The sequence below is a fragment of the Euleptes europaea genome, chromosome 5 (genome assembly GCF_029931775.1).
Source record: "Euleptes europaea isolate rEulEur1 chromosome 5, rEulEur1.hap1, whole genome shotgun sequence".
Classification (NCBI taxonomy): domain Eukaryota; kingdom Metazoa; phylum Chordata; class Lepidosauria; order Squamata; family Sphaerodactylidae; genus Euleptes; species Euleptes europaea.
Genome location: NC_079316.1, coordinates 9,917,510 through 9,984,921, shown reverse-complemented (window position 1 = coordinate 9,984,921; position 67,412 = coordinate 9,917,510). Strand labels below are relative to the sequence as shown.

Sequence of the window (67,412 nt, the reverse complement as noted above, 5' to 3'; positions counted from 1 at the left end):
TCTTTAAGATCATTTAGAATGCTGTTGCATGTAAAAGCTATGAGTCATTAGCGACTACACTTTATCTAATCATGGGATTGTTTTCGTTCATGACCATCTCATGCGCTGAAGGCAACTTGTTTAAGAAAAGGTTATGTGCTCAGGTTTTTACTATTCTCCAATTTTAATTAGTATATCTTTTGTTAGGATACTTTTAAAATACATTGTAATGTTTTTGAACAACAAATGGGTCATTGTTATCTTTTTTCATGTTGATAAAACAGCAAAGGCTTTTGATTAGTTCCTAGTCAGGGTAATTGCTTGCATCGTTTCTTATATCAATTATGTATAGAAGTTTGATAATATTGGATTTTGATACATAATTATATCTAGTGAATTTTACATTTATTGTTTTACTGAACCAAGTAGCCATTTTACAGCCAAAGCACAGACAAAAAACCCCACCCAACCAATTTGTTTCTGGCTATCTCAGTGCAGGGATCATAAGAACAGGGGGGGTGGGGGTGGAAAATCAGCACGGCTCTGTTGGATGCTCAATGTCTGAAAGCACTTCCTGTAACACTGATCATGGAGGGAGTGGATCAGCACGGCTTTGTTGGATTCCCCATGTTGGAAAGCACTCACTGTAAAACTAACCAAAGGGGGGGGGGAGAACAGTGGGAAATCTTGTCCTGGACAGCCAGCCCTCACCTGTTTTTTTGTTTGCTAGTGCTATTTTAGTCGTGAAGCACTAAATATATAAATATTTTAGTGTTTTATCGCTAAAATAGCACTAGCAAACAAAACAAAAACCAGGTGGGGGGGCTTGCTGGGTTTAGAGTTGGGAGTCAGGCTTTGCCAGCCCCTCTGCATGCATCAAGTGTGGAGTTGGGATAGGATTGCAATGGTGTGTCTGGGTGACAGAAGGAGTGGGGCATTGTCCTTTATCAGGGGGTGGGTGGGGGTCAGTTGGCTCTGTTTGTTCCCAGAGATCTTAAAACACTTGCTGCTGAAATTGTCCAAAATGGCTTCTAGGGAAGGGGTTGGATGAGGAAGGGATGAGCAAGAATGGGCATGGGGAGAGAAACTTGAAGTTAAGACTATTCACAGAAGTGACAGCAAACAGCATTGCATTTGCTGCAAAGCAGATTTTAAATCCATGGTAAAACAGGTTCCTGAAACTGTGAGGAAAGCACATGGCAGCAGCGAAGTGACTTCTGAAGGCTGGAAAAATCATGAATAATCCCAACAAAGTCCCAAAGCAGTCCTGTAGGCATCGCGAGACTAAATACCCAAGCATAAATGGCCATAATATTGTCGAAGGCTTTCACGGTCAGAGTTCATTGGTTCTTGTAGGTTATCCGGGCTGTGTAACCGTGGTCTTGGAATTTTCTTTCCTGACGTTTCGCCAGCAACTGTGGCAGGCATCTTCAGAGTAGTAACACTGAAGGACAGTGTCTCTCAGTGTCAAGGGTGTAGGAAGAGTAATATATAGTCAGAAAGGGGTTGGGTTTGAGCTGAGTATTGTCCTGCAAAAGTATTGTCCTGTAAGTATCAAGATAATGTGCTAATGAGGGTATGGTATGTTAATATGGAACCATTGTATCCTGAAGTGATCTGTTAATGTGTGTAATCCAAAACTAATCTGTATGGCTATTGTTGAATGTTGTCTTTGTCTGGAGGTTTTTCAGGGCAGGAAGCCAAGCCTTATTCATTCTTAAACTCTCCTCTTTTCTGTTAAAGTTGTGCTGATGTTTATGAATTTCAATGGCTTCTCTGTGCAATCTGACAAAATAGTTGGTAGAATTGTCCAGTCTTTCAGTGTCTTGGAATAAGACCCTGTGTCCTGTTTGTGTCAGTCCATGTTCAGCCACTGCTGATTTCTCAGGTTGGCCAAGTCTGCAGTATCTTTCATGTTCTTTTATCCTTGTTTGTATGCTGCGTTTTGTGGTCCCGATGTAAACTTCTCCACAGCTGCAAGGTATACGATATACTCCTGCAGAGGTGAGGGGGTCTCTTTTGTCTTTTGCTGATCGTAGCATTTGTTGTATTTTCTTGGTGGGTTTAAACACAAACAGGACACAGGGTCTTATTCCAAGACACTGAAAGACTGGACAATTCTACCAACTATTTTGTCAGATTGCACAGAGAAGCCATTGAAATTCATAAACATCAGCACAACTTTAACAGAAAAGAGGAGAGTTTAAGAATGAATAAGGCTTGGCTTCCTGCCCTGAAAAACCTCCAGACAAAGACAACATTCAACAATAGCCATACAGATTAGTTTTGGATTACACACATTAACAGATCACTTCAGGATACAATGGTTCCATATTAACATACCATACCCTCATTAGCACATTATCTTGATACTTACAGGACAATACTTTTGCAGGACAATACTCAGCTCAAACCCAACCCCTTTCTGACTATATATTACTCTTCCTACACCCTTGACACTGAGAGACACTGTCCTTCAGTGTTACTACTCTGAAGATGCCTGCCACAGTTGCTGGCGAAACGTCAGGAAAGAAAATTCCAAGACCACGGTTACACAGCCCGGATAACCTACAAGAACCAATAAATGGCCATAGTCTGCTTTTTTCCATTGAGACTCAAAAAGGATCATAAAGTTAGGGAAACAATGGAATAGAGAAAATAGTATAAGATATACCATAGCTAATGCAGCCATTAGATTACAAACTTTAAAATAATGAAATACGACCTAGATAATATCTTTAATAATATCTTTAATAATAAAAGGATCTGTGTGTCTCTCCATTTGTCTATTTGTGGCCGCACAACTCATCGGAAAATAGAGCTAGGAATCTAAAAATTGGCCAACAGCTTCAGGATGATCACAGGACCTGCAGTGCCAGAAATGAAGGGAGCTGGAACATCTCGGGCCAGAATTCAGAAAGGTGCAGGCAGCACAGCGAGAGAGGGAAGAAAATAACCCCTCTATTACAAAACAAGCCCTGACCTGGATGGCCCAAGCTAGCCTGATCTCATCAGATCTCAGAAGCTAAGCAGGGTCGGCCCTGGTTAGTATTTGGATGGGAGACCACCAAGGAAGTCCAGGGTTGCTGTGCAGAGGAAGGCACTGGCAAACCACCTCTGTTAGTCTCTTGCCATGAAAACCCCAACAAGGGGTCGCCATAAGTCGGCTGTGACTTGATGGCACTTTACACACACACACGTTACAAAACAAAGGGGAGTTAAGTTCTGTGAGCTATCAGAACAAATGTGATGTAGTGGTTAGAATTTCAGACTAGGATCTGTTTTGAATCTCCAGTCTGCCTTGGAAGGTTGCTGGGTGACCTTGGGCCAGTCACACACTGTCAGCCAGACCTACCTCACAGAGTCGTTATGAGGATAAAATGGAGGACAGGAGAATGTAACCACTTTTGGGTCCCCATTCGGAAGAAAGGAGGGATACAACATTTGTTTTAAATCTAATTTTATCTACAGTGCACCAAAAAAAGGAAGCAGAAGCGTACATTCAGAATACTGTAAATACTGAGCACTCAGAAAGCTATGCGATTGGCAAGCAGAGCAAGCCAGGGTCGGGTCCCCTGATAAAACTAGATTTAAAATATACTGGTTTGGAATAACAAGGCAATTTTTGTTGATGTTACTAAACATGTTGTAAATAGCAAATCAGTGAATTTTGAATATTATTGTACATTGCACATGTATTGATGTGGAAGGGCAAGAGTGAGAGTTTTTTGCATTTTAATGAATTTGACAACCGATCTATGTATGTGATTGAATGGGCTTTTTTTTTGCCATATCTTCAGTAAAATGTTATTTTTTAAAAGTTGTCCTTAAATACATTTCAAAAAGGGGGAGGGGAATAAGCCTCTGAACAATGAAAGAAAAAAGATGCACAGCACCAGAGGTTACAAGACTTTTATATATAACTTTTATATATAATCCAAATAGTTATTACAAAGGATTTAAATCAGATAATGTAAATGTCAATATAGATAATGACTACAAAATTTTGACAAAATCCATGACTATGATGAAATACTCAAGTGCCAATTTTTGAAGATGGTGCAGAATCTAAAAGTCAGGCAACATTAAAGGCGGGCAGAGGCTGCCATTTAGAAATATAAGAAGACTCCCTAACTATTAGTTATTGTGCATCCAAAACACACTAATTAGTTGAAAGAGTTACATTGCTTGGTGGAATCCCATGATTACGTGGGTGTGTACTGCAAGTAACACATAATGAGACAGAAAATATCATTATCAATATATGTGCACCCCAATTAGTTAACATGCACATGTCAGACATACTCGCACTGCACCAACAGAGACAGGCAGATTTAAACTAACTAGCCACTAACGCAGGACACATTTGCCATCTATCGTAAAGCACCCAATCTGCACTTTCTTCATCTGAAAGGAAAGAGAACTATCTTGGGCTAGTTCTAGAATCAGAAAAACTGTCCAGAAATTACCGAGTCATCACTATTATCATGAAAAGACACTGGAGAGAAAGACATAGCACATTTCTGCAAGATCTGATTGATGACTATTAATTAGAATTATTCCATGTCAGCTATTCTTGGCTCCTTTTGACCCTTTCCTTCTCCTCCAAGGCTGAGTTCTTTCTGAACTTTTAAAATCAGATTGCAAGGCATTAGGGCAATCAAAGAAAGAAATAACTTGGTTCTTGTAGGTTATCCGGGCTGTGTGACCGTGGTCTTGGTATTTTTTTTCCTGACGTTTCGCCAGCAGCTGTGGCAGGCATCTTCAGAGGAGTAACACTGAAGGACAGTGTCTCTCAGTGTCAAGTGTGTAGGAAGAGTAATATATAGTCAGAAAGGGGTGGGTTTGAGCTGAATCACTGTCCTGCAAAAAGTATCAAAGGTAATGTGCTAATCATTGTCCTGTAAGTATCAAGATAATGTGCTAATGAGGGTGTGGTATGTTAATATGGAACCATTGTATCCTGAAGTGATCTGTTAATGTGTGAAATCCAAAGCTAATCTGCATGGCTATTGTGGACTGTAGTCTTTGTTAGTCTGGAGGTTTTCAGGACAGGAAGCCAAGCCTTATTCATTCTTAAACTCTCTTCTGTTAAAGTTGTGCTGATATTTATGAATTTCAATGGCTTCTCTGTGTAATCTAACTAAATAGTTGGTAGAATTGTCCAGTCTTTCAGTGTCTTGGATTAAGACCCTGTGTCCTGTTTGTGTCAGTCCATGTTCAGCCACTGCTGATTTCTCAGGTTGGCCAAGTCTGCAGTATCTTTCATGTTCTTTTATCCTTGTTTGTATGCTGCGTTTTGTGGTCCCGATGTAAACCTGTCCACAACTGCAAGGTATACAGTATACTCCTGCAGAGGTGAGGGGGTCTCTTTTGTCTTTTGCTGATTGTAGCATCTGTTGTATTTTCTTGGTGGGTTTAAACACTGTTTGTAGGTTGTTTTTTCAAACGTTTCTCCATCCTATCAGTGACTCCTTTAATAAATGGCAAGAATACCTTTCCTATGGGAGACTGTTTTTCCTGAGTTTTCTGATTTTTGTTTGGTTTAATGGCCCTTCTGATTTCATTTCTGGAATAGCCGTTTGCTAGCAGTGCATGATTTAGATGACTTATTTCTTCCTTGAGAAACTGTGGTTCACAGATCCGTCTTGCACCGTCCATTAATGTTTTGATTATTCCTCTTTTCTGTCGGGGGTGGTGGTTGGAGTTTTTGTGTAAGTAGCGATCTGTGTGAGTTGGTTTCCGATAGACCTTGTGACCTAACTGAAAGTTTGTTTTACGGATGACAAGGGTATCAAGAAATGGGAGTTTACCCTCAATTTCCTTTTCCATGGTAAACTGAATGTTTGGATGGATATTATTAAGATGGTTTAGAAAGTCCATTAATTTTTCTTTACCATGGCTCCAAATAGTAAATGTATCATCTACGAACCTGAACCAGACTGTAGGTTTGTAAGGTGCCGATTCTAATGCTGTCTTTTCAAAATATTCCATGTAAAAGTTTGCTATTACTGGACTGAGTGGACTTCCCATAGCTACTCCATCAATCTGTTCATAAAATTCTTTATCCCATAGGAAATAACTTGTTGTCAAACAATGGTGAAATAAGGCTGTTATATCTTCTGGAAAAATCTGGTTAATCAATGAGATTGTGTCTTTTACTGGAACCTTGGTAAAGAGGGATACAAAGAGACCATTTAATTTCCAAGATGTATAAAATACTATTGATGATTTATACAGAACAAGATCGAATTAAACCTACGTTGATAACATGGGCACAGACATTAGGGCATAATATACCATTGAATAGATGGGAAAAGTTGTGGTCTAAGGATATGAAGCTTTTGCTTTCACAATCATTAAGGGAAAACATTTATAAGATGATATACAGATGGTATTTGACTCCAAAAAAATTAGCAAAATGTATGGAACTATGTTGTCAAAATGTTGGAAATGTCAAAGTGAAGTTGGTTCCTTCCACCATATTTGGTGGACATGTGAAAAAGCAAAAAACTTTTGGGGTATGATCTTTAACGAACTTAGATTGATTTTACAGCATAACATCCCTAAAACACCGGAAATGATGTTGCTAAGTATTGTACCAGATACTATAATAACTCAGATCTTTTTTAGTATAAGCCACCACAGCAGCAAGATTGGTGTATGCAGCAAAATGGAAAATGCCTGAAGTACCGGACAAGATGGACTGGATAAATAAAATGATGGAACTAGCAGAAATGGCTAAATTGACAGCATTAATAAATCAAAAGGACAACGGGGGATTTGTGGGGGAATGGGAGGCATGGAGAATGTACTGTGGAAATGAATTTAACTTAGCAAATATCCAAGGATTTGAATTAATTTGAATGTACAGGTTTATATAAGCGTGTTATTATTAGTTTTTAAACGTTGAAGTATATGATATAATCCCAGGATAAAGAATGATTTAAATTAGAAAATATATGCAAAGGGAAGTACTAAGAGTATAAACGGATAGAGGAGAATGGTGGGTAAGTAAAAAATATTTTTTCTCTTTTTTTTGGTATTGATTACATTAGTAATGTTTATATCTTTTTAAATCAATATAATACATATTGTTTTGATATTATTAAAAATAATAAAAAATCTTTTTTTTTTAAAGAGGGATACAAAGAAATCTCTCGATATTTCCATTTGGTTTTGTTATCTCAATCCAGAGGTTGGAAAGCTTTTACAATTAAAGAGACGGACGTAAAAATTCAGAACCAGAGATCAACAACAAATATAAGAAATTCTATTTGCATAAATGAATGCATATAGCTTTAACATCACATCATGGACATGTTCATTAATAATCTATAAAGTTTCTGTAACCCAAAACACTGGTTGATTTGAGTCCTTCATTAGGATGTGGCACGTATGGGGTCTCAAAATAACGAATAAATATACACAGGACCACTCTTTTATGCCACTGGCATAAAACTGTTAATGGTTTACACTTAGATTGTTCTGTCATTTCCTTTTCTGTACAGCATCTCTAAGAAGCTGTTCAGTCCCATAGACATCGTAACCTGACATTTCCTTCACATGCTGATTATTCTAGAACCCCATTGCCCTTCAATGTACCTTAACTTAAAGGTTTCATTTTTTTTCTGAAAAGAGCCATATTTCTGTACTGAGCCACATTTGGCCCCTGAGCCATAGACTGCAGAGCTCTGTTTGCTCATTGTCTTGTTCAGCAGATCAACTATTTAGAAAGAAGTACCTCAGCGAGAAGATCGGGATGGAATCTGAATCCAGACCGCACTATGCGTAGAGCAATCTCGAGCATAGAAGGCCCAGGAGGGTACTTCTTGTATGCCTGAAGCAGTTTCAGAAAGTGTAGAATCAGGAGACACACCAGCACAGCTACCAATATCGCCCTTATCCACATTATGGTCCTTCTTGGTATCCTTCTAAGGCCTCTGTTGGGTTGAATGCACTTTGTTTGCTGGCTTGTTCTTTTCCCCCCCTCAAGAAGTGTTGTAGCTTCTCTCTTTATCATCTTTTTATACTGTCCACTTATTAAAGACACATGCGCAAGAAGCCTTAACAAGCAGAAATGGTAATTTCTGGCAGCTCTTCTAAGAGATTCTGAGATGAACAGAACAGTCCTGAGGGCCTCTTGCAACTGTGGCACTGCTAGTCAGCTGCCTAAAGCAGGGGTGTTGAACTCACTTACTTGTAAGTGTTGTTCATCGAGTTGGCTTTTGTGCATGCACACATGTGACAGTGCATGTGCAGGCCAGCCATGGAGAAAGATTTTGCTAGCTTCTAGAAAGATCAGCTCCTGAGAGTGCTCCTCCTCCTCCTCTCAGGCCAGTGTAGCAATTTTCCTGCCCAAATGACCATATGACCTGAGGGGGAGGGAGCACGCTTCTCTCAGGTCTCCTCTCTGTGCCGTGGTGAATCCGACGTATTGTAACCGTCGGAGTCCCACAGCGGGGAAAGGAGGGAGGGATGTGTAACTGCACAGAAGCCAATTCGATGAACAACAGTTACAGGTAAGTGCAGCTCTGTTTTACATATTCATGGCTTCTGCCCTGCAGGTGCCTCTTAGGTCAATTCGAGAAGGCAGCGGAAGCAGCCTGTGCCCTGGTGGAATAGACCTGAACTCTTTTGTACGCCAGTCTGATCGCGGATGCTGCAGATAGTGACCATCAATACAGAACAAAACCTTTTCCCAGAGCCCAAACTGAAAACGTTTTCCATTTCGCAACATAGAATTTCCTGGGGGACAGTTTGTGAGTTGACAACAAAACATCCGCTTCCCTATCCAACCCTTCTAGTCCTCTGTTCCTGGACATTCCTCTGATATACCCTTTAAACAGACATACCCAGACATTATTTCCGATCTGTCTCCCCTTCTTTCTTTTCTCACTCAAACCCGCAAACTAATCAAAGAGCAATCAAGCCTTTGTCCGCTGTTAATGTTTGGTCAGCGGTGACTTCATAGTGCCCCAGAATACATTTTGGGTATAAATATCTCCCCTCTCCCACTTTTAAATATAAAATCAGTGCAGTTAAAGTTCTAGGATTTTGTTCCTTCTTTCCATACTTAATTTATTTATTTTCTTGTCCACATTTCTCATAGAGACTCAAGGCAGATTACAGAGTTATACAAGACAACGGCAAAAACAATATACTGCATACAATGTACAATGCAATAAAACTGGATCGCTAGGGTTGCCAGGTCCGTCTTCGCCACTGTGAGGGTCTGTATGTCCTTGTGTGCTGTTGTGTCCCAATTCCCCCCTCCCTCTGGACTCGTAAAAGCAGTTCAGACCATTTGGCCTTCCCTGAGTTCAGGCGCCATATCTGTCAAGCCCTGGCTGGTATGTCTCACGAGTGCCTCCCCTGCTGTGTTTCCCCGGCTGTGCTTTGGTTCACTCCCTCTTGCCAATTCCGGCCTTGGAAAGTAGATAACCCTAACTAGCTCCCTGGGGACGATTGATGTCTGCACCGTACCCATCTATCTTGTAGCTTCCCATAACATAGGTGTGACCTTTTGCTTCCCTGTAGGGGATATAATTCTGTAGTAGAGAAGTCTGGCTTACTTGCAACTTTTATCTGCGTGCGGACTGTATCTTCTGAAGCTTCCAATAAAGAAACCTTGTTTCTACATGTCTGACTGAACAAGTGACTTTATGGAATTTGCACAGAGAGGTCAGGAACCCTCACATTAAGTTGCAAGTCCTTGCCGCGTTGACCTGCTCCTGGACCGTTCCTAGGACAGCCATGGCAGGCAACGGGGAACCCAACAACAAACCGAGTGACGACGACAAGAAGGACGATGCTGTACCCACGAAACCCCCTACGGATGGGAAGTCGCCTGGGAAGACGCCCAGTGAACCCGATTCCAAATTAGGTCTGGGAACAAGACCCAAGCAAACTCGCTTGGAGAGGTGGTTGCAAACCCCCAAGCGTTGGTCGCTTCCGAAGAGCAACAAACAGTCAAGACGGACTGTGATGCACGGGTTGGGGTTCGAGGACGATCCCGCCCGAAAGGAAGCCGTGTTGCTTCATCAGATGGATGAGGAGCGGGGGCGCTGGCAGTCCGAGCGTCAGGAATTGCTGGAGCGGATGGATACTATGCAAGCAGTGATGCTGGAGATGGCCGGAGCCATGGATGCGATGAAGGTCCAGCCTCCACCAGCGGCCCCACCGGACGGTGAGCCTCCGGCGCCCGTGCCCCCGACACCTCCCATTCGCCCCGCTCCACCGGCCCGTAGAGATTTGAAAATCATGTATGACGGGGCGAGTGACCAACTAACGTTTTTCATGGTACAAGTGGACGTGTTTATGCGTGAGCAGAACCAGACTTTTACTTCGGAAGACTCCCGGGTCCAATATGTCGCTTCTCTCCTACAAGGGGAAGCGGCCGCCTGGATGGTACAGCAGTATGAGCTTCGCTCCCCGGTTTTGCGAAGTCTTGATGACTTCATGATTGCTCTTCGACACCGGTTTGAGGACCCGCATTTGGGCGAGCGAGCAAAGGTGGCCCTGCAACAACTGCGCCAAGGGACTAAGACTGTTACGCAGTACGCAAGTGAGTTCCAGTCGCTCTCGAGTCGGGTTTTGGACTGGAGAGAAACTACCAGGGTGCAGTGTTTCCGGGAGGGGTTGAACCCGGACTTGCAACACTGGGCTTTCATGCAGGGCAACCCCCCCGATGTTGAGGGCTGGATTCGCCACGCCACCGATATAGAAAACCGTAAGCAACTGCTACTTCTGTCCCGGCAACGCACCGGAGGAGAGACCAAGCCCCGTGGAGACAGACCCGGTGGCCCGAGGGATCCCCGAACCCCCTCGGGGAGTGGACCTTCCATGGCCGAACGCCGCAGGCGTTTTGAAAGCGGGGTCTGTCTCGTTTGCGGGGGAAAAGGACACTTTGCTTCACAATGCCCTTCTCGAACCGGACGCCCGGGACCGACTCGCCCGACCACAACCGAACTTGAGAAGCCCTCTCTCGAGGGGCAACCTCGCCGCCGGAGCGGCGCACCACCTCCGAGCCGATGCAGCGCGCCCTCAGCCCTGCACGCCCGTTCCGAGGTCGTAGCCTCGGACACCACCGACCCATCGGGGCCACGGATTACAAGGGAAGCATTCGACTCATCGGAGTCACGGATTACAAATACCACAACCACTTCCTCCAGCGAGGAGGAGGACTGGGACCTGCCAGCAAAAAAAGCCGCCGGTCTGCTGTAAAGGGGGCTCCTCAGCAGACCGCGCCGAACGTTGTGCAAGGAGCTCCACTAATGGTAAGCGCTCAGGAAGACAATGTGTATGTTAAAGTCAAACTTTCGCTACCAAAAGGGGGTCCTACCTTAGAATTCACGGCCCTGGTGGATTCGGGTTGTGCCCGTACCATGATGAGTGAAGAGGCAGCCAAGTTGCTGCAAGTTAGGCGGAAGCGGCTACCCGAACCCATCCGCTTTTCCCAGATGAATGGCAGTGACTTTAAAAAGGGACCCGTAACCCACCGCACAGCAGCAGTCATCATGTCCGTAGGAGAACATTGGGAGCGCCTTTATTTTACCATTGCTCCCATAGTCGCACCCGTAGTGTTAGGAATGAACTGGTTGCTGGGGCACAATCCCTCTATAGACTGGGTGAAGCGGACGCTCTCCTTCCCTCGCAACCCATGCGAACTCCATGATAAAGATAGGGTGCTTAGTGCTCCAGCAGCCGCCCTCGTGGGGGCCCCCTCTCCCTGGACTGCTCCACCCCAGCTTCCCAACGAGTATTCCCAGTTCGCCGATGTATTTGATGTGCGGGAATGCGACAAATTGCCCCCCCACTGAGAAACGGACTGTGCTATCGAGATAGTGGGTGATGGCAAATTGTCCAAAGGGAAGGTGTACCCCATGAGTCCAAATGAAAAAGCTGTGTTACGCGAATATTTGGACACCAATCTGGCGCGGGGCTTTATCCGCCCATCCAAGGCTCCTTACTCCGCTCCCGCATTCTTTGTCAAGAAGAAAACGGGGGATTTAAGACTCTGTATTGATTTCCTTAGACTGAATGTGGTCACTCAGTCTAACGCATACCCCCTCCCTCTCATTCCAGACCTTCTCGCGCAATTGAAGGAGGGCCGAATCTTCACCAAATTGGATTTGGTGGAGGCTTACCACCGAGTACGCATACGAGAAGGGGACGAACCAAAGACTGCATTTTCTTGTTGTTTTGGAATGTTTGAGTATTTAGTGATGCCGTTCGGACTTTCGGGGGCTCCGAGTGTGTTTATGCAATTAATTAATGAAGTCCTACATGATCTATTGTTTCGAGGGGTGGTGGTATTTTTGGACGACACCCTCATTTATTCTGAAACCATGGAAGAGCATGTTCAACTGGTGCGCGAAGTGCTGCAGCGGCTGCGCGAGCACAAACTGTTTGCCAAGGTTTCCAAATGTGATTTCCACCAACCCTCCATCACCTTCCTGGGCTATGTAATTTCTCATCAAGGCTTGGAAATGGATCCTGAAAAGGTTCGGGCGGTAATGGATTGGGAACCCCCCACCACTCGTAGACATTTGCAACAATTTTTAGGCTTTGCCAACTTCTACCGAAACTTTATTCCTAATTTTGCCCAGGTAGCGCTCCCTCTCACCTCGCTCCTGCGCACTAAAGGGAAGGGAGCGAACGCCGCTCTGCCTTCAGCTAGATTGCAATGGACTTCAGACTGCCAGCAGGCTTTCGATACTCTCAAGCTGCTTTTCTCGTCCGAGCCCGTTCTTGCCCACCCCGATTGTAATAAGCCTTTCGTAGTCCAAGTAGATGCTTCTGATGTTGCCATGGGGGGGGGCCTCTCTTACAACGGGACGAGAACGGCCAATTGAAACCGTGTGCCTACTTCTCTAAAAAGTTTTCCCAGTCGGAGATTAACTGGGCCATTTGGGAGAAGGAGGCAGCTGCTGTCAAACATGCCCTCACCATTTGGAGACATTTTCTGGAAGGGGCAGAATCCCCGTTTGAGGTTTGCACCGATCACAAGAACCTTGAGGCTCTGAAAGGGGCTAGAAAACTCAACGCGAAACAGATTCGTTGGGCTCAGTTTTTTGCTAAGTTCCGCTTCGTTCTGAAACATGTACCAGGGAAAGACAATGCGTTAGCGGATGCTCTCTCTAGACTTCCCCAGTACCGCAACGATTTCGATCGACCGGTAGATTCCCTATTCACTCCTGAGCAGAGGGGAGAAGCCTCGGGACTCGCAGTGACCACCCGCTCCCAATCTCACCGTCAACAAGTCCCTCCCCCCAAAGGGATTCCGGAGGCTTTTCTGCAGCGGCTCCGAGACGCTTCTCTAAAGGAAGCAGAGCAGCAAACCCTCCCCGCGCAGCTCACCCAACAGGACTCCTTGTGGGCGCAGGGGGGTAAAATCTATGTTCCGGAGACACTCCGGAAGGAGGTCCTGGGATTGGTTCACGGGGCCAAACTTGCGGGACATTTTGGGTTTGTCAAGACATTGCATCTATTGCGGCGGCAGTTTTGGTGGCCCGGCATGAGAACTGATGTGGAGATGTATGTGCGCAGCTGCCCCACCTGCGCCACTGCCAAAAGACGGATGGGGAAAACTCCTGGACTCTTGAAACCGCTTGAAACCCCAACCATGCCCTGGGAAGTGATTGCTATGGACTTTATTACCGACTTGCCCCCCAGTCGGGGAAAAACTGTGTTGTGGGTAATAACTGACTTATTTTCCAAACAGGTGCACTTCGTTCCTTGTGCGGGGCTACCTTCGGCTCAGAAGCTGGCTAGACTGTTTGTTAATCACGTGGTAAAACACCATTCGATCCCGAGGAAGGTCCTCTCCGACAGGGGAACCCAGTTTGTAGCCAAATTCTGGAGAGCCTTCCTAAAAGTAATGGGGGTGGAGGAGCAGGGGCTTTCTTCAGCTTACTACCCCCAAACGGATGGTCAAACCGAGCATGTCAATGCTGTGGTAGAATGCTATTTGAGGTGTTATGTCAATTACCACCAGGACGATTGGGTGGATTTGTTACCTTTTGCTGAATATGCATACAATAATGCCCCCCATTCTTCCACAGGTTTCAGTCCTTTCCGTGTGGTCTATGGGAAAGACTTTGGGCCCTTTGGCTCCCCTAACATCACCCCCGAACTCGAGGGGGTGCAGGAGGTTCAGGACTGGGTGCAGGTAGTGCAAACCACTTGGCCCTGGTTGCAGGAAAATCTAGAAAGGGCCAAACGCAAATACAAAGATCAAGCTGATAAACATCGGTCTCCGGGGTGGGAACTCAAGGTGGGGGAACAGGTATACCTTTCCACCAAGAACCTACGCTCCCTTCGACCTTGTAAAAAGCTGAGTGACAAGTACGTAGGTCCTTTCCCCATCACCCGGGTGATCAATGACGTTACTGTGGAATTGGAACTCCCTAAATCTCTTTGAGGAGTACACCCTGTGTTCCACATCAGTTTGCTGAAACCGTACGTTTCTGCTCCTCAGTTCCATCCTCTTCCTAAGCCTGAGATTCCTATTGTTGTGGGGGGGGGGAAACGCATTTGGAAGTCTCTAAGGTGTTGGATTCTAAACTGAAAAAGGGAAAGTTGTTCTATTTAGTTCGTTGGAAACTCCTGGGCTCCGCTCAGGATGAGTGGGTGGCAGCTCCCCACGTGGCCGCCCCTCGTTTGGTTCGAGAATTTCACTCTGCTTATCCAGACCGGCCTCATCCGCCCGGACTCGGGGGAGGAGGGCCTTAAGGGGGGCAGAATGTGAGGGTCTGTATGTCCTTGTGTGCTGTTGTGTCCCAATTCCCCCCTCCCTCTGGACTCGTAAAAGCAGTTCAGACCATTTGGCCTTCCCTGAGTTCAGGTGCCATATCTGTCAAGCCCTGGCTGGTATGTCTCACGAGTGCCTCCCCTGCTGTGTTTCCCCGGCTGTGCTTTGGTTCACTCCCTCTTGCCAATTCCGGCCTTGGAAAGTAGATAACCCTAACTAGCTCCCTGGGGACGATTGATGTCTGCACCGTACCCATCTATCTTGTAGCTTCCCATAACATAGGTGTGACCTTTTGCTTCCCTGTAGGGGATATAATTCTGTAGTAGAGAAGTCTGGCTTACTTGCAACTTTTATCTGCGTGCGGACTGTATCTTCTGAAGCTTCCAATAAAGAAACCTTGTTTCTACATGTCTGACTGAACAAGTGACTTTATGGAATTTGCACAGAGAGGTCAGGAACCCTCACAGCCACAAGCGGGAGGTTTCTGGGGTGGAGCATGAGGAAGGCAGGGTTTGAGGAGGGGAGGGACTTCAATGCCATAGAGTCCAGTTGCCAAAGCGGCCATTTTCTCCAGGGGAACTGATCTCTGTCTCCTGGAGATCAGTTGTAATAGCAGGAGATCTCCAGCCACCACCTGGAGGTTTGGAAATCAGTACAGGAGCGAAGACAATTTACTTGTACAGTGGTGTCTATTTCGTTCTCCCACCACCTGGAGGTTGGCAACCCTAGTTGCCAGGTCCCACTTTGCTACCGGTGGGAGGTTTTTGGGGCGGAGCCTCAGGAGGGCAGAATTTGGGGAGGGATAGACAACAGTAGACTTCATCACATGCACTGGATTTCACAAACAGGAGACCAGCCCGAGTTTGTGGGGCAGCATCTAATTTCCCCCTCCCCCATATGTCAAACATTGCAAATTGTATATGCTAAGTTGTAAATGATGTGTGTTATGCTGTTAAAGGGGTAAAATTAGTTTTGGTTTGATAGGACAGTAAGTATTGCAGTATATTTCAGTTTCAATTAATTGTTCAATTAATGGTTCAGATTCTGTTTGAGCTGAAGAAGAAAAAGCAACGCTCTGTTTTGTTTCAACCCTGGGGGCTTCATGCTTGCCTGGCTCTGTTTTAGAAGCCTGCATGTGGGAGGAGCCAAGAGAGGGGCGTTTTCAAACGGGGCGACAGCTGACGTGGCCGTTGGGGGGGTTCTCCTCCCCACCCCCACCCTGTCCACTCAGTGCCCGAGGGGAGTTTTGCCGGCGTCTCTCTGGAGACACAGGCGCCCCTTTTCCTGTCCGGAGTCGGTAGAAAGGGTTTCCAGTCAGCCAGGAGGGTTAGCATCCTCTCGGGAGCATCTCTGCCATCTTTCTCAGGGGACAGCAAAAATGCAATGGGATGGACTTGAATTTGGCTCTGTCTGGCTGTCAAGAGAGAAACCATCTTAAAGGCATTTTCCAGTTAGTTCCAGCTAAGTTCACTGTTCCCGGATTCTCAGTAGGCGTTAGCCCGCTCCCGCCCCCTGGCGGTTTCTCATCAAGGCCATCTGCTCAGGCCTGTTAATTATCTTGCACAGTTCAGCTGTGAATCTGGTTTGGGAGGGGGAACTCACTGTCACCCTGGAAAGTTCCATGGATACTGTCCGGTGATTGGTTGAGGAGGTCAGGAGGTTATGGCCAGTGTTTTCCTATGAGTATAGTTAGAGAGAAGAATCCTTCTCCCCTTACTCTCTACCCCTCCTTGCTATAGGGAAACCAGCACAAACTTCGCTAGTCTAACAAGCTGTTCTGCAGCCAGTACAAGTATCCTACCCACATGGGCTTGGGAATCTGCAAGCAGCGCTCAGATCGCTGTCCCAAACAAGCAGGGGGTGGGGGACACCAGCACAAACTTCCTCTAGTCTAGCAAGCTGCAGTACCTTACCCATGTGGACTTGGGAGCTTGCAAGTGGCTCAGCCCCGATATCCTGCCCAGCAGGCAAACTACTAAACAGCTGATCATCCGGAAGGCTTTCCAGCAGGCAGGTGTGAGGGTCTGTACGCCTTTGCCTTGGGTAAGGCCTTTGCCTTGTATGTTTCCCCCCCCCCTCCCTGGACTCGTAAAAGCAGTCCAGGCCTCTTGCCTTTCCTTGGTTCAGGGGCGGAGTCTGACAGGCCCCAGGTTGGAATGTCTCTTCCCTCTTCCCACGTCCCTCCCTTGCTCTCACTGACTCCCTTCCACCAGCTATGGCCTTGGTGGGCAGATAGTACTAACAAGCTCCCTGAGTTCTTTGATGTTTTGTACCATGCACAATTATCTCGTAGATTCCCATAACATACGTTTGACATCTGCTTCCCTGTAGGGGTTATAATTCTGTCTTTGTGAAACTGTAAGCACTTGCAACTTTACCAGTGTAAGGCCTGTACTACCTGAAGCTTCCAATAAAGTTCCTTGTTTCTGCATGACAGTCTGAGCAAGTGATTTTATGGAGTTTGCACAGGGAGGTTGGGAACCCTCACAGCAGGGAAGGAAGGAGGGCAGCCCAGGCGCTTTTCTTTATTCTTCTCCCAGCTTTTAGGACAGGCTTCTTTTAATAACTGTGACTTTCTCCCTCTGCCCCATAAGCAAAGTTTGGCCCCTCCCCTTCCACACAAACAGAACCTCAACTCTGGCGGAAAAGGACTGTAAGTGTAATCATTCTGGAGGCTTCTTCCTCTGCAGAGGCAAAAAACTGTAGCCCAAAGGGGGGAATGGGGGCTGGCTCAGCTCGGCGGGCCGGATCACAGCCTTCAAAGGACTGAATCCGGCCCACTGGCCGTACCTTCGACACCCCTGAACTAGGCTACTGTTTTCTTCCACAGTGTGGCGTGTCGTAATTACAGATAGATGTTCCCCAAGAAAGTCCACAGCTGATTCTTCTCAACAGGTAAATTTCCGACATCTCTTTTTGCCATCCACTTCACCACTTTTAACGATACACCACAAGCCGAGAAGATGTTTTTCAAGAGTTTATTCAACAATCAGGTACAGTGGCCTGCAGATACAATGAGCAACTTTATAACTACATACAGTGCCAGAATTCTAGACAGAGTTTATGCATATGCTGCAAACTAGGAAAAACAGTATTTCTTAGCTGATAGTGACTGAGATAGCAATCAGTAGGCTAGATCTGCCTGAATTCCCTATTTGTATAGAAACTCCAGAACAGTGAATTGAGCAAATTATAGTAGAATATTGCATGAAATTTAAATGAATAAAGGAGAAATGGATATGAAGAAATAAGCTGCTCTAATTGTTACCTTAATACCTTAATTGTTAGGGGTCATGATTCACTGTAGCGGGGAACAGCACAGAGCTTATAATGTTGAGGAACCATTGTCAAGCCTAGTACAGGCTCCGTGTTGACTTCTTTGACTCCTTCTGGCAGCTTGAAGGTGAATGCTCTCAGCAGGCTGGTGAAGAAGAGGAAGAGCTCGATCTTTGCCATGACTTTCCCCGGACACACACGGGCTCCTGAGAAAGGAAATAAAGCAAAGTTGGCAAATGAGTAATAGCTATTTAACATGTTCTCCAGTGTTTATTCCCTTAGTCAGCAGCTTGTGGGAGAAAGGAATTCTCAGTTTCTGTGAAGGTAGCCAATAGTCATAGTTAACATTCATAAGTTTAGACATTTGTGAGTACCTGCACCAAAGAGTAAAAATTCTTCTCTATCCACAAATTTTCCATCCTTGTCCAAAAAATGATTTGGGTTGAATTTACGAGGGGTCTCCCATAGCTTGGGATCATAAAGAACTGAGTGTATATCTGGAACAACTATGGAACCCTGCAAAGAAAAGACTAGTTGATTTTCATTGTATCCACATTAGCACCTTTCACTTTCTTTCCTCGCTGCCTCAGTGCTAACCTTCTTGGAGATCCAAAGATCCTCCTGGAACTCAGAACCCACTTCTTTATAAATACCAAAAAACATGAGAAGAGCCCTTCTGGATCAGACCAGTGGTCCATCTAGTCCAGGATCCTGTTTCACATAGTGGCCAACCAGTTGTCCTGGAGGGAGAACAGGATGTAGAGGCCAGATCTGAAAGTGCATTAAAACATGTCACCTTTCATATACTGCTTTTGGCCTTATTTTCATGGCTGCCAAGGCAAACAATGACACACTGTATGAAACGAGCGCATCAGTATCAGAGAGAAGAAAAATTAGCTTCTCTGAGTGTGAGAGAGTTTAAACCCTTCAACAATGCAATAAATTTGGTTCTAGTCTCTGTGTAAATAGTGCAAGACTAGAGATGTGAAAGCCCAGGGGGGAAAAACCCAGAAAAATTCAAGGAAAAAATATTTTCCCCCGTTTTTCCCCCCTAAGGCCCTTTTTTAATTTTTTCCAATGGAAAAATTGGACATTTTGGGAAGTGATGAAAAAACACCTATGGAATATTTTCTCTTTTAGGACGAGTGAAATACTTTTAAAGACGAGCTCAGAAGGAGGTGGGGCAGAAACTACACCAAAACCTCAGAGGAAAACTCTAAATGTTTCGTTGGGAACTGAGCTCTCTCTAATCAGATAGCAAAAATTAAGGTCCTTGTGCTAAGATAGCAAAGGGTGCATCAGCGTCCAGTTTACTCTCAAGTATTGGATACAATTGCAATTTTGCAATTTATAACTTTTAAATTCCATAAATACATCAAATATTGCAATTTTATATACTAAATTATAAATGATGTATTTTATGTTGTTAATTAGTTAAGGTTTGGTAGGACAATAAGTATTCCATATGTTTCAGCCCCCCGCCCCGAAATTTCTATTTTTTTCCTGGGGAAAAAGAGGCTTCTCCCCACAAGGCTTCAAAATTTCCAGAAATTTTACATCTCTAAGCAGGACAGAATGTAATGAGGCAAACCCTCCAGAACTGAAGCTCTGCAAATTCATAAGCATGAAGCAAATGGTTTTGGGGAGTAATGACTGTCAAGCAAAGCTGCTTGCATGGTGTGGAACAGAATACATGTAAAGAGTATTCTTGAAAATATGAAGAGTCATGTTAGACAGATAGGAGGCTCTCACATGGTCCCCTTTAACCCATTTCAACAAGAAGGAAAATTTTGATCTGGAGATTGATCATCCAGTATGGATTAGCAGTGGAGAATGTCATAACAAGCTACCCAGAAAGAAAAAAACAATGCCAATTTCACATATACACTAATGGGATCTGTGCTGGCAGCAACAGACCAAGAAAGGGATCTTGGGGTGGTAGTGGATAGCTCAATGAAGATGTCAACCCAGTGTGCGGCTGCTGTAAAAAAGGCAAATTCCATGCTGGCCATTAGACAAGAAGTAGTGAATAAAGTTGCTGCTATCCATAGCTACTAGTCAAATGGATACTAGTCGTGATGCATACCCATTCTCTCCAATATCAGAGGAACATGCCTATTTTATTAGGTGCCATGGAACACCAGCAGGATAATGCTGCTGCAGTTGTCTGTTTGTGGGCTTCCTAGAGGCACCTGATCGGCCACTGTGTGAACAGACTGATGGACTTGGTGGGCCTCGGTCAGATCCAGCATGGCTTTTCTTACGTAAACTACTTTGGTGGATGATGAAGTAATCCCTCTACAGTGCGCTATTTGTTCTGGGAAGGCTTGCTATTTGGGAAGTGCTTCACAATTTATTATTAAGCCAGTGTTAGACTCCCCCCCTCCCCCCGGACAAAACATAAGAACATAAGAAAGGCCCTGCTGGATCAGACCAAGGCCCATCAAGTCCAGCAGTCTGTTCACACAGTGGCCAACCAGGTACCTCTAGGAAGCCACCAACAAGACGAGTGCAGCAGCACCATCCTGCCTGTGTTCCTCCACACCCAAAATAATAGGCATGCTCCTCTGATACTAGAGAGAATAGGTATGCAGCATGACTAATACCCATTCTAACTAACAGCCATGAATACCCCTCTCCTCCATGAATATGTCCACTCCCCTCTTAAAGCCCTCCAAGCTGGCAGCCATCACCACATCCTGGGGCAGGGAGTTCCACAATTTAACTATGCGTTGTGTGAAAAAATACTTCCTTTTATCTGTTTTGAATCTCTCACCCTCCACGTTTAGCAGATGACCCTGTGCTCTAGTATTATGGGAGAGGAAGAAAAACTTCTCCCTGTCCACTCTCTCCAAACCATGCATAATTTTATAGACCTCTATTATATCAGGATCGAACGCACGTTCGGCGAAACGCATGCATTCGATCCTGGCTGAATCCTGGCTTGAAACAGGGAATAAAGGAGAATAAAGCGACCATGCATTTTTGCCCCCCCATCTTCTAGTTTGTGTCCAGGTTCAACATAAGGTGCTGATTTCGATCACTGAAGCCCTAAACAATGCAGGCCCTAAGTATCTCAAGGACTGCCTCCACCCATATCAACCAACTGAAGTCTTGATGTTGACTTAGGGGGCCTTCCTCTGGCAACTAAACTTAAAAAAAGTTCAGCTGGAAGGAACTTGAGGGAATGGCTTTTTTTTTTTAATCTGTTGCCCCCTTACTCTGAAACTCCCTCCTGCAGGAGTTGAGAATGGCTACTTCCCTGAAGGCCTTCCAGATGCCCTTTCTGGAGGGCTTTTAAAAGCTGTATCAATAAGAAATGGGCTGGCAGAGGAAGTGGCCCAACAAATATACTGAACTTCATTGATTTCTGTGGTACTGAGGAGGTTCTTCAAGATGAATTTCTACAGGGATATGTTCTTTAAAATGCCCCGTCGAATGGTCTTGGGATACAGAATTGTAGTGATCATTTTCTATACCTTAGGAATGAGAGAACCAAGAATGTTCACATCCTCTCCACATTGTCTAGGGTTCCCAGCTAATACAAAACATTTGAAACGCATGCCTTCATGAATCACAGCAAAGGTATAAGGCAATTCCTTCCGATCTTCATAGCCAATTGACTGAGAGGAACCAAAAGCTTCTTCTATCTCTTTCTGGACTTTCTCTGGGGAAAAGGATGGAAAACGTAAGATCTATTTTGCCCAGTTCATTTGTCTGTGCAAAGTCAAGCAATCATTTGGAGTTATTTATTATATGTAAAATTGTTCCCCTGTGCTGAGTCCAGATCTGAATTGGGCTCCCAGAGCACTTGTAAATGGCGTTCCTGCCGGGAACTCACAGCTGCAATATGGCTACAAATTTCCCATGTCAGACCTGCGTACTTTGTAATGTGTAGTTTTCTTCAAGCTGTTGGTCGTGGCTCCCTGTTTTAGATTATAAGGTTTTGTGTGCTCTTGGTACTTCTTGATACTGTTCAGCATCAGCTACACCAAAAGACTCAGTGTGATGTGGTGGGTAGAGTTTCAGACTGGGATACCCGGATTTCAATCCCTAGTCCACCATGGGAACTCACTGTGCGACCTTGGGCCAGTCACACCCTCAGATCACTCTACCTCACAGGGTTTTTTTTGAGACTAAAATGGAGGAGAAGAGAATCATATAAACTGCTCTGGGGCCCTAGTGTGGGGAAATGTGGGGTGTAAATGAAATGAATACATAATAAATAGAGAAAGATGGGGGACAGATAAAACATTGGTGGGTTGGTGAATGAGAAGGAGAGAAGGAAGCAGGGTAAGGTGAGGATATGGGGGCTGCCATGAGGAAGGAAAGAGGAAATAACATCTGGAGGGGGATACACGGAAAATGAGATGCCCCCGCAAGTCATTGCAGGTTCTTCACTCGGCTTGCCCCAGCTCAGCAGCCAGCCCCACACAGAGTTTTTTATAGCAAGAGTATGCCTGGGGGTGAAAGGAGAGAAAGATGAAGATGGGGGATGATAGAGGTAGTTTGGGTGGTGGGTGGGAAGGAGAGAAGAAAGCAAGAAAAAAGGGGAGGTTATATGGGCTGGTGGGGAAGGAAAAGAAGAAATAGTAGGAGACTGGGAAATGAGATGTGTTGAGCATTAGGTAGCGAGCTTTGTTTCATTTCAGACAGCCAAGGGTTAATATTAAGGTTAACCAGCTCAAAGGTATGATATAACCTGTAATATGTTAATCTAGCATTTGGTCAGTGAAGAGCATCCATTGGAGACATGCCGCTTGTCACGTACTCAAGTGAATCTGCATTTTACTGTGCTTTCCTTATATCCTTTGTTTAGTAGAGAAAGCACAGTCCTAGTTAACTTTTGACCATCAACATGGAAGGATGGAGGGGCGATTCTTATATCTAGAAATGCCTGTGTTTAAGCTTAGTGCCTGCCAGAAGCATCTGGCAGTATAGGTAACTGTAGAGATGTAGAAAGAATTTATTTGTTTTACCTCCTGTGAACCCTATCCCTGATTTAGTGAGTAAAGGTTGTTTGACTAAGACAAAAGGATTTTGTCTATTTTCGTGCGTGTATGTGACTTACTATATTTTCATTAGGCCATAACCAAACGATCCAACCCACTGAATCGATAGCAGATACTAAGAAATAAGGCTCAATTCTAACAAGATGCCCCCCACAAGTCCTTGCAGGTCTCCCAGTTGTGGACACCTATGTTTTTCGGTCAAAGCTTGTAAGTCAAATGTGTTTGGCAGCCACAATTTGTCCCTTAGATTAAATGTCTGGTGCTATTTTGTCCCTTCCTTCCAAACAACACCCTTGAAACAATAACACTTAAATCCTCCAACATATGGAATTCTTTTACAGCCCCAGGACTTTCCCTTCCCATTAATTCCTTGTGATTCAGTTACCCATGTCTGCCATAGTGGGTTTTTTTTTTTTATGAGGAGATGTAAAAGACTGAATCAAATTGGGGCACTTTTCTTTTTTAGATTGAATTTCACAGCTTCAAGTTTTCAAGACCTAATTTGCTTTTTTTCACTGCAGAAACAGCAGTGTGACTCTTGAAACCCCAAAGCCCTGAAATTCAGCCCTAAAGAGCAGCAGCCTTATGAGGTAGAGATTGGCAAGCATGAAATGACCCCCAAACCTCTATTTGGTTAGGATGACACACCTCCTTATTTGTGTGTATGTGTGGGTGTGTTTGTGTGGGTGTATAGGGCCATCAAATCGTAGCCGATTTATGGCAATCCCGTAGAGTTTTCAAGGCAAGTGATTAAGGAGAAGTGGTTTGCCATTGCCTTCCCCTGTAAAGTCTTCCTTGGTGGTCTCCCATCCACGTACCTACCCTACTTAGCTTCTCCGATCTGATGAGATATCCTATTCCACATTCCCTCCTGTCCCATACCGCTAGATATTAGTCCGGATTAGGGGTGTGCAATAAATAAAAAGGTAAAATTCAGATTTGGATCTAATGGACCTGAAAATTTTCGGGAATCATGTATATTTCCAAACCATATCAGAACTATCCAGGATTCCTGAAAAATATTGGATCCATTAGACCTGAATCCAAATTGTACTCCCCTCCCCTTATCCCTCCTCCCCTCACTTATCTCGAGTCCAGTGGTGGCGGTGGCCACCTCTGAGTTCCACGTGGAGTCTGGAGGCAGTGGCAATCAGGCAAGGGAGGGGGAGAGGGGAGGGGGAGAGGGGATTACCCCAAGTCTTTTTTTTCACATGGAAGCTGGGCTGGAGTGGCCGAGATCATGTGGAAAATTTTGGCATGATTTGGGACCTGCTTTTCGGCGCCCATTAAATACATTTCTTTGGGGGGGGAGAACCCTCCCCCAAATACTGATAAAGTATTGTTCAGGTTGTTTTTCAGTTTAGCTTTGCCGAATGCACGCCCCTAGTCAGGATATCACTTTAGGCCATTTGTTCAAGCCCCCTTTCACACAAAGGAGAAACACTGCAATAATAGCAAGCAGTCCAGAAATGCTCCAATGGCATGAAGGATCCTAAAGTTCCCCTCATGGTAGCCCATAAATTGCCCCAATAGCTTGCTCCTTATCAGCTTGATAATTTGCGCCCTGTAGTGTCAGCCCTTGGTCCAATATGAACCAGAAACCACATCAGAGACAGTCAGGTCCAAAGATGTTGGTCTTTACTGGTCATAAAGGGAAACAGTGCATCAAAGAAAGGGTGACAGCAATGGGGCCCGTTGGCCTAGGCTTGGTAATATAAAAGCATAGAAAACGGCGAGAGATTACACAACACAAACAGAGCTGTGATTCCCACAGCTTCAAACATCTTCAAACGGGTTAGGAATTCATAACAATCCTTGGACAGTCTGGACAGTGGGAAGTGAAACTCAGAGATACCTTCTGAGAAACAGAAACCGAGATACAGACCTGACATGTAGTGACAACAGATCAACAGATTTTTTTCACAGGAAAAAATGAGTTTGTAAATTAACCACCATGAAAAGAATGCTATCTCCAGAACGTGGACTTCTGAGAACAAGAATACTCCAGGAGGCACAGCATTTTGAGAATAGTGGAGAGTATGTTAAAGTGAAAAGGAAGGGGAGGTAGGAATCTGTTCAGTTCCCGAGGAGCTTATAGAAAACTGGAAGGGGAGATCTGGATATGTATTGGGAAATTTCCAAACCATTTCTCCTCCACTGATTCTTTACAGACCCCCCCCACCAGCTTGTTATTAACATAGTAATCATCCTCTTGCTATGAACTCATTCAAGAATTACCAAGAATAGAGTGACTCTTGTTCACATTGCACAGTTCTTGCTCACCTTGGATATCTTGATGAATCACCATGAGGAGCACCAGCCACTGAAGAGCAGTGGCAGTCGTTTCTGTCCCAGCAGTAAAGAAGTCCGAAATACATTGAAACAGGTTGCCATCATCATATGTTGAAGTGGGGTCATTCTTGCTCTGTTACGGACAACAGGAAAATGCTGGGTTGAGGAAATGTATGCAAATATTACACAAGGGCTAGAGAATCCTGTTGGTGGTCCTGCAGAAGTTTCTTTTTAGTCTTAAAAGGAGTATAATAATGGTTCAGGTGAGCTGAATTCACAAAAGGGATACTTACTTTCTCCATCTGAAGCAGATAGTAATCAATGAAATCCCGTGGCTCCTGCAGGGCCGGGTGAGCCCTGTGCTCTTCTGTCTCTTTCCTTGCATGGGAAAGCACAACATCCACAGAGGCGAATGCCTTCTTGTATGGCCACGTGATATGTTTCATGAGCCATGGGAACATTTCATACAGCTGCAAGAAAAACAAAAGCAAATACTGCAGCAGTCATCTAGAGGAAGAAAACACCCTAGGACAGAGTCTCCATCCATCCATCCATCCATCCATCCATCCATCCATCCATCCATCCATCCATCCATCCATCCATCCATGCCAGGGCCTCAAGAATCCTGCACAATTCAGCCACTTGGAGGTTAGAGATAGCAATGGCTGCTTAATCCTTGCATGGTCAGCAGGGAGCAGCAAAGCCCTCTAGCTGACCAAGGCAGACGGAAGATCCTCTCAACTCAGAACTTTGTACAAGTGTATGCATGCAGTCTGTTTCAAGTGACAGGAATTCACTTCTTGAAACACAGAAGTATCAGATAGGGAGGAGGAGGAGCTGGATGATGAGGCAGAGGAGCCAGTGCATGCTCAGCCCATATCTTGATTTTCTCAGGGAGATCTTTCCTGTTTAACTACCAAATCAATAAGAGCGCTCAAGCTCTTGGGTCCCCAGTTGTTACACTAGCACCCTTATAGTAGAAAGGGCCACTAAAGGCACTCCCACTCACTTTTAGACCCAGACAACAGATGCCAATAGGCCAGATGAAGAAATAGTAGGAATCTGAATCTGTCTCTGTCAGGAACAGGCCATGAGGAGGTTTTGTGGCTGTGCTTCCAGGTGCTGTTTTGCTGTTTTGTCCAAGGCCAGTCCTAGCCCCGTGTTTAGCCTTCATAGATTCCCATACTGTGGGAATTGCCAAGTACTCCTTCCTGCCTGTGGGGGGGGGGTTGCTAGGTAACCGGTTATCTCCTTTGCTCTCCCATATATGCTGTGTGCCTTGCTTTCGACCCTTACTAGTGTCCTTCTGAATATGACCTGATACCTGTCGATTCTAACCAATAAAACTGCTTTCGTGGATTTGCCGTCGGCTGGAATCTGTTTATGGGTTCGTCGCAGGGCTAGAGCTCACAGTCTCACACAACAATCATTGGTTTGTTGAAATTAGTTAAAAAAGAAAGTACGGCATTATTTTGCAAATTTAAAAAAAATCATCTTAAAAGCAAACACCCTCATTAGCTGCAGTCAGTTCAGATTCCAGCCACAAGAAATGGTTAGGGTTTGTGACAGCAAAGGAGAAATGTTGCAGAGGACGTAAAGGGATTTTCTAAAGCGAAATGTCTAACACATTCAAGAACAATTTAGTCTCCTTCTTGAGTTAAACATAAAGGCAAAAGCTTACTTCTTGAGCCCCAACACATCTGTAAGCAACAGTTGTCCACTGTGTTAATCATGTCACAGTCCACTTTTGCCACAAACAGTCAGAAGGGAAATAATGTCTTTGAAGCAGGAAACTAGCAGGTGAAGTTAATTTAGTTTAAAATTGTCACAAGAAGACTCCCTCCAAACAAAGGAAATGTTAGACATATAAGGACTGGGATTTGATATGTCTTATAATGAATCCAAGGCTAATTTTCTTGATGTAGGTATTAAAAAGCAGGGAAGGAAGATTAATTCTGATGTTTACAGGAAACCAACTGATGTTGATTCCTTTTTTTCCAGGGGCAGTTTCCACACATACCATGTTAAGAGGACAAAAAGGGCAAGAGTCCAGTAGCACCTTAAAGACTAACAAAAATATTTTCTGGTAGGGTATGAGCTTTCGTGAGCCACAGCTCACTTCTTCAGATACAGCTAGAATGTGAATCCATCGGTCTTTAAATAGAGGAACAGTATGTAAATGTGAATAGCAGGCTTGATGGGATTAGGTGTGATATGCAGAAGAGTCTGTGATGTCCAGGGGAGAGATGGGTGTGGAGAAATCAGCATTGGTAATGGGCCAGGAATGCAAGGTCTTTATTCAGCCCAGGTAAATGCATTGACTTTAGTTTGAATATCAACTGTAATTCAGCAGTTTCTCTTTCCAATCTCCCTTTAAAATTCCTTTGTAAGAGAACTGCTACTCTTAAATCTGCAACAGAATGTCCTGGAAGGTTGAAATGTTCTCCCACTGGTTTTTGAATATTGTGGTTTCTGATGTCAGACTTATGTCCATTTAATCTTTGTCTAAGAGACTGACCTGTTTGTCCAATGTAGATTGTGGAAGGGCATTGCTGGCATGTGATGGCATAAATCACATTAGAGGATGAGCAGGAATATGAACCTGAGATAGTATGGCTGACATTGGTGGGTCCAGAGATGGTGTTCCTAGAATCTATATGAGGGCAAAGTTGGCACCTTGGTTTGTTGCAGGCCTTGGTGCCAGAGTCCATGTTCTTCTTACGTAGTTTATCATCATGGGTGAGAAGTTGTTTTAGGTTAGCCGGCTGTCTGTAAGCAAGAAAGGGACACCCACCCAGTGCTTCAGCGAGGGAAGTGTCACAATCCAGCATTGGTTGTAGGTCCTTAATAATACGTTGGACTGGTTTTAGTTGGGAGCTATAAGTGACAACCAGAGGTGTTCTGTTGTCATTCTCTCTGGGCTTATCTTGTAGTAAGTTGTGCCTGGGTATCATTCTGGCCTTCTCAATCATCTTTTGCACCATGTCTGGAGGATATTGTAGTTGCAAAAATGTTTGCTGTAGGTCTCTCAAGTGTGTATTTCTGTCTGAAGGATTGGAGCAGATGCGACTATAGCGTAGGGCTTGGCTATAGACAATGGATTGTCTGATATGGTTGGGGTGGTGGCTGGACGCATGTAGATACGTTTGCCGATCTGTCGGTTTCCGGTACAATGTGGTGCTTGTGTGTCCCCCATGGATCCGTACTGTGGTGTCTAGGAAGTTGATTTCTTGTTCGGAATAATTCATAGTTAGATTGATGGTGGGGTGGAAGTCGTTGAAAGCCTGGTGAAATCTTTCAAGGGCTTCTTTGCCATGAGTCCAGACAAAGAAAATGTCATCAATGAATCTCAAGTAAAGGAGAGGTGCCAGTGGGTATGAGTTCAGAAAACGTTGTTCTAGATCTGCCATGAAAATGTTGGAATATTGTGGAGCCATGCGAGTGCCCATGGCAGTGCCATTGATTTGAAGGTATAAGTCCTTACCAAACCGGAAGTAGTTGTGAGTGAGAACAAACCTGCAGAGTTGTGTAGCCAGATCTGCAGTGTTGTTGTCAGGGATGGTATTTCTAATGGCTTGTAGCCCGTCGTCATGGGGGATGTTGGTCTATAGAGACTCCACATCCATGGTGACTAGAATGCTGTTTTCTGGGAGACAGTTGATGGACTGCAGTTTCCTTAGGAAGTCTGTGGTGTCTCGGACATAGCTGGGGGTATTAATGACATATGGTCTCAGAAGGGAGTCCATATATCCTGATACTCCTACGGTGATGGTTCCAATGCTCGAAACAATGGGGCGGCCAGGGTTGCCAGGTTTATGTATCTTAGGCAGGAGGTAGAAAGTGCCTGCTCGAGGTTCTTGAGATGAATCCATATCAATTCGTTCCTGTATATGTTTTGGTAATTTCTTCATGATTTTGTTGAGTTCTCGCTGGTATGCCTGAGTGGGGTGTGTGGATAGCAGCCTGTAGAAACTGGTGTTTGAGAGCTGTCGTTCAGCTTCTTGTATATATTTAGTTTTGTCCATTATGACAATGGCTCCTCCCTTGTCAGCTTGTTTTATTATAATAGTTGGATTGTTTCTCAGGCTACTTATGGCATTCTTCTCTGTAAAGCTGAGATTGGATCTTGAGTGGTGTTTTCTGTTGATTATTTCAGTTTGGGCTCGGCGGCGAAAACATTCAATATACATGTCCAGTGTAGTGTTGCGGCCTTCAGGTGGAGTCCACATGGAGTTCTTCTTTTTATGGTGCTGGGTGGGAGCCAATTGATCATCCTTATATGGTTCAATGGTGGAAATGTGAGGAGGTTGTTCAGGAGTAGATTGTTGAAGCTGTGAGGTCTGTTCTGTATTCTGTTCTGTATTGTGGTAGAAATATTCCTTCAAACGTAAACGGCGAAAAAATGCTTCCAGGTCTCCACAGAGTTGTATTGTCTCTGTGGACTTGGTGGGGCAGAAGGATAGGCCTCTTGAAAGGACAGATTCCTGTGCCAAGCTGAGGGTATGTTGGGAAAGGTTGACAATATTGTTGGTGGAGTTGTTGTGTCCAGAAGTGTCTTGTAAAAGGTTGGAGAGTTTCATATCTTTCTGTTTTTGTAGAGAAGTCAGTTGCAATTTGTAGGTGTCCCTTCTTCTGAATACACCCACCACCACTATTAGAATTTCAAAGGTGCAAGCAGGCTCACATAAACACTTCTGCGGTGGTAGAATTTTATTATTCTTTAAAGTGCCAGTGGACTGTTGTTTATTTTTGCAGGTAGAAATAAACACAGCTACTGTGCCTGAATATAGGTTTTCAAAGGAAAGTCCATAGACTTGCAAAAAGTGATATTCGGTGGAACTGAAAGAAGCTTCTCTTCATATTCTGCTTGGACTTTTTTTTTTTGCTGTTAAGTTGCAGCTGACTTACGGCAACCCGGTAGGGTTTTCATGGCAAGAGATGTTCAGAGGTGGTTTGCCATTGCCTGCCTCTGATTATTAACCCTGGAATTGTGGTCTCCCAACCAAATTCTAACCAGGGCGGACCCTGTTGGCTTCCGAGATCTCATGGGATCAGGCGAATCTGTGCTATCTAGGTTGGGGCTTGTTTGTACTAGTTCACTGGAAATTTTTTAAGTTCTTTTACCTGAACCGACACTTTCAATTCAAGGACTTTGAATCTTGCCTCCATCCTGAGGATCTTTAATGAACTTGCTGTTGTTGAGGTAACCATTACCAGCACATGAGGCAAGGCAGTGAGGAATGTTACAACTGTCAGAGGCAGAGCAGCATTTGGCTTCTCCTTCCTTGTCTCCCAGGGCATTGCCTTTCCCTCATTGTCAAGTTGTAGCCTGCTCCCACCAATATTGTCCCAAGCATTTACTGCATCACCTCTTAAGCATAGATTGTCAAGAACCAGAGACTCCTCAGCACCTGTCAAGTAGTAGGTGATGTGAAAGGATCCCTGAGAGCTGGTGGCAGTTTGAGTAGACAACACTGACCTTGAGGGACCAATGGTCTGATTGAAAAAAAAAAGGCAGTTTCATGTATAAACCCTTCATCTGAGCACTACATTCTCATCCCTAATTTCTGCCAAAGACAATTGGAAAGCTTTGACCGGGGGAGGGCAGGGTATAAAACAGTAAAGTGTACTCACAAGATGAAAGAAGCTACCTACAAATCGTACACCATGTGCAAAGGTTTTCGCCAGCTTGATAAATTCCTCATCCTCAGCAGAAAACCGGTGTCCAAAAACCAGAACAGAGATCACACTGGAGATGGAATAAGTGATGGGAAACAAAGGGTCAAGTGGCTGTCCTGCAAACCAAGATATGTGCAAAACATTAACAATGGTTTTACTTCTATTTATACTGAGAGTTATACTTCTTAAACAGGGAAATGTTGAGTCGTCTCTCTTGATTCCCGCCTCCTATTTGGGATCATATACATTAGCAAGAATTAGATTTGTACAGCAAGGAAAATGGAGATGCTGCTTAGGAATTAAGTTCCCAGTAGGCTTGATGCTTCAGAAAAGAAATAGAAGTCTGCTATTATAGAGGAACTCCATATTGGATAGGGAAATGTAGAGTTAGCATTCTAGATTTCAATCTAGACTAGGTATGTAGAGAGCGCATCTTCCCCTCATGGTGGTTAGACAAAGAGCCACTCTATATATTACGATTCTTAGAGTTGGGTGCTGGTTTCGTGGATCCATCTTGCACTCCTTACAGCTACACAGCAGCTGCAGGGAATAAATTCTGAAAAAAAGGAAAGCTCAAATGCCATGGGGGGAGGACGAACTCCTGCACCCCCCAAGCCTTTCCCCCACTTGATAACCACACGGAAGGATTTATTTCCCTGATTTTGCTGCTCCACGTGGAGTCCATCCAGACCCAACTCTTGAAAAATCATAACGTGTATTTTGGCACAAAGAAAAGAAGGCAGAGAGAGCAGGGTCAGCTGGAAGGAAGGAAGTTCCCTGAGAAGAGCAATCTAGGGCAACAATGGGACAGCAGCAGAGCAGACAACAGGTGAGAGGTATAGCATTCTGACTGATCTATTTTTCCAGCTTTACTGCCCTGTTTGAAGTTCTGGTGTGAGCTAGTGATGGAGGTAGTGGAAAGTGCCATCAAGTCGGAGCCAACACATGGCAATCTCTTGTGGTTTTCAAGGTGAGAGGCATTCAGAGGTGGCTTGCCATTGCCTGCCTCTGTGTAGCAACCTTGGACTTCCTTGGTGGTCTCCCATCCAAATATTAACCAGGGCTGACCCTGCTAACTTTCTGAGATTTGACAAGATTGAGCTAGCCTAGGTCTTCCATGTCCCGGCACATGTGCTAGTACTAAGAGACATTTCACAGTTCATTCCCTCCAACAAGATCAAGTTTCAGTCTTGTTGCAAGCTGATGACTAGGTGTGTGCATTCAGATATGCCAAACGTAACTTTTCCCAACTTTTTTTCCCAGCTGAAAAAAATCCCAGTAATCTAGATAAAGCTGAAAGCCTCAACGCCAAATTTTTAAAAGCTTTTTTTCTGGCTTTTTGGCTTTTCAACAGCCCATGGGGAAAAATGTTTTTTAAGCCCATACGCGATGCTGGCGATCGGGCTTTAAATTCTAAGCCCCCCTTTAAACTTAGCTTGGCTAGTGTTGTGCTGGGCTTCCAGGTGGTTTCTGCTGGGCTGGCAAAGGTGCCCCTTCCCTTTGCTGGATTGTTCTGGAAGGACCAGTCTCCTGCCATTTGGCTAGTTTCTTGGGAAACATGAGGGAGGGGGAGAGGCATCTTGAAGGGACAAATAGGAGAGCTCGCTGGAGCCTAGTGAGGCCTAAAGCCCCTTTAATTGCCTTGAGTTTGGTTTGGTTTCCCTGTATGTTAAATGGTGTTTAAGGGTTTGTTTTGCTTTTTTAGACCCTTGTGTGTGTGAGCCATTTTGATATAGTAGTTGAGATTTAAATAGAGGCTAGTTTTAATAAAGGCGTGTTAGGAATTGGTTAAAAACCCTCACATTTTAACTTAGGAGTAGGGCTTCGGTTTCTTCCTAGTTAGGCTTGTGATCGCTGTTAAGAAAGTCAAGGATTTTGTTTTCCAAATAATTAGCATACAGTAAACCTTTTCAGTGTTGACTCTGGGCTTCATAAAAATTGAAGCTGGGTGGCCTTAGAAAACTAGTTCATCAGTTCAGGCTGTAGCTTTTATTTGCAGAGGAGCTCTTCTCATTCCTTTATCTGGAATTTGGGAACTTGCAGTAGAGGAGACAGGACAAATTTTAGTGCAGTTACCTTTCACTTTTTTTGACATTTTTGACATTCCCTTTCCAGGATAGTTGCAGGTTACCCTTAGACAGGTTCTAGAATAGGAAGTCACTAGGTAGTTGCTCTTTAAACAACAACAACAACAAAAGGATAACCACACTTTGAAACAAGGTTCAGCTAGGTGAATCTTTACAAAACAAAATCTCAGTTTTCTTGGAGAGTCCTTTAAAAACTTTCAGGGTCTGTTGGGTTGCAGTGAAGGACAGGTAGCTAGGCACTTAACTTCCCTGTGTTAGTTAGCCAGAGTTTGGTGTGGGGGAACAATGAGTGACAGGAAAGGAACGCTGCAGGGCCCTGGGGAAAGGCAGTAGAGAAGAGAGGAGGGCTGCTGTTTTCCACCCACCTGTGTGGAGACCTGCTCCTCAGCCACCCTCCACCATCCTTGGCTCAAGTGGTGTCAAGCACACTTTGTCGATGCAGCTGCTGGAGAAGCACCACTTGCTGGGGTTGCCAACCTTCAGGTGGTGGCTGCAGATCTCCCGCTATTACAGGCGACAGAGATAAATCCCCCTGGAGAAAATGGCTGCTTTGGCGATTGGACTCTATGGCATTGAAGTCCCTCCCCTCTCCAAGCCCCGCCCTCCTCAGGCCTCACCTCTGAAATCTCCAGGTATTTCCCAACCAAGAGCTGGCAACCCTAGTCACTTGCACAGGTGACTACAGGTGCTGGTAGTGGGCAGGGGTCTGTTGCTCAGGCTGCCCCTCCTCCAGCTGTTGTTGAGCCTTCCCAGCAGCAGGAAGAGGAGCTGCCTAAGCAGTCTTTTGGGGTTAGCTTTGGGGACAAGAGTGTTGTCACTCTGGGGCTCACCCCAAAGCCTCCACTGAACCCTAGTAGCTGTGTGGCACGGGGAAGTTGGAAGTGATGCCCGGCTCAGTCAGTCCTTGGCCAGCCACCCCATACAAAAATTGCATGCTGAGAATAATGCAGCTGCACCAAAACTGTGCTTCATCTTGTGGGAGATGAAAAGGACGCAGAAGGAGAGGGACCAGTGTGTCAAACAGAAACCAACAGAAGCCACAGGAGAGCCACAAATAATGAAGCTAATCAAGATACATTTCTGGCTAACATTCTTCCTTGCAGGGGTGGGAAGGTGGGAAAAGGAGAGCCAGTGATGAAAGGCAGCCGCAGAACCAAAGGTTCAATCTCTGAGGCTGTGATGGTGTGTGAGACTGAGAGAGAGGAGGATCAGGGTACACACAGAAACCCTCCCTCTAACTTCCTGAGGCCTGCTTTCCCTGGGAAAATGAAGGTATCTTTGTTGTCGGCATGCCTGGGTTTTGCTGGGCACCTGCATGTTGGACTGGCTTGCAGCTTCATCTGGACTGGCAAAAGTGCCGCTATTTTGATTTTCTTATGCTGTGTTTTAGTGTGTTTTTTTATATTGGTTCTTTTAGGCTTCATGATGCATCGGTTTGTGGTTGTGCTGGACTGGGTTCTGGTAGGGTTGCTAGGTCCCTCTTTGCAACCGGCGGGAGATTTTTGGGGCGGACCCTGAGGAGGGCGGGGTTTGGGGAGGGGAGGGACTTCAATGCTATAAACTCCAATTGCCAAAGCTGCCATTTTCTCCAGCTGAACTGATCTATATTGGCTGGAGATCAGTTGTAATAGCAGGAGATCTTCTTCTATTACCTGGAGGTTGGCAACCCTAGGTTCTGGTATGGTTCTGTTGGGCTTGTGCTGGTTCTTGGGGTGGGAGGAGGTATTGATCTGTGGTTGTTCACAGGCATGCCTCTTAGCTTTTTCCCTGGAGGAAAAAAAGGCTGTTTTTTCCTACATTTGAAAGAATTGGTGGTGGGGGCCTGGGTAATTTTTTGCTCCAATGGTATTCAACGGGAGATATTTGCGGGGCTCTGGGGGTTGTTTTTCAAGGTAGAGACATCAAATTTGCAGCTCAGCTGCTGGTGAGGCTCCTCAGGAGAACCTCCAAGTTTGGTGAAATTTGGGTCAGGGGGTCCAATTCTATGGGCACCCAAATGGAGGAAGAAGGGAGAAGTGCTAACACATTTGTGTGTGTATTTGGCGATTGTTGTTGTTCCATAATCCCACTTTTGGATGGGATCAGCTGAGTTCCCTTGGTAGACTGTGGTAGAGTGTAGTTTATCATTTGGACTTGCAGCAATCAGTGCAAGAATCAGTTGGGCCTCCTCATGGCTTGAGGGAATTGGGTATGCTAAATAGTCAGGGTGTCTGAACATGGAAATCCTCCAAAGCAGAAGTCCAGAAGGGTCATTGTAGTGCAGCAAAAAGAAACAGTCCTGAGATACCTTAAAAACTAATAGTTTGAAGCACCCTGAAAAATCAGTGCTAAATTATTTTATGCATACAAGAAGTAATACAATCCGACAAATAATATAATCCATACAAAAAGTAATGCAAATACAGTTGTGAGGGGATAATCCTCACAAAAAGTTTCTGCAGAGTGGGAAACTCCAGCCCAATCCCAGTAAAACATACCCTTTGCACTTGCAAAAGTCTCGACAAGGTGACGGGCCTCCTCTTGTATTTGGCTCTGCACACTTTTCTTCTCCATTCCCAGCTTCCGCATGGTAGCCACCCCAAACTTCCTCTGTTGTTTCCAGGTGTGACCATTTGAGAGTACAATACCTGAGGTCATTCAGGATGATAAAACATTCATGTTAGCGGTTTATGTTGTCCACCTAGAAAATGTGAAGTCAAATGTCCTTCATGTCTAAGCATTCAAGAGCTACCTTTTGGGTAAGCACTGAAATGCTGATGAAGAATTAGTTTTATCCAATGCACTGGCCAGCTAGGTGTGTTTCTGAACCCAGAGTGTGGACATAGAGAGAAGTGTATGGTGGGAAGTAGGGCTGTTGAAAAAAAAATTCGGTAAAATTTGGATTCGGCAAATTTTATTCGGGAAATGCCAAAGTCCAAACTCCCCCGATTCGGATCCGTGCAATTCAGAGTGAGATCCGGAGTTCGGGGAAAAATTTGACCGTTTAAAGCCGTTAAAAACACATTTGTGCCTTGCCGCGGCTCCGGGGGGTCATGTTTGGAGGTCCCAAACTTTCAGCGTTGATTCAGGGGACCCTTCTTGCAAGAACCCCCAAGTTTTGTAAAGATTGGGTCAGGGGGTCCCCGGAAGGGGTCCCCCCAAAAATTGCCCTTTGGAATAAAGCGAACAAGAATACATTCGCAGCTTTCCATGGCTCCGGGGGACATTTTTGGAGATAGAGGTCTCAAACTTTCAGCATAGCTTCAGGGGACCCTTCTTGCAAGAACCCCCAAGTTTTGTAAAGATTGGGTCAGGGGGTCCCTACTTATGGGACCCGGAAGGGGTCCCCCCCTCCGCCCATTGGAATGAATAGAAATAAATAGACCATTTGCACCTGGGGTTTGCAAAACCATGCAAAGCAACACGTGACACGACCTTGGGAGTTTGCAAACCATGGAAAGGGACAGAGGCGGACTAGCTATGCATAAGGAGTAGGTGGGGGTGGAATTTCCCCTTTTGCATCTGACTTGGGAGTCAGGAGTCTTGGGACCGGGCAAATGCATTGTTTAAGTCACAATTTGAAAACCAGTTTTGAGCGAGCATCAAAATAGAACTAACCGATCTTATGAATGAGGGAAAACCTGAGGACAAACAACTGAAGCCCCTCCTCAAACCAGGGACAGAGAGACGCGAGCGGGCACACCCCCCCCAGGCAGAACGGGCGAAACCCCCCCTCTCAAACCAGTACGGCTCGGCCTCAAATGGGAAAAAAACCAATGAGGAGGCGCACGCAAGCCGCACCGTCACACTCAACCCCAGGCTAGGGGCAAAAAACAAAAGCAGAGCACAGCATACACTCCCGCAGAGGTGAGCGGGCACACACCCTCTGCAGAATGGGCAAAGCCCCCCCCAACCAGTACGGCTTGGCTCAACCCCAAACAGGAAAAAAACCAAGGCGGAGGAGGCATGGCCCAGGTGCCTAGCGGAGAGAGACTCGCTAGCCGCCGCACAGACTCAACTTTAAACTTTAAAACTTTAAAAGCAGAACACACACTCCCGCATAGGCGAGCAGGCACACACCCCTCGGCAGAACGGGTGAAAGCCCCCTTTGGCTCCCCCCCCACAGAAACTGCTCCCCCCCACAGACTTTGCTTCCCCCCCACACACACACAGGAGAAAAGGTATAGAGAAAAAAACCCAAAATCAAACTGTGTGGATGTCTTCCAGCAGGAGCACAGAGGAGAAGTAAATCCAATCCTATTCCATTTATGCACGGGAAGTTTTGCCTTGGATTTGCCGCTCTCTAGATGCACAGGATCGCCTGCTCCCAATCATTCCAGTGGGTGGATGGGGGGGCACCGCATAACTCGGGACCCCCTGTCCCGATCGTTACCAAACTTGGAAGTTCTTGCAAGAAGGGTCCCCTGAAGCTACACTGAAATTTTGGGACCTCTACCTCCAAAAATGCCCCCCCGGAGCCATGGAAAACTGTGAATGTGTTCTTATTCACTTTATTCCAATGGGCAATTTCAGGAGGGGACCCCTTCCAGCCCCATATCTCGGGACCCCCTGACCCAATATTTACAAAACTTGGGGGTTCTTGCAAGAAGGGTCCCCTGAAGCTACTGAAATTGTGGGACCTCTACTTCCAAAAATGCCTCCCCCCGGAGCCGTGGAAAGCCGCAAATGTGCACACACAAACAGACACTCTCTTTCTCTCCCTGGGCCGCGCAGTAGCTGGGCTCACGCGCTCATCCGCGAATGATTGGCCAGAAGAAGACCCAGCTTGGCCACCAATTGGCCGTGGGAGAATGCTGCTTACTAACTGCCGTTTATGCTGCTGATTCTGAGCCCCCGAATTTGCTGAATTTATTCAGCGATCGCCGAACTTACCGAATTTGGCTGGTCGTTTTCCCGCCTTTTTAAAAATTCGGTTCCATCCGAACTGACAACCTCCAAATCGGGGGAAATTCGGCTGTTTTTCGGTTCAGGAAGAATCGAATCGACAGTCCTAGTGAGAAGTGTCACAATGCCACTCATCAGCTGAAAACACAGCTGAGAGGTGGTATTGTGAACCTCCAACTTTCCAAAAGTGTCTTGCTGTACTGGGGGAGGGGTCAGAAGACTGACTCTTCTGACCTCTGCCCCCAAAGGAGTGGGAAATTTCTTACTGAGTCCCATGCACTCAATGAGAAGTTATCTGGTGTATGGGGGGGGGGATCAGAATGGCGACTCTCAATTGGGAGTTGGAATGCTACTTCTCACCCTGGGGAGTGGGAAATGTCTCACTGAGTCTCTGGGAACCAGAAAAAAAATTCAGAGCAGTGGTCAGAACACTGACTCACAGTGCAGTATTTGGGCTAAACCAAAGTGTTCAAAGTGAATGCTCGAACCTCGCCGCCTACATGATGACTAGGGTTGCCAGGTCCTTCCTGGCAACCAGAAGGAGTTTTTGGGAGTTGGGTACAGGGGGCAGTGATTAGCGTCCCCACGCGATGGCACCACGACTGGCACGATACTGATGCACCAGCATTGCACCAAGGGGCTGCTCTTGCCCCAAATTCTATGGTTTCCATAGAGTTTTGGGGAGAGTGATAAAGCACCCCCCAGTGTGATGTTGGTGCTTCCACACTGCGAAGGGCCATGGATCGCTCCTCTCCTTTCTGCTGGCCTACTTATGGTGACTCTCATACGATTTTCAAGGCAAGAAACAAACAGGTGGTTTGTCATTGCCTTGCTGTTTGTAGAGACCCTAGTATTCCTTGGGGTTCTTCCATCCAAGTTCTAACCACCACTGACCCTGCTTAGCTTCTGAGATTTGATGGGATTGGAGTAGCCTGGGCCATCTAGGTTAGAATCTTTTTTCACATAGAGGGGTACAATATTGCCTACTGGATGGAGAAACCTCCAACTGGCTGAAATGTTCATTTTCCTTTGTTATCTTTCTACCATTTCTCTGGAATGAAGACAAGTAAAATATTTTTATACAAACTTACCCTTTTCTTTTGCTGCAACGTTAAAGAAAGGGGTTACTGGTCGCTGAGAGAAGTTTTCTGAATGCTTTACTAATGCTTCTTTAATTGCTTGTAATCCAGACAATACTACCAGAGGCTGAGGCCCTTTCCATATAGTGTAAATGTTTCCATGTTTCTTTGCTAACTGCAGTTTGGATAGAAAAAGAGAAATGTTATATTCAAACTAATGTGATGATTTCTTTATCCCACCCCTCACCCCAAATTCTTCCCTGCAAGTTCCATTGTGGGCTCTGGTCCCAAGGCTGGAATAGTTCACATCAACCACTTGAAGCGATGGCATGACTGTGCCCTCAGCGCCTGCCACTTGATCAATGAACTCCTCATTCTGGGAGTGGGCTATCTACTGTCAGGAGAAGCTTCAACAGAATTCTCTAGATTTGTTCCCAAGTTGATCCCAGAGCAGGACCACCAGATCTGGCAAGTCATAGCTGATGGCCCAGGAGTATTTTCATATCATCCAGGGCAGCCCAACCCCATTCAGCACATAATTCCAACAGAGCCCAGCCAAGTCAGTCATGACACATGGTGCCAGATATCACAGAAACAGTGGGAAGGCATCACCAAAGAGATAGATGATACAGTTCAGTTGGGTATGATTGAGCCATCCTGAAGCGCATGGCACAGCAATAGAAATAGATGATAGATGATAGATAGATAGACAGAGAGACAGAGAGACAGACAGACAGACAGATAGATAGATAGATAGATAGATAGATAGATAGATAGATAGATAGATATAGAAAAATTGGAGAATAGTAAGCATACAATTTGGCAAAATCTGAAAAAATAGCATTAGATGAATTATCTAAAAATACATAGTTATTAAACCAGCTGATAAAGAGGGTGCTATTGTGATTCCTAACAAAGAAGACTACTATGATGAAATACATCATCAATTGAATGATTCTTACATGCTGATGACACTACATTATTGGCAGAAAATAGTGAAGATTTGAAACGACTACTGCTGAAAGTTAAAAGAGAAAGTGCTAAAGCAGGACTACAGCTGAACATCAAGAAAACAAAAGTAATGAATACAGGAGAATTACACAACTTTAAGGTTAACAATGAGGAAACTGAAATTGTTCAAGACTTTCTATTCCTTGTCTCCACAATCAACCAAAAGGGAGACTGCAGCCAAGAAATCAGAAGGAGATTGAGACGGGGAAGGGCAGCCACGAAGGAGCTGGAAAAGATTTTGAAGTGTAAGGATGTGTCACTGCCCACCAAGACTAGATTAATTCATGCCATCGTATTCCCTATTACTATGTATGGGTGTGAAAGCTGGACAGTGAAGAAAGCTGATAGGAAGAAAATAGATTCCTTTGAAATGTGGTGTTGGAGAAGAGTGTTACGGATTCCGTGGACTGCCAAAAAAACAAAACAAAAACAAATCAGTGGGTTATAGTTCAAATAAAGCCTGAACTGACCCTAGAAGCTAAAATGACTAAACTGAGGCTGTCATATTTTGGTCACGTCATGAGACGACAATAGTCACTGGAAAAGACAGTCATGCTAGGAAAAGTTGAGGGCAGCAGGAAAAGAGGAAGACCCAACAAGAGATGGATTGACTCAATAAAGGTAGCCACAGCCTTCAATTTGCAAGATCTGAACAAGGCTGTCAAAGATAGGACATTTTGGAGGACTTTCATTCATAGGGTCGCCGTGAGTCGGAAGCGACTTGACGGCACTTAACACACACACAACAGTTGTGAAGCCAGGACCCTACTTCAGAGATCAAATTTGCCATTGATATCTCAATCCAGGAGGCGTTGTTTTTATGATACATCAGTAATCCTGTTTCCTTTTTTCCCATGAGAGATACATGGAGAATTCCTGTGTTTTATATTTTACCTAAGATCCCCAGAGAAGGTTTTCCACCACCAGGCAGACCAATCATTTCAGGTTCTACTTCCATTTTAGAACCATTAGCACAATATGTCAATACGTTTTTGGAACCTTTTGTTAGAAATTCCATGTTTTTTATTTGGGAGACCACTCACTTCATTGAACAAACGGAAGGAATGCAGATTCAAGATCACACGTTTTCTTACCATGGATGTTAAATCTTTATGTATATCTATTCTTCATGAAGAAGTAAGGATCATAATTAGAACATGAGAAAGGCCATGCTAGATCAAACCAAGGTCCATGAAGTCCAGAAGTCTGTTCATACAGTGGCCAACCAGGGGCCTCTAGGAAGCCCACAAATAAGATGGGTGCAGCAGCATCGTCCTGCCTCTGTTCCACAGCACCTCATAGAATAGGCATGCTCATCTGATCCTGGAGAGACTAGGTCTACATCATGACTAGTATCCATTTTTACTAGTAGCCATGGATAGCCCTCTCCTCCATGAACATGTCCACTCACCTCTTAAAGCCTTCCAAGTTGGCAGCCATCACCACATCTTGGGACAGGGAGTTCCACAATTCCACAATAATTTAGATGTTTCTCAATACTAAGGTGGAGTTATTATTGCCTACCCATTTTCTCATCTGGATATTATATAAGAATTATTTTCATTTTGCCAGATTTTATTTCCAAAATTATGTCAGATTTCTATTAATGGTCAAATACCATAAATCCTCACATTCAATTTCTTCATTAATTCAGCACCACCAACGTTCCTTTTTTAGATGTGATGGTTTATAATTGAATACCACCATACATGTTAGAGGATACTCAAAACCTACAGATAGAAAGTCCTTTCTACATTACAACAGCTGCCAGGTAAAACTTCCTTATGGACAATTCTGAAGAGAAATTGTACACTTCATAGTTCTTGTAATAATTTGGGTAACCCTTTCGCTGAAAATTTAGCTGAAAGAGGTTTCCTCAAACAGACCATAAGATCTTATAGAATAAGAGCAGACAAAGTTCAAAGAGCTACTCTCTTCACTAAAGGATCATATGTAATCATCTGGCCACATAGTTTGGTCTATGGGATTTCATCATTCTTCTTACCAAATTAAAAGAATAATACACAAACATTGGCACCTTGCATGAGATATTCCAGGATACCAAAATAACCCTTGCATAAGTTTTCACAGAACATCCCGTCTGATGGGTAAATTAGTTCATTCTGATGCTTTGCAACTGAGTTCCAATGATTTCTCAGTAATAGCACATTATGAATGTAGACATTGTTCCTGTTGTTAGCACCTCATCTGTCCCAGCACCCCAGTATGCCATAACATTATTATTATTATTATTATTATTATTTCTACTTCGCTCTCTATCCCAATCTAGGTCGGGGCTAGAGCAGCATATGGAACCAGAGCTAACAGAGAAGAGCAGGGCATGCTCCACCAAAGTGAACCAAAGTTCCCAGGGCTCTGGAAGCCATCTTGGCGACCTGTGCAAAGCTTTGGCCGCCGTAAGACAGAAATGGGTCATTTTGCATTCCTCTGACCTTGAGGTGGGAAAGCTGGAACAAGAGGGAATAAATTAGCCTCTCTCGCATCCTTAATGAAACACTCCAAACAGACATCTGGGACTGATAGCACAACACCTTAACCCAGGGGTCGGCAAACTCATTAGTCAAAAGAGCCAAATATCAACAGTACAATGATTGAGATTTCTTTTGAGAGCCAAATTTCTTAAACTTAAACTATATAGGTAGGTACACTGTTTATTAACTTAATAAACTTTAATTAAAGTTTTAAGTCTTAATTAAACTATAGGTACACTGAATAAAACTTGATATCATACTTAATAGTGATCTTATTTATTGATAAAAAATAAATTGTAAGTCTCTGCCATTTTCCCCTCCCCATCCGGATCCTCGTCTGGAGGCCTGGTCTACCGCCATAAAAGCCTATTGGTAGACCTGGCCTCCGGCTGAGTCCCATTGGGAGGCCAGGTCTACCCATTGGCTTTCTTGGCAGTAGACCTGGCCTCTGGAGGCCCATAGAAGCCAATTGGTAGACCTGGCCTCTGAAGGGGGACTTTTTCCCCTCTTCGGAGTCCAGGTATACCGCCAAGAAAGCCAGTGGGTAGACATGGCCTCCCAATGGGACTCAGCCGGAGGCCGGGAAAGGGGGACCTGGCCATTTTCCACGGCGGGGGGGGGGGGGAGAGACAGCATGCCCGCTCACCTGCTCTCTCTCTCTCTCTCTCTCTCTCTCAGGTGCGCCGGCTCCGCAGCCCGGCTGCCGGCGCGAGCGGGCGCAAGAGCAAGGGCTCCGAACCAAGTTCGGAGAGCCGCACTCAACGGGCCAAAGAGCCGCATGCAGCTTGGGAGCCGCAGTTTGCAGACCCCTGCCTTAACCCTATCAGCAATCAGAGTCCAATAATAGAATTCTGACCAGTCTTTTAGCAAATCTGGATTCACCCTCCAGCTCCATCTAACTTGCAGAGTAGCTCAAACAGGACATCTCTTGTCTACTCCTCCCTTCCTGGAAAGATCTTCCAAATATCTTCACCTATCTAAAACTATACTACAGTCATTGCCTATATTTAATCAGGCAAACTAAGGTATTCTTCTATGTTACCATTGCCTCATGTTCTTTCAGACTTTAATATCTCAACTATTCAAGGAGTAATTAAGTTTTTTTGTCTCTGGCAAAACCCATTGTGTTGCCAGTTAGCATACAGCCCCAGGGCTCATTTCTGGATATAAGTAGTGGCCTTTTTGCCATTCGAGTATATCCACTGGTGTGGTCAACCCCGTAAAATTAGGATAAAAGATTCCATACCCCTCCCTCTTGCTAAGCGTAGTCTCCAGAAAGCTAATTCCCCCATCTCAAATGGAGACCACCTGTAAGAGGTAACAGAAAATACTGTTATCAACAGAGTTTGCATTTTAAGACATTTACTAATCCTAGAAATAACAAAGTTTACCATCTAAAACAGTTCACTGATTGTTCTAAGAATTACAATCAGTGAACGGTTTTAGATGGTAAACTTTGTTATTATCTATGTTATTATTTGCCATTGAAATCTTAATATATAGGTCAGTCCTCTAGACCATTTTTTTGCTGTCAAGTCACAGCTGACTTATGGCAACCCTGTAGGGTTTTTAAAGCCAGAGATATTTGAAGGTGGTTTACCATAGCCTGCCGCCGCATCACAACTAGGGTATTCCTTGGAGGGCTCCCATCCAAATATTTGTCTGAATTGAGGCTGAAAGTGTGTGACTGGCCCAAGGCCAACCAGCAAGCTTCCATGGCACAAATGGGGATTTGAACCTGGGTCTGACACCCTAACCACTATACCACACTGGTTCTCTAGACCATTAAGAACAAGAATTATTGAACGTAAGAGTAAAATCTTTAGAGGCATTAATGAGGCTTCTCTAACAGAACATTTCTGAGGCAAATCTCATTCAATTTCTGATATAAAGTTTTTTTGTTCTCAATTAGGTTTTATCTAACCCCTTTAAACGTTTACAAACCGAAGAGACACTTATAAGACGGAAGGCATTTTGGATTTATACTCTTGATACAATGTCTCCTAGCGGTCTTAATGACAAATTGGAATAGTCAGTGTTTTTATAAATAATCAGCTATTCTTTTTAGTAAGATTTCTTTAAGATCATTTAGAATGCTGTTGCATGTAAAAGCTACGAGTCATTAGCGACTACACTTTATCTAATCATGGGATTGTTTTCGTTCATGACCATCTCATGCGATGAAGGCAACTTGTTTAAGAAAAGGTTATGTGCTCAGGTTTGTTACTATTCTCCAATTTTAATTAGTATATCTTTTGTTGTTAGGATACTTTTAAAATACATTGTAATGTATTTGAACAACAAATGGGTTATTGTTATCTTTTTTTCACATTGATAAAACAGCAAAGGCTTTTGATTAGTTCCTAGTCAAGGTAATTGCTTGCATCGTTCCTTATATCAATTATGTATAGAAGTTTGATAATATTGGATTTTGATACATAATTGTATCTAGTGAATTTTACATTTATTGTTTTACTGAACCAAGTAGCCATTTTACAGCCAAAGCACAGACAAAAAACCCCACCCAACCAATTTGTTTCTGGCTATCTCAGTGCAGGGATCATAAGAACGGGGGGGTGGGGGTGGAAAATCAGCACGGCTCTGTTGGATGCCCAATGTCTGAAAGCACTTCCTGTAACACTGATCATGGAGAGAGTGGATCAGCACGGCTTTGTTGGATTCCCCAAGTTGGAAAGCACTCACTGTAAAACTGACCAAAGGGGGGGGGGGGAGAACAGTGGGAAATCTTGTCCTGGACAGCCAGCCCTCACCTGTTTTTTTGTTTGCTAGTGCTATTTTAGTCGTGAAGCACTAAATATATAAATATTTTAGTGTTTTATCGCTAAAATAGCACTAGCAAACAAAACAAAAACCAGGTGGGGGGGGCTTGCTGGGTTTAGAGTTGGGAGTCAGGCTTTGCCAGCCCCTCTGCATGCATCAAGTGTGGAGTTGGGATAGGATTGCAATGGTGTGTCTGGGTGACAGAAGGAGTGGGGCATTGTCGTTTATCAGGGGATGGGTGGGGGTCAGTTGGCTCTGTTTGTTCCCAGAGATCTTAAAACACTTGCTGCTGAAATTGTCCAAAATGGCTTCTAGGGAAGGGGTTGGATGAGGAAGGGATGAGCAAGAATGGGCATGGGGAGAGAAACTTGAAGTTAAGACTATTCACAGAAGTGACAGCAAACAGCATTGCATTTGCTGCAAAGCAGATTTTAAATCCATGGTAAAACAGGTTCCTGAAACTGTGAGGAAAGCACATGGCAGCAGCAAAGTGACTTCTGAAGGCTGGAAAAATCATGAATAATCCCAACAAAGTCCCAAAGCAGTCCTGTAGGCATCGCGAGACTAAATACCCAAGCATAAATGGCCATAGTCTGCTTTTTTCCATTGAGACTCAAAAAGGATCATAAAATTAGGGAAACAATGGAATAGAGAAAATAGTATAAGATATACCATAGCTAATGCAGCCATTAGATTACAAACTTTAAAATAATGAAATACGACCTAGATAATATCTTTAATAATATCTTTAATAACAAAAGGATCTGTGTGTCTCTCCATTTGTCTATTTGTGGCCGCACAACTCATCGGAAAATAGAGCTAGGAATCTAAAAATTGGCCAACAGCTTCAGGATGATCACAGGACCTGCAGTGCCAGAAATGAAGGGAGCTGGAACATCTCGGGCCAGAATTCAGAAAGGTGCAGGCAGCACAGCGAGAGAGGGAAGAAAATAACCCCTCTATTACAAAACAAGCCCTGACCTGGATGGCCCAAGCTAGCCTGATCTCGTCAGATCTCAGAAGCTAAGCAGGGTCGGCCCTGGTTAGTATTTGGATGGGAGACCACCAAGGAAGTCCAGGGTTGCTGTGCAGAGGAAGGCACTGGCAAACCACCTCTGTTAGTCTCTTGCCATGAAAACCCCAACAAGGGGTCGCCATAAGTCGGCTGTGACTTGATGGCACTTTACACACACACACGTTACAAAACAAAGGGGAGTTAAGTTCTGTGAGCTATCAGAACAAATGTGATGTAGTGGTTAGAATTTCAGACTAGGATCTGTTTTGAATCTCCAGTCTGCCTTGGAAGGTTGCTGGGTGACCTTGGGCCAGTCACACATGTCAGCCAGACCTACCTCACAGAGTCGTTATGAGGATAAAATGGAGGACAGGAGAATGTAACCACTTTTGGGTCCCCATTCGGAAGAAAGGAGGGATACAACATTTGTTTTAAATCTAATTTTATCTACAGTGCACCAAAAAAAGGAAGCAGAAGCGTACATTCAGAATACTGTAAATACTGAGCACTCAGAAAGCTATGCGATTGGCAAGCAGAGCAAGCCAGGGTCGGGTCCCCTGATAAAACTAGATTTAAAATATACTGGTTTGGAATAACAAGGCAATTTTTGTTGATGTTACTAAACATGTTGTAAATATCAAATTAGTGAATTTTGAAAATTATTGTACATTGCGCATGTGTTCATGTGGAAGGGCAAGAGTGAGAGTTTTTTGCATTTTAATGAATGTAACAACCCATCTATGTATGTGATTGAATGGTTTTTTTTTTTGCCATATCTTCAGTAAAATGTTATTTTTTAAAAGTTGTCCTTAAATACATTTCAAAAAGGGGGAGGGGAATAAGCCTCTGAACAATGAAAGAAAGAAAAAAGCACAGCGCCAGAGGTTACAAGACTTTTATATAACTGTCTGCTGCTAATCCAAATAGTTATTACAAAGGATTTAAATCAGATAATGCAAATGTCAATATAGATAATGACTACCAAATTTTGACAAAATCCATGACTATGATGAAATACTCAAGTGCCAATTTTTGAAGATGGTGCAGAATCTAAAAGTCAGGCAACATTACAGGCGGGCAGAGGCTGCCATTTAGAAATATAAGAAGACAAGCAACGTTATGTATCCACCAGAGAGTGGAGAGAAGAGATGCTTGTGAGGTGATATGAGTTCCAGCTTCTAATAATGAAAGGGTTGTCATGAGGATGGGGCAGTATGTTCTCCAGAATGACAGGACCTGGACTAATGGACTGCCAAGATTTGTTGGGTTCTCAGCCCAGAGGTAGACACAACTCCCTAACTATTAGTTATTGTGCATCCAAAACACACTAATTAGTTGAAAGAGTTACATTGCTTGGTGGAATCCCATGATTACGTGGGTGTGTACTGCAAGTAACACATAATGAGACAGAAAATATCATTATCAATATATGTGCACCCCAATTAGTTAACATACACATGTCAGACATACTCGCACTGCACCAACAGAGACAGGCAGATTTAAACTAACTAACTAAACTAACTAACACAGGACACATTTGCCAGCTATCGTAAAGCACCCAATCTGCACTTTCTTCATCTGAAAGGAAAGAGAACCAGCTTGGGCAAGTTCTAGAATCAGAAAAACTGTCCAGAAATTACCGAGTCATCACTATTATCATGAAAAGACACTGGAGAGAAAGACATAGCACATTTCTGCAAGATCTGATTGATGACTATTAATTAGAATTATTCCATGTCAGCTATTCTTGGCTCCTTTTGACCCTTTCCTTCTCCTCCAAGGCTGAGTTCTTTCTGAACTTTTAAAATCAGATTGCAAGGCATTAGGGCAATCAAAGAAAGAAATCACTCGGTTCTTGTAGGTTATCCAGGCTGTGTGACCGTGGTCTTGGTATTTTCTTTCCTGACGTTTTGCCAGCAGCTGTGGCAGGCATCTTCAGAGGAGTAACACTGAAGGACAGTGTCTCTCAGTGTCAAGTGTGTAGGAAGAGTAATATATAGTCAGAAAGGGGTGGGTTTGAGCTGAATCACTGTCCTGCAAAAAGTATCAAAGGTAATGTGCTAATCATTGTCCTGTAAGTATCAAGATAATGTGCTAATGAGGGTGTGGTATGTTAATATGGAACCATTGTATCCTGAAGTGATCTGTTAATGTGTGAAATCCAAAGCTAATCTGCATGGCTATTGTGGACTGTAGTCTTTGTTAGTCTGGAGGTTTTCAGGACAGGAAGCCAAGCCTTATTCATTCTTAAACTCTCTTCTGTTAAAGTTGTGCTGATATTTATGAATTTCAATGGCTTCTCTGTGTAATCTAACTAAATAGTTGGTAGAATTGTCCAGTCTTTCAGTGTCTTGGATTAAGACCCTGTGTCCTGTTTGTGTCAGTCCATGTTCAGCCACTGCTGTTGTGTCAGTCCATGTTCAGCCACTGCTGATTTCTCAGGTTGGCCAAGTCTGCAGTATCATTCATGTTCTTTTATCCTTCTTTGTACGCTGCGTTTTGTGGTCCCGATGTAAACTTGTCCACAACTGCAAGGTATACAGTATACTCCTGCAGAGGTGATGGGGTCTCTTTTGTCTTTTGCTGATTGTAGCATCTGTTGTATTTTCTTGGTGGGTTTAAACACTGTAGGTTGTTTTTTCAAACGTTTCTCCATCCTATCAGTGACTCCTTTAATAAATGGCAAGAATACCTTTCCTATGGGAGACGGTTTTTCCTGAGTTTTCTGATTTTTGTTTGGTTTAATGGCCCTTCTGATTTCATTTCTGGAATAGCCGTTTGCTAGCAGTGCATGCCCCCTTCTGGATGCACACCTTAACGTGGTGAGGGGGTTTGTGAGTGTCAGGGAAGCTGAGAGCAATACCGTAAGGGGTTTAGACTCTATCAAGAGACTAAACTCCTAGCAGAGTCACTCAAGACGGAATGGTCACAGCTGAGACACCAGACGAAGATGCATCCACCCCCTTAAGGGATCAATGGCTACATCCGCAGAAGAGAACAGGCAGTTCCAATGGGGATGGGGGTAGAGGAATCCCTGAAGGTTAGCTACTGGGCAGCAGCAGTAGTGGAAGGTGACACTGGCGGAAGATCTTTCGTAGACAACAGCAGTGCCACTACGGCTAACTCTGGTTAGTACTGCGCAGAAGAAGGCACTGGTAAACCACTTCTGACCAACCTTTACCTTGAAAACCCTATGATGAGACAAACCAAAATGAAAAAAGATATAGTGTTGGAAGATGGGACCCCCAGGTCGGATGGCACTCAATCTGCTACTGGGGTAGAGCAGAGGACAAGTACGAGTAGCGCTGTTCTTAATGATGCGATTGGACTAAAGCCGAAAGGACATTCAGTGGTTGACATGAATAGATGCAAAAGGAAAGTCCGAAGCTGTTCGACGCATAAAATAGGAACATGGAATGTGAGAAGCATGAATCAGGGTAAGCTTGAAATTGTTAAACAAGAAATGGAACGTATGGACATTTCAGTCCTGGGAATAAGTGAATTAAAGTGGACTGGATTAGGACATTTTTAATCAGAAAATTACAAAGTGTTTTATTCAGGGAATGACAAAAAGAGAAGAAACGGAGTTGCTTTAATAGTGAGGCAAGATGTAGCAAAGGCAGTCAGGAGCTATAATGCAAAGTCTGACCGAATAATATCAATCAGACTTCAGGGAAAGCCTATCGACATAAGCATCCTTCAAGTTTATGCCCCAACTACAGATGCTGATGAGGAAGAAATTGAAAGTTTTTATGCCAGTGTTCAGGAAGAAATTGATCACACACCTAAACAAGATATGCTGATAATCATAGGTGATTGGAACGCAAAAGTAGGAAACAAAGCAGAATCAAATGTTGTTGGCAGATTTGGGCTAGGAGCACGGAATGAAGCAGGAGAACGCCTCGTAGAATTCTGTGAAGACAACTATCTGTTCATTGCAAACACATGTTTCAGGCAACCAAACAGACGATTGTATACATGGACATCACCAGACGGCCAGTATAGAAATCAAATAGATTATATAATTGGAAGCAGAAGATGGAGAAGCTCTATTCTCTCGGCCAAAACAAGACCAGGAGCCAACTGCGGTACAGATCATGAATTGCTAATATCAAAAATAAAGATAAAGCTTAAGAAAAACACCAAAACATTCATAGCACCAAAATACAATCTAAGCAATATTCCGGAAGAGTTTAAAGACCATGTAAGGAACAGATTTGCATCACTAAGTTCAAGTGAATGTAAACCTGAAGAACTATGGGTGGAAACTAGAGATATTATCAAGGAAGAATGTGCAAAGACTATTCCTGTAGCCAAAAGAAAAGAAAAATCTCGATGGATGTCTGAGGAAACTCTTAAAATTGCCAGAGATAGACGAGAAGCAAAAGTAGAAGGTGACAGAAATAGAATCAAAAGTCTAAGTGCAACGTTCCAGCGACTAGCACGTAGAGACAAAGAGACCTATTATAATAGCCAGTGTAAAGAAATAGAAGAGAACAACAAAAAAGGAAGAACTAGAGATCTGTTCCACAAGATCCAAGAAATCAAAGGGAAATTTAAAGCACGGTTAGGCATGCTGAAAGATCAGCATGGAAATACATTAACTGAACAGGACAAAATAAAGAAAAGGTGGGAACAATACACTGAAGAACTATACAGAAGAGATGAAAGGATAAAAGATTCTTTCCAAGAAGAATCTTTTGAAGAAGAACTTACAGTTTTAGAAAGTGAAGTGAAAGCTGCATTGAGAGCAATCGGGAGAAACAAATCACCAGGAGCAGATGGGATATCAATAGAGCTATTCCAAGCCACAGAAACGGAGTCCATCAAAATCTTGACAAGAATATGCCAACAGATATGGAAAACAAAACAATGGCCCACAGACTGGAAACAACCCATTTACATTCCAATTCCCAAGAAAGGAGACATCAAAGATTGCAACAACTATCGGACCATTGCATTAATTTCTCATGCAAGTAAAGTGATGCTCAAAATCTTACAGCAAAGGCTGCTACCATATATGGAACGAGAAATGCCTGATGTTCAAGCTGGTTTCAGAAAAGGAAGAGGCACTAGAGATCATATTGCAAATATACGCTGGTTACTGGAGCGTACGAGAGAATTTCAGAAGAAAATCAGCTTGTGTTTCATAGATTACAGCAAAGCTTTTGACTGTGTGGATCATGAAAAGCTATGGCTGGTTTTAAAGGAAATGGGTGTGCCACAACATCTGATCGTTTTGATGCGCAACCTGTACTCTGGACAAGAGGCCTCAGTTAGAACAGAATATGGAGAAACGGAATGGTTTCCAATTGGCAAAGGTGTCAGACAAGGATGTATTTTATCTCCCTATCTCTTCAATCTATATGCAGAACATATAATTAGGAAAGCTGGATTAGATTTAGATGAAGGTGGAGTGAAAATTGGAGGGAGGAACATTAATAATTTGAGATATGCTGATGACACTACATTATTGGCAGAAAATAGTGAAGATTTGAAACAACTATTGCTGAAAGTTAAAAGAGAAAGTGCCAAAGCAGGACTACAGCTGAACATCAAGAAAACAAAAGTAATGACTACAGGAGAATTACACAACTTTAAGGTTGACAATGAGGAAATTGAAATTGTTCAAGACTTTCTATTCCTTGGCTCCACCATCAACCAAAAGGGAGACTGCAGCCAAGAAATTAGAAGGAGATTGAGACTGGGAAGGGCAGCCATGAAGGAGCTAGAAAATATTTTGAAGTGTAAGGATGTGACTCTGGCCACAAAGACTAGATTAATTCATGCCATCATATTCCCTATTACTATGTATGGGTGTGAAAGCTGGACAGTGAAGAAAGCTGATAGGAAGAAAATAGATTCCTTTGAAATGTGGTGTTGGAGGAGAGTGTTACGGATTCCGTGGACTGCCAAAAAAACAAATCAGTGGGTTATAGATCAAATCAAGCCTGAACTGACCCTAGAAGCTAAAATGACTAAACTGAGGCTGTCGTATTTTGGGCACGTCATGAGACGACAAGAGTCACTGGAAAAGACCGTCATGTTAGGAAAAGTAGAGGGCAGCAGGAAAAGAGGAAGACCCAACAAGAGATGGATTGACTCAATAAAGGAAGCCACAGCCTTCAATTTGCAAGATCTGAGCAAGGCTGTCAAAGATAGGACATTTTGGAGGACTTTCATTCATAGGGTCGCCATGAGTTGGAAGCGACTTGACGGCACTTAACACACACACAGCAGTGCATGATTTAGATGATTAATTTCTTCCTTGAGAAACTGTGGTTGACAGATCAGCCTTGCACGGTCCATTAATGTTTTGATTATTCCTCTTTTCTGTCGGGGGTGGTGGTTGGAGTTTTTGTGTAAGTAGCGATCTGTGTGAGTTGGTTTCCGGTAGACCTTGTGACCTAACTGAAAGTTTGTTTTACGGATGACAAGGGTATCAAGAAATGGGAGTTTACCCTCAATTTCCTTTTCCAATGGTAAACTGAATGTTTGGATGGATATTATTAAGATGGTTTAGAAAGTCCATTAATTTTTCTTCACCATGGCTCCAAATAGTAAATGTATCATCTACGAACCTGAACCAGACTGTAGGTTTGTAAGGTGCCGATTCTAATGCTGTCTTTTCAAAATATTCCATGTAAATGTTTGGTATTACTGGACTGAGTGGACTTCCCATAGCTACTCCATCAATCTGTTCATAAAATTCTTTATCCCATAGGAAATAACTTGTTGTCAAACAATGGTGAAATAAGGCTGTTATATCTTCTGGAAAAATCTGGTTAATCAATGAGATTGTGTCTTTTACTGGAACCTTGGTAAAGAGGGATACAAAGAGACCATTTAATTTCCAAGATGTATAAAATACTATTGATGATTTATACAGAACAAGATCGAATTAAACCTACGTTGATAACATGGGCACAGACATTAGGGCATAATATACCATTGAATAGATGGGAAAAGTTGTGGTCTAAGGATATGAAGCTTTTGCTTTCACAATCATTAAGGGAAAACATTTATAAGATGATATACAGATGGTATTTGACTCCAAAAAAATTAGCAAAATGTATGGAACTATGTTGTCAAAATGTTGGAAATGTCAAAGTGAAGTTGGTTCCTTCCACCATATTTGGTGGACATGTGAAAAAGCAAAAAACTTTTGGGGTATGATCTTTAACGAACAGATTGATTTTACAGCATAACATCCCTAAAACACCGGAAATGATGTTGCTAAGTATTGTACCAGATACTATAATAACTCAGATCTTTTTTAGTATATGCCACCACAGCAGCAAGATTGGTGTATGCAGCAAATGGAAAATGTCCGAAGTACCGGACAAGATGGACTGGATAAATAAAATGATGGAATTAGCAGAAATGGCTAAATTGATAGCATTAATAAATCAAAAGGACAACGGGATATTTGTGGGGGAATGGGAGGCATGGAGAATGTACTGTGGAAATGAATTTAACTTAGCAAATACCCAAGGATTTGAATTAATTTGAATGTACAGGTTTATATAAGCGTGTTATTATTAGTTTTTAAACGTTGAAGTATATGATATAATCCCAGGATAAAGAATGATTTAAATTAGAAAACATATGCAAAGGGAAGTACTAAGAGTATAAACGGATAGAGGAGGATGGTGGGGAAGTAAAAAAATTTTTTTTCTCTTTTTTTGGTATTGATTAAATTAGTAATGTTTATATCTTTTTAAATCAATATAATACATATTGTTTTGATATTATTAAAAATAATAAAAAATCTTTTTTTAAAAAAGAGGGATACAAAGAAATCTCTCGATATTTGCATTTGGTTTTGTTATCTCAATCCAGAGGTTGGTAAGCTTTTACAATTAAAGAGACGGACGTAAAAATTCAGAACCAGAGATCAACAACAAATATAAGAAATTCTATTTGCATAAATGAATGCATATAGCTTTAACATCACATCATAGACATGTTCATTAATAATCTATAAAGTTTCTGTAACCCAAAACACTGGTTGATTTGAGTCCTTCATTAGGATGTGGCACGTATGGGGTCTCAAAATAACGAATAAATATACACAGGACCACCCTTTTAGTGCACTGGCATAAAACTGTTAATGGTTTACACTTAGATTGTTCTGTCATTTCTTTTTCTGTACAGCATCTCTAAGAAGCTGTTCAGTCCCATAGACATCGTTACCTGACATTTCCTTCACATGCTGATTATTCTAGAACCCCATTGCCCTTCAATGTACCTTAACTTATTCATTTTTTTTCTGAAAAGAGCCGTATTTCTGTACTGAGCCACATTTGGCCCCTGAGCCATAGACTGCAGAGCTCTGTTTGCTCATTGTCTTTTTCAGCAGATCAACTATTTAGAAAGAAGTACCTCAGCGAGAAGATCGGGATCGAATCTGAATCCAGACCGCACTATGCGTAGAACAATCTCGAGCCTAGAAGGCCCAGGAGGGTACTTCTTGTATGCCTGAAGCAGTTTCAGAAAGTGTAGAATCAGGAGACACACCAGCACAGCTACCAATATCGCCCATATCCACATTATGGTCCTTCTTGGTCTTGGTATCCTTCTAAGGCCTCTGTTGGGTTGAATGCACTTTGTTTGCTGGCTTGTTCTTTTTCCCCCCTCAAGAAGTGTTGTAGCTTCTCTCTTTATCATCTTTTTATACTGTCCACTTATTAAAGACACATGTGCAAGAAGCCTTAACAAGCAGAAATGGGAATTTCTGGCAGCTCTTCTAAGAGATTCTGAGATGAACAGAACAGTCCTGAGGGCCTCTTGCAACTGTGGCGCTGCTAGTCAGCTGCCTAAAGCAGGGGTGTTGAACTCACTTACTTGTAAGTGTTCTTCATCGAGTTGGCTTTTGCACACATGGGACTGTGCATGTGCAGGCCAGCCATGGAGAAAGATTTTGCTAGCTTCTAGAAAGATCAGCTCCTGAGAGTGCTCCTCCTCCTCCTCTCAGGCCAGTGTAGCAATTTTCCTGCCCAAATGACCATATGACCTGAGGGGGAGGGAGCACGCTTCTCTCAGGTCTCCTCTCTGTGCCGCGGTGAATCCGACGTATTGTAACCGTCGGAGTCCCACAGCGGGGAAAGGAGGGAGGGATGCGTAACTGCACAGAAGCCAATTCGATGAACAACAGTTACAGGTAAGTGCAGCTCTGTTTTACATATTCATGGCTTCTGCCCTGCAGGTGCCTCTTAGGTCAATTCGAGAAGGCAGCGGAAGCAGCCTGTGCCCTGGTGGAATAGACCTGAACTCTTTTGTACGCCAGTCTGATCACGGATGCTGTCCACTAAGACAGGGCCTGTGAAGATACTCCTTTACCCCTGTTTGGACCTCTGAAGCATTTGAAGAGGTTCTTCTGTAATCTAAACTCGGCCATCCTTTTTAAATAAAATAAAGAGTGCTCGCCTCACATCCAATATTTATAATGCTTTTTCAGCCCTAGATTTGGGGTTAGGGAAGAAACAGGCAGCACAGTATCCTGGGATAGGTGGAAGGATAACACCTCCTTAGGTAAAAAGGACAGACTAGGCCAAAGCACCACCTTATCTTTATGGAATTTGGTAAAGGTACCCTGGTACGGAGTGCTGTAAGGTCACTAACCTTCTTGGCCAATGTTATGGCCACCAGAAATGCATCTTTATATGATAGGAAGGGTATGTCACATGAACCTAGTGGTTCAAAAGGGCTGGTCATTAGTCCAGTCAATACTAGTGAGAGCCTCCTTTGAGTCATCGGGGGAGCCACTGGTGGATAAACATTGTCCTGTCCTTTTAGAAACCTTTTGGAGTTTGGGTTAACAAATAATGGTTGAGAATTGACTCCCACATGAAAAGCAGCTATTGCTGCCAAACACACTTTGATGGACAAATTGGTGAGTCCACAGTCTTTTAGGGACAGTAAGAAGTCAAACACTGCAGATAGTGAACATCAATACAGAACGAAACCTTTTCCCAGAGCCCAAACCGAAAACTTTTTCCATTTCGCAACATAGGATTTCCTGGGGGACAGTTTGTGAGTTGACAACAAAACGTCTGCTTTCCTATCCAACCCTTCTAGTTCTCTATTCCTGGACATTTCTCAGATTTCCATTTAGCAGCCAATGTAATCCTTACAGCTGTTATCATGTACCTAAAAAGTTCTGATTATCTTCCAACATTTGTAGGTGCAGTTCCTAATTGGATTTATGAAAAGTGTAGTTTTAAAAATTATTAGTATTTCTGCATGAACTTCTTTCCAGAACTTTTTGACTTTTTTTACAAGATCACCACATATGAAAAATGTCCCCTCATGCCCCTTACATTTCCAGCACAGTCCTCTATATTCTTTGTTCATTTTCTGAATGTCTTTCGGTGTGATATATCAATGGAAAAACATCTTGTGCCAATTTTCTTTCAAAGTTTGGCTAGTTGTGAATTTTATCACTTTAGACCATAACATCTCCTATTGTTGCATTGGTATCTCTTTCTCCTAGATTCTGCATCCATTTCACCATGCATGGTTTAACTTGTTCAGATTCAGTGTCATATTTAAGTAGCAATTTATACATTCTTCCTATAAGATGCTCCTTGTGTTTCACAAACAGATTTTCAAAATCAGGAGCGAAGACAATTTACTTGTACAGTGGTGTCTATTTCGTTCTCCCACCACCTGGAGGTTGGCAACCCTAGTTGCCAGGTCCCACTTTGCTACCAGTGGGAGGTTTTTGGGGCGGAGCCTCAGGAGGGCAGGATTTGGGGAGGAATAGACAACAGTAGACTTCATCACATGCACTGGATTTCACAAACAGGAGACCAGCACGAGTTAGTGGGGCAGCATCTAATTTCCCCTCCCCCGCTATTTCTTCTCCTTTCCTAAAGCCCCCATATCCCTTTCTTGTTTTCTACTTACTTCTCTCCATCCCATCCACCAACCCACCTACCTTTGTCTTCTCCCTGTATTCAGCTTACCTTCCTTCCCTCCAGCTGGCAGCCTCCACCTGGGAAAACTAAGGCCTAGTTGTGCAGTGCTGGCTGCCGGGGCCGGGCCCAGCTCTGGGTGGAGAAATTCCTGGAGATTTAGGGGTGGAGCCTGAAGAGGGTGGGGTTTGAGGAAGAGAGGGATCTCAGCAGCCAGCCTCTACAACTTTTAAATTCCACACATATGTCAAACATTGCAAATTGTATATGCTAAGTTGTGTGTGCGTGTGTTAAGTACCGTCAAGTCGCTTCCGACTCATGGCGACCCTATGAATGAAAGTCCTCCAAAATGTCCTATCTTTGACAGCCTTGCTCAGATCTTGCAAATTGAAGGCTGTGGCTTCCTTTATTGAGTCAATCCATCTCTTGTTGGGTCTTCCTCTTTTCCTGCTGCCCTCAACTTTTCCTAGCATGACTGTCTTTTCCAGGGACTCTTGTCGTCTCATGACATGCTAAGTTGTAAATGATGTGTTTTATTCTGTTAAAGGGGTAAAATTAGTTTTGGTTTGATAGGACAGTAAGTATTGCATTGTATTTCAGTTTCAATTAATTGTTCAATTAATGGTTCAGATTCTGTTTGAGCTGAAGAAGAAAAAGCAACGCTCTGTTTTGCTTCGACTCTGGGGGCTTCATGCTTGCCTGGCTCTGTTTTAGAAGCTCGCATGTGGGAGGAGCCAAGAGAGGGGCGTTTTCAAACGGGGCGACAGTTTAAGTGGCCATTGGGGGTTCTTCTCCCCACCCCCACCCTGTCCACTCAATGCCCGAGGGGAGTTTTGCCAGCATCTCTCTGGAGAAAGAGGGACCCCTTTTCCTGTCTGGAGTCGGTAGAAAGGGTTTCCAGTCAGCCAGGAGGGTTAGCATCCTCTCGGGAGCATCTCTGCCATCTTTCTCAGGGGACAGCAAAAATTCAATGGGATGTACTTGTATTTGGCTCTGTCTGGCTGTCAAGAGAGAAACCATCTTAAAGGCATTTTCCAGTTAGTTCCATCTAGGGTTGCCAGATCCCTCTTTGCCACCGGTAGGTTTTGGGGGTGGAGGTTGAATGATGTCAATGTATGCCATATATGGATTGTAGGACGGTCTGGAAAGAGGCTGTAACTTGGCTAACCAATCAAGGGAAGCCAAGAGGGCTGACGTTCGGGCATCTGTAGGGCTGGACATCTGTGATGGCTATAAAGGAGCAAGCACTGGACCATACGCTTTGAGCAGCTAGAAGCACTTGCATGTGCTAAGCTGTCTCCCATTTATTATGGCCACATAAATGTTTCAACAGATTTCTCTGTGTCTGGTCTTCTCTATCCCTAAGTAAGATTGGGTAAGGGGATAAGAGTATTGATTATTGATTGGTATTTCTGACAAGGTTGAGGAGGTTGGGGTCTGGAGAGGGGAAGAACTTCATTGCCGAAGAGTGCAATGGCCAAAGTGACCATTTTCTCTGGGGGAACTGATCTCTATTGGCTGGAGATCAGTTGTAATAGCAGGAGATCTCCAGCTAGAACCTGGAGGTTGGCAACCCTAGTTCCAGTTAAGTTCACTGTTCTCTGATTCTCTGCAGGTGTTTGCCACCCTCCCCCTCACCCCCGCCCCCAGTTTCTCATCAAGGCCATCTACTCAGGCCTGTTAATTAGCTTGCACGGTTCAGCTGTGGATCTGGTACAGCTGAACAGGAGGGGGAACTCGCTCTCACCCTGATAGCAATAATTTTCCTTTGGTGTTATGCTGCTCATTTTCAACTAATCAGCTGCACCTGGATCTGGGTTTTGAAGGTTTGGCAGCAGATGAGAATTGCCTCCCATGAGTTAAATAGAACTTGACAACTCTTAATACTATAAATTGTTTAGATCTGTCCATTTTATTGGGAAAACACAGGAATTTATGAATAGTGGGGAAGGTTCCTCATGTATAGCTATGTATGAAAGTATGGTCTAAGATCTGCAGAATGCATTAATTGGTTCCGCCTCTGTTGCTAGTAAGCAGATTAATAGTGGATTTAATGACTGCTATGACCAAGAGTCCTGACATAGATGGCCCAGGCTAGCCTGATCTCATCAGATCTCAAAAGCTAAGCAGGGTCAGCCCTGGTTAGTATTTGGATGGGAGAGCACCAAGGAATACCAGGGTTGCTGTGCAGAGGAAGGCGCTGGCAAACCACCTCTGTTAGTGAAACCACCTCTTGCCATGAAACCCCCAAAAAAGGGGTCACCATAAGTTGGCTGTGACTTGATAGCACTTTACACACACACACACACACACACACACACACACACACACACACACACACACACACACACACACACACGACCAAGAGTGCAGAAGTCTAAAAAGGTTTTTAAGAGATATGCATATTAAATATAGATGTTACCCCTCTGTAGATGCTGATATTGAGATTAAACTACTGAAAACAAAAATACAAAAGCCTAATAAAAGCCAAAAAGATGAAGGCTGCCTTGGGAGCTTGGAAGAAAATTAAACAAGCAGCAAAAGGTAATAATCCTTCACAATTTTGGAATTTGGTGACAGACTCTTTAAAAAAACCTGGCTTGTACTCAACGATTCCACACGAAATCTGGGAATCTCATTAAAGGGCATTGTATTCTTCATTAGAGCTGGAATAAAGTTGAGGATGGGTCTTAATGTGCTGACTAATTTGCTGGAATGGCCATCGGTTAGCCAATCAGAGATCAGAAAATTTATAGAAACTTTGAAATCAGGGAAAGCTCCTGGTTATGACTTGGTTTCTCTTGATCTTATCATGAGAAACCAAAGCTGGTGGATCCAATATTGACTAAGCTTTTTATGCTTATTGATAAAACAAGTAGGTTACCAAAAGGCTGGGAAGTTGCTATCGTTGTACCTATCCATAAGAAAGGTTGTATTAACAACCCTCAAAATTATAGGCCAATAAGTCTCTTTAGTACTATAAGTAAGCTGTATGCAAGGCATTTATATTGGAAATTGAGAGATTGGTTAGAAGAAAAAAATCTTTTAATAGAGGAACATGGTGGTTTTAGAGAAGGACAGTCCACCATGAACCATTGTATGTTACTTGACCATCTGATAGCAAAATATTCTTCAAACAAATGGGCCTCCTTTTATGTCACTTTTGTTGACTTAAGATCTGCTTTTGATTCTATGTATAGACGTCCCATTCAGTTTACACCATAATTTTTTTCTTGAAATAGAATCAAAAGCAGATCTTAAGTCCTAACGTCCTAGAGAATAAGACCAAATCATCAGCACACAACAAAAACAAAAAGTGTTTTCCACTAATTTTTGGCGGATGAACATTTAAATAGAAATTTAAATGATATTAATAGGTATCTTAACCTATTAATATCATTTATAAAATAGTTAAATAGAAGAAGGGCCAGTATGCAGCCCTGCTTCACTCCCTTTTCAGTTATGATTAAGTTCATAAGATGACTTTGAGGACTGCATCTAACCCTAATACCAGTATTTTCATGTATAGACGTCCCATTCAGTTTACACCATAATTTACTGGTATCAGGGTTAGATGCAGTCCTCAAAGTCATCTTATGAACTTAATCATAACTTGGGGTTATATTCCAGGCTTCACAAGCTAGAACAGCTCATATTAATTATACTGCATTAAATGCTCAGAAAAACTCAGGAGCAATTCAGACTTTTTTTTTGGCATAAAGGAGGATGATGTATCCCAGCTGCAATAAAGGCCTTTGAGGCCAAAACCCTTGTGCAAATAACCTATGGGCACCACTGAGCATCTCTGGTAATATATCTAGTTTGGAGAAGATTCAGTCCAAGTTTTTAAGGAAAATTCTTCAGGTGCCGAATAATATTTCTAATGCTGCACTTAGAATCGAAACTGGGATGGTTAATGTCTATTTGGGTGGTCACACTTTTGTTTTGGCTAAAATTGTTGTTCCAAAAGAAGGGTCTAATAACTCTAATATTTGTAGCACCTTGGCAAACAGCACTTAAGAAAAAGTTGGGGTATTTCTGGCTTTCGTACAAGTTTGACCTTATGAGAAAACAAAGGAACTTGTTAAAACCAGAGTGATAGAAGTAGAAAGGCAACATGATTTAAATAAGATCTTGGATCCCCTTTTTAGAAAGGACTTGCTCAATAGGAGCGTCATGATGCCATATTTGTTTAATATTACAAATTCTGAGTATTGAAGATCTTTTATGCTTCTTTGGCACAATGCTTTACACTCTACATATTTAGACGGGAAATATAATAGACTTCCGATGGAAGCACGTAAATGTATCTGTAAAGAAGGTGAACTCGAAACCACCGAACATGTGCTATTTGAATGTAAGCATGTGCTATTTGAATGTAAGCATGTGCTATTTGAATATATGACCATATATATACAGGACTATTCATTCATTCATTCATTCATTCATTCAAACCTTTATTGGCATAGATCTTTTAAGTACATTAATCAGTCATTAAAATACAGTATAAAAATGTTAAAATATCAATAAAATAGTTAAAATCTGTTATTCTTAAAGTGCTATGTAGTTCATTTAAAAGTGCTTAGCTCTGTGGAAGAGCTTGGCGCAGAGCTCCTAGAGAGGTTTACAGGACTATTAACATCATTACTTGTAGAATGTCCTAGAGTTTTAAGGAAACAACGCCTTAAATTATTACTGTTAGATACAAGTGAGGTCTTAATGAATAGAGTTGCCAGATTTGCTTGGTTAGCAATAAAAACAAAGGCAGCGCTGGACTAAATCTATACAATGGCTATGGAAGTATAGCATGAATATTGTTTGGAACCTTATAGATTGTATCATCCTTATTAATTTCTGTGTATTGATTATTTCTGTAATGTCTATGTCTCTTTTAAATATTTGAATTTTGTTTTAACCTGAATATTTGTGTTTTTATCATTCTGTTTTATTCAATGGTCCATGACTGTAATAAATTTAATTTGATTTTATTTAATAAAGAGGGTAGAAAAAAATCCCCAGAGTTTCAAAGTTTTTACCCTAGTATGTGTATTGGTTAACAAGCAGAAAGTGGGAATTAGATTTTATTCCGCGGACCAAATTATTAATTGCGGGAAAGTCAAGATTGCAGTGGAACTGGGATCAATATGAAATTTTGGTAAATAAAAAACAAAAACAAACTGGTCATTCCGAAAAAGTACAGGCTACAGATACTGCAGCTAGCTCATGAGACAGCATCAACAAAACAAGAGACAGGGTACAGGAAAGATTTTATTGGCCAAGTATGGGAATGGACATTAGAGCCTTCTGCAAGACGTGTGAAGCGTGCCAGCTGGTGGGCAAAGCTCAAGTCAAGACTAAGGGACTCTTGCAACCCATAACAATTGTGACTGAAGCTTTTTCCAAGATTGGAGTGGGCTGTGTGAAGGTGTGCGAGACTGCAGAGAGAAGAGGATCTGGGTGCATTACGAAGCCCCTCTCACTTTCTGAGGCCTTCCTTCTAAGGGAAAAGTGTGGGTACGTATCTTTGTTGCATGCCTGGTTGTTATTGGGTTTTGCCCTGTGTGTCGGATTGGCTTGGCACCACATCTGGGCTGGAAGCGGTGCCCCCAGACCTCCAGCTACCTGGAATTGTGTGGCGGGACATGGGTTTTGTTGGGTGTGTGCTGCCAGAGCATGCCTGGGTGCTGGTGTCTGGCCTCTGCCCTACACATAGTGTCAGATTGTGGTTTTGTACTGGATGGCAAAAGTGCCCCCACTTTTGATTTTGTTGTGGTGTGTTGTGTTTCAGGGTTTTTGTAAAGAGTCTTGGCTCTATTACCCTTCTCTATGTGGTTTGTTGTGCTGCTGGATTGGGTTGGTGTCTGGTTGTGTAGGGCTTGCATGGGTTCTTGGGGAGGGAGGCATTGGCCTGTGCTTACTCACATACCTCTCCACTTTTCCACTGGAACTTAGACCTGTCCTCCCATTGCTTTGCATGGGCCCATGGAAACCAATGATGAGAAAGTTTGCTTGGCAATTCCCAGCACATGTGAAATAGGGTCACTGTAGTCTATGGAAAAATATTTCCAAAGCTCCTGTGGGGGTGTTTTTGGAGGTAGAGTCCCCAAATTTTCAGGGTAGCTTGAAGGGACTCTCCTTGCATGAACCCCGAAGTTTGGTGAAGAATGGATCAGGGGGTCCAATTTATGGGGTCTGGAAGGGGTCGATCCCCTCCTCCATAGAGAAGCATTGTAAACTTGACCATACGTCTCTATGGAGGAGGGGGGCCACCCCTTCTGAACCCCCTAAAATCGGACCCCCTGACCCAATCTTCACCAAACTTTGGGGTTCATGCAAGGAGAGCCCCTTGAAGCTACCCTGAACATGTGGGAACTCTACCTCAAAAAACGGCCCCACAGTACCTTTGAAAAAAAATTCCTTCCCTGCAGATCGGTCTATAGGTGATAATGTATGTGGTCAATTTCAACCCAAACTCTTTTAATATAGATTACTAATATTTTTAATATAAACTAATGATCAATACTGAAAATTCTCGCGACAGTTCTCCCATTTTTGGGTTGAATTGACCCAAACTATTTAGTGGGTTGTGTCCTGAAGGTATACATATTGCTGGCATACATGGCATACATGGTGTGAGGCAATAAAGCATGATTATAACAGAAACAGAAATAAATAAGTTCAGAATTATAATGTACACAAGTATGTTAACTCATCCTGTTAAACTTGGAAATTAATTTTGTACCTGGGGTTTGTGATTGCAGAAGTGTTGTTGTGCAGGGCGCCTCCATTTTCCTATCAGCTAGCTGCTGAAACTATTCCATACATCCTATTTCCTTAACTTATTGGGTACCTCCCTGTATACTTTCTAATATATTCTCCTATCTGTCTACCCTCATTCTGTGGAGCTTCTATAAAGCTCCTCCTTCAATGTGCGTATGGTCATTGCAAAGTGGTATGAGGTTGCTGGGTCTGTGAATTGATGTAATATATATATTGGGACCATTTTATTACAATTTGCTATAGAGTTAAATGTTGTCATACTGAGGTCCCCCATTTGTTTATAACAAAGGCTTGCTTTTCATAAACTATGTCCAGAATCAAAAGTCCTGGGGTATATTTAAATAACTAAATTTGGAATATTTCAGATTAGTTTGCTGGCTGGAACTGTGAACAGAACAGCCATGTATTGTAAAGTCCTTTCACAGATTCAACAATTTCATACCTAAACCCACACAGAAACGAAAACAACATATCTCTCACCATCAATTGACATTCACAATCATTGCTTAGTACTAATTCAAAACACTGCACACCCAAGCATCTACATAGTTCCCTAAATGTTCTGGATTGTCGTGGGGTGTTGGGATTCCCTTTCTTTTTATTAAAACTTCTTGGGGATTGGTGAGGGATTTCTCCCAGAGTCTCGTTCAGTGGGGATACTCCTAACTATCTATATAAAAAAATGTTTCTTACTAATCTAGATGGGAAAGCAATACTTTGTACATTTATTGTCAGCAAGTGTCCATTGTTGTGGATCAGAGGCTCAAAGTTCAAAGCAAAATGAGGACAAACATTTAAAGCAAAGCTCAAAAAAAAAGCTTCAAGGGTCATGAGTTGTCTCTGGTGGCTGGGGTGTCACGATGTAAAAAAAATATAGTTCTCATTGGGGCACTGGGCTGGTGGTCGCAGGAAACGCCTCCTCTTGTAGCGTAAAGAGAGGCGGGGGGATTGGGCTAGGGTTCTCGTCTCCTTGGTTGGCCTGGCTCTTGGCTGGCGCGTTCTGCAGTTGTCTCAGGGTTGACAAGCTTCTGTGCATGTGAAGCATGGTTCCACTGGTCTCTTAGGTAGCAGTAGCTGGTATACCAGGAGCGGTTTGTGCAGCCCTTCCCACTTTGGCTGGAACTTGTTGTGCCTGCGGCATGTCAGTGTCCACACCAGGTCCCCTGGCTTGATGTTTTGCCACCGTCAGCCGGTACTGATTGTACGTTCTGCACCTCTCCATGGATGACCCTCAAAAGTATTGAAAAAGACAAAACATGTTTAGTAATCATGCTGCGTTCCTCCGCTAGGCTGGTGTAGCCAGGAGAATTAAAAGAATAATAAAACCAAAAAGCAAAATTAAAAACAAAATTAAAAATAAAAACAGGGATGTTTCATGGCTGCGGGAAGTGGGGTTCTGCCCCCCGACAATCCAGTATTAGTGAATAACATAACTAATTAGTAAAGACTTAACTACCTATTACATAATCTAACTACATAACTTAATTAAATTAAAAGATTACAAGTTTCTCCAACCAACCTCCCCCCATTCCCAGGTGACTCATGAAATTAGGTGCCTGGGCTATCTTGTGCCCCCATTTGTAAAACCATGGCTTTCCGTGTTGCCAAAGGAGGCTGCACGGTCTGCCAGGGCATTTTCATAGGTGTCAAAGGTGATTAGGTTTCCAGTAGCAACCGGAGTTCTTGGAGGGTTGCTTTTACTCTCCCCCTCCTTCATATCCTGGGCGGCTGTGTGGCAGGCATTTGCAGGGATGAAGGAGCTTGGGGGGTCCAAACAGTTGATTAGCAGTTCTATTAAAAGATTGGGGCTTTTTTAAAAGTTTCCAAAATTCCAAACATAAGATAAAGTAAAAAAATGGGAAAAGTCCAAAATGACAACATGAAATAAAACTTATAAGTACAAAGCCCATAATGGATATTCCCCCTATAAAAGTTTTAATTTAATATAGAACTGCAAAAAAACCTTCCAAATTCAAAATGCAAAAACAAAACAAAACAAAATTTTTTTTTTGCTTGTCACCACCACAAGCCATGTGCAGAGTGCACCTTGAAAGCAGGGATGGGTTCCAGATTGGGAGAGCAATGAGGCTCCCAATGCTTACAATTCATGGTATTTTACACAAAGCAAGTTTCAAAATTGTTTTTCAAATTAAAGCAAAAATATAATTAAAAATAAAAATAGAGCTCTTGTGTTTCCTGATTATTGAGGTCCTTGCTGTGAATTTGCTAAATGTTAAGCAAACCACAAGGTTCCTGCAAAAGGGGGCCCAAAGAAGACAGAAAGTGATGGCACCTCTGTGCTTACACAGAGTGTCAGGGCTTGCTTTGCAAGCCAGAGAGCGAGACCTTAAAAAAAATTCCTTTAGAAGTGGTGCTTGGAAGGGGGTGTAAGACAGAACAGTGCAGAGGAATGTGTTCCTTTACAGACAAGGCCGTTGGGGGGGGGTGATTTGCCTCCAGTCGCTTCTCAAAAGTACATCTTATCTATCTCAGGCAAGGAGTAGACGGGCGCTCTCAAATGGTGAAATCTTTGGAGGGGGGTAGGGTGAATGCATTTCTTCAGCACAAAGTTTGAGCTGTAGAGAGTGTCAGTGGGCCTGGTGATTACGTTCCTTCCCCCTCCTCCCTCTGAATGAAGGCAGAGGGCTGTTTTGGCAAGACATGACTCGTGGTAAGGCCAACCTGTTCTCTTTGCAATTAACAGTTTTCTAGGCTTGCATTTGAAATCTATACAACTTCTTATAATTTTGTCTTTGCCCAAGTTTAATGCTTGCTTTAGTGTACAAAATTCATTTATCTGAGGTGGCCAAATGATTTGAATCTGGATCGTTGGATTCAGAGTCCAGAGTGCTAACCATTACACTGTTTCCAAGAGAGGCCAGTGGGCCTGAGGTGGAAAAGGGGGACGGAAAATTCTGAGCCTTTAGAATGGGCTTATTATTATTTTTTATAGGAAATTTTTCAACTGTAAATTTCTCTTCTTTCAACAGAAACCCACCTTTTAGCCCCTTAGTTTTAGGTTAACTCCAAGAGTGTTGCACTGTATGCTTTTACCAATTTAGAGGGGTTTTCATTAGTCATTTTCTGTGTAAGAAGGGCCCTTGCTTGATATTTGGTAAATCATTTTCAAACCCTTTTCTAGTGTTAATTTACAAGCTTATTTTACCATTTTAGCAGCTGCATTGCTGGATCTAATAGTCTAAACAAATTTGTCATTGGTCATGGGTGTGCCAGTCCAGATATACCTGGAAGTTTGGCAGACCCACTATCAATGCAAAATCAGATTCCTCAGTCCTTTCAATTTGTTTCTTTTTATCTCTGACTTTCAAAACAATAGCCAGTACTTAAGCCAAATGCAGAATTAAACAGGA

At 43.4% G+C, this 67,412-nt stretch overlaps 1 protein-coding gene across 1 annotated transcript; it reads right to left on the bottom strand.

The window, feature by feature from the left end:
- Positions 1-18,025: 18,025 nt before the first annotated feature.
- On the bottom strand, positions 18,026-54,895 carry LOC130477899 (cytochrome P450 2J2-like). The gene is made up of 9 exons (XM_056849980.1): positions 54,728-54,895; positions 39,056-39,218; positions 35,558-35,707; positions 30,949-31,109; positions 25,608-25,784; positions 25,306-25,447; positions 21,490-21,677; positions 18,385-18,526; positions 18,026-18,216 (listed from the first exon to the last, which is right to left on the bottom strand). Exons 1-9 carry the CDS (start codon positions 54,893-54,895, stop codon positions 18,026-18,028), a joined length of 1,482 nt encoding a protein of 493 aa, XP_056705958.1.
- Positions 54,896-67,412: the final 12,517 nt, after the last annotated feature.

Bases quoted from the DNA above. Each gene is read 5' to 3' on its own strand.
- LOC130477899 (XM_056849980.1), bottom strand. From the start codon at position 54,895: ATGTGGATATGGGCGATATTGGTAGCTGTGCTGGTGTGTCTCCTGATT. The intron at 25,785-30,948 runs GTGAGTACACTT...TTTTTCTTGCAG, and splicing joins TAGGTAGCTTCTTTCATCTT to CTGTATGAAATGTTCCCATG. The intron at 21,678-25,305 runs GTGAGCAAGAAC...CCTTTTCCCCAG, and splicing joins GATTCATCAAGATATCCAAG to AGAAAGTCCAGAAAGAGATA.